This window comes from Channa argus, chromosome 7, assembly GCF_033026475.1.
Source record: "Channa argus isolate prfri chromosome 7, Channa argus male v1.0, whole genome shotgun sequence".
Classification (NCBI taxonomy): domain Eukaryota; kingdom Metazoa; phylum Chordata; class Actinopteri; order Anabantiformes; family Channidae; genus Channa; species Channa argus.
The window spans coordinates 25,322,311-25,391,532 of NC_090203.1; the positions used below are offsets into that span (position 1 = coordinate 25,322,311).

The 69,222-nt window shown below is 39.8% G+C and overlaps 2 protein-coding genes across 3 annotated transcripts; both read left to right on the forward strand.

Moving 5' to 3' along the window:
* The first annotated feature begins 901 nt into the window (after positions 1-901).
* taf2 (TAF2 RNA polymerase II, TATA box binding protein (TBP)-associated factor) lies at positions 902-29,972 on the forward strand. The gene is made up of 27 exons (XM_067510081.1): positions 902-925; positions 3,463-3,507; positions 3,826-3,986; positions 4,175-4,293; positions 4,420-4,561; positions 5,674-5,905; positions 6,988-7,172; positions 7,376-7,489; positions 11,042-11,141; positions 11,545-11,630; positions 12,352-12,487; positions 12,586-12,740; positions 13,708-13,822; positions 13,982-14,091; positions 14,838-14,903; positions 15,452-15,578; positions 16,115-16,240; positions 19,006-19,146; positions 20,674-20,784; positions 21,029-21,222; positions 21,475-21,614; positions 22,543-22,612; positions 22,907-23,016; positions 27,292-27,521; positions 28,120-28,284; positions 28,575-28,677; positions 28,769-29,972. Exons 1-27 carry the CDS (start codon positions 902-904, stop codon positions 29,065-29,067), a joined length of 3,606 nt encoding a protein of 1,201 aa, XP_067366182.1. The 3' UTR covers positions 29,068-29,972.
* A 142-nt stretch (positions 29,973-30,114) lies between these two features.
* On the forward strand, positions 30,115-59,426 carry enpp2 (ectonucleotide pyrophosphatase/phosphodiesterase 2). Of its 2 annotated transcripts, none has more exons than XM_067510653.1 (25): positions 30,115-30,580; positions 31,302-31,407; positions 36,573-36,728; positions 38,677-38,802; positions 39,272-39,332; positions 39,574-39,671; positions 39,770-39,849; positions 40,318-40,437; positions 41,121-41,176; positions 42,786-42,851; positions 44,924-44,996; positions 45,289-45,397; positions 45,587-45,712; positions 45,935-45,966; positions 46,596-46,723; positions 50,256-50,331; positions 50,498-50,585; positions 50,678-50,847; positions 54,100-54,235; positions 54,555-54,694; positions 55,134-55,269; positions 55,662-55,739; positions 55,933-56,065; positions 56,333-56,486; positions 57,380-59,426. In XM_067510653.1, the coding sequence occupies exons 1-25, from the start codon at positions 30,563-30,565 to the stop codon at positions 57,548-57,550; spliced, it is 2,637 nt and encodes an 878-aa protein (XP_067366754.1). In that variant the 5' UTR covers positions 30,115-30,562; the 3' UTR covers positions 57,551-59,426. The 2 variants fall into 2 exon arrangements, with proteins under 2 accessions (XP_067366754.1, XP_067366755.1); XM_067510654.1 differs by having other exon boundaries at positions 54,190-54,235.
* Positions 59,427-69,222: the final 9,796 nt, after the last annotated feature.

Genomic DNA, 69,222 nt, shown 5'->3' on the forward strand with positions numbered 1-69,222 from the left:
TACATTAAAACTGCATGAAGAGCATGGAGATGTGACCCTATAAACCCAAATTCTTAAAACCACACAATGCTGTTTTAATTAAAATTGTATAAATCATTAAATAGATAATGGTAATTACAAAGGAAGTAAATAAATAAATAGGTGCAGCAATACATAGCTATATAAACATCAGTGTGACCATGTGTGATCACTATATAGCAGCCTGGGTTTCACTTGGTATTGGATCAAAAAGGAGAGAAAGTTGCACATCACTATGAGACAGTTATTACCTGTAAAAGATTTTCAACACTAAACTTGTCACATTGTCCAATTGTCACTTTGTGACTCTGATTAGTAGGAAAGTGTATACAAATTGATGGAATGCCCTAACCATTAACCAAAGAAATTTATTAAAGTGAAATAAAATGTGTCACCTTGGAAAATCTATCAACTACGGTGAGTATGGCGGTGTTACCTTTGGAGAGAGGTAGACCGGTGACGAAATCAATAGAGATGTGTGACCAGGGGTCTCTTAGGCACAGGAAGGGGTCGGAGGTGCTGTTATCAGGGTGTTTTGCATTGAGCTCAGACTGGACTTGCAGCCACATATTCCTTGATGTCCTGGGACATAGTCAGCCAACAGAAATGCTGTCGGACAACAAAACAAGTGCGGGAAAAGCCTGGGTGACATGTTAAGCGGGATAACCGACACCAATTCATTACTTTAGATTCGATTTCCAGGCATGCAGCCCCCAGCCTGGCAGAGGGCAGTAGAATTGGTTCTTCTGAATCATCAGCAAATTGTCGGTACAAAGCCAACTGCCTTTCTGTGTTTGGGACCTGGGCTATAGGACAAGACAAAGTTAAAACGATCAAAGAACAGGGTCCAGCAGACCTGACGAGGGTTCAGTCCCTTAGCAGAATGGCGATACTCCAGATTCCTATGGTCTGTGAAACCAAAAACTGTTGCTCTGCCCCCTCTAACCAGTGTCGGCATTCTTCCAAAGTGAATTTGATGGCCAGTAACCCACGGTCTGCAATACTATAGTTCTTAATTATATATTATTAAGGTTATAATTTTTTTTTTTACAAAGCCAAAACAGTAGAGAGCTCAATTTGTTTATATAGAGACCAGTGGACTTAAACATTTGCAAGCCATGTGGATGCTGTTCCAGGAAGGAGAGGAGACTACACTGCTGTCACCAAAACCACTGTCTTCATGTTATCACTAGGTGGCCATCCGTAGATTGAAAAGTTGCTAAGTAAAGAAGGGTCTTGCTGTTTAACACTAAACAAGAGTCAAGAAGTATCAAAGAGACAATACATGTTTGTCTTATTTTAGTTGTTCATTTCATTTGTTATTGTGTTTTGCATACTTACATTTTAAAAAATATTTTATTGTACATATTTTAACTCGTTGTTTTTATTGGATAATTTGTTGTGCAATAATTGTTTTATTGCATGTATTCCATGTAAAGAAGAGGATTGTTAATGGCAGATAAGATGGAAAACTAACAAAAAAAACATTTAGAACAAACATTTAGATCAGGCTGTGTGGATAAGCTCCGTGTACACAATGTGTGAGAGACAGCAACTTGCACACAAGCCAAGAGGTCAGGAAGCACGAAAGCCATTGTTGATGCAACACCAAATGACTTTCTACCACAACTCTACAGCTAGTGTGAAGTAAATCGTCAAGTCGTAGGCCCATCATCATTTGCTGTGGCATGTATGGTAACTGCTTGTGTCAGGCTTGAGTTATCCTCAAATGCTCGTGCATGCTCAGCCCCAAGGTCAACAAAACCTTCCTGAAGACAAGGTAGCAGGCCGGCAGCCTCAGGAGGAAGTTGGTCACCTTGGCAGGAAGTTGCCTTCTTGGTTGGAAATGTTTTACTACTCATCGAAGCAGCTTCTTCAGTCTGGGGGTAGTGGGCTAGGAGACCCAGATATATCCTCTAGTAAAGGCCTTGTTTCTCACTTGGCCTAGATAGGTTTGTTAGGTAGATGGTAGTCTTAAGAATAATAAAATTATGAAATAGCACTTGCTAATTAATTTTTTTATTGATTCAGCCTTTTAATTAATATTTTTTACAAGCTGACTTCAGCAAGTTTTGATCAGGTGTTGAATATAACTGCAGTTATTTTTAATTGTTTTAGCTAAGTACAGTACAGTAGAACTCCACTACCCACTATGACATCACTAATAAACAGAGCGTAGCATTACCACCTTTCTGACTGTTTCAATAACAAAACAGAAATTGTAACATCGTAACAGAAGAATTTGTAGCAAAACTGCTGTATTAGATTGCATTAGATTGTACAAGTGTACCTAAAAAGTAGCCAGTGAGTGTGTATATATGTTATTTTCTATTACCTTTTAAAGTTTCATCTTACTCAAAATTATCTTTACTTCTTTGTCGCTCTGGCTCACCTACAAACTTCCGGTCGAGCTTCACAGACGCCATCTTGTCTGCAGCCAGGTCCACCTTCTTGTTAGTCCGCCATCTTTTTTTAAAATTTTTTTATTTTTTTGCTGTGCGCGCTCTCGCGGAGCGTATGCACTTTTTGGCCGGGGCAGGCAGGCAAAGCAGTCTCCGCCCACTGGGTAGCCGCAACGACGTTTCAACATTTGATTCTCTAATTTGAAATATATAAATATGATTAATTGTTATTTACTTTTAAACAAACATATTTATTGTATGTGATACATTTGAAGTAAATTCGTCATCTCGATATAGAAAGGAGTTGTGCTTTTTTTTTACGCGGGAGGTCAAAGGTTACAAAGAAAATGGCTGAATACACTGGAGTTGCAGTCACAATGCTATGAGCCGCCGGGCAGCACAGTTATATTTGGATGTTTAGGTGTGTGGCGACTGCTGCAAACATAGTGGGCTGGTTATCGTCACTATAACGACTGCTAACGTTAGTCATGGCTGACTTTTGTTTAAGGACACGTTCATTGCCGTTGGAATAAAGCACATATGAATCACTCGTCTGCGGAGGATACTGAAGTTAACGTTACATTATTTCGCGTCGCTGTACGGTAGAGGAGCCCTTTGTTCAGTTTTTGCAGTCTGACCGATGTAGGAGCTTGTTGAACACGACCGTTGAACATCACGGAGCAGTGTTCCGGCATGTTGAAACTTCAGTCAACACAGAATAACGACAAACGAAGATGAACAGGAAGAAGGATAAAGGATTTGAGAGTCCGCGTCCATTTAAATTATAAGTACTTTTTAAATACAATTTCCTCATTGTTAGCTTGAAGGTGAAACATTGGTTTCAGTTCACGTCTGACAAGGCGATGATACCGTCAGTTTAAAATTGCGTGCTGTTGCCTTGGGATGCAGACTTAACGTTACACAGACAAAACACTTTGGAAGTATTTGAAAAGAAGCAGGATATGAGTAAGTTAAAACCTCAGTCCAGTTTTACATCTCGTGTTGACGTTGTTTTTCTGTCATTGCTTTTACGACCCACCAGGTGGTGTGCATCAACAACATCAACTTCCAGAGAAAGTCTGTCATTGTGAGTATTAAACCACATTTGCATCCTCAACAGCACTGTGCTCATATGTAATACAAACAGCTGACTGCAATATAGACCGTGAGAAGTGACTTCTTGTTAGTGGTGTTCTTTTTTTTTTCATCTGGTTATACATTACATTATTTCCATTGAAACAGGGGAAGCCTAAGCCATCTGCAAAGACTTTGTTGCCATGATAAAACTGACACAGATGTTTGGGATGAACCCTTCTCTGCAACTTATTTTCCAGTTGTAATCCAGACCATGATAGTGTTGACAAATGCATTTCTCCAACACCTTCCTCTCTGTTGCATTCCGTAGGGTTTTGTTGAGCTGACCATTTTCCCCACCGTGGTCAATTTGAACAGGATCAAGCTTAACAGCAAGCAGTGCCGCATTTACAGGGTTCGAGTCAATGAACTTGAGGCCCCGTTTATTTACAATGACCCCACGCTGGAAGTGTGCCACCATGAGTCCAAGCAGTGAGTGAACATGCACTAAACTAAATTAAGTTAGTAAATTGTGCGTTTAGTAAAAAAAAATGGTATGAAAAAGATTTATTTTATCTCCAAACATATAGTTATCAATAATATTGTCTGTTGACTTTGCGAGGAGTAGTGTGGTGGCAATGTGATCACTTTGAACCAATAGTTTATGTTTGTCTGTGCAGGAGAAACCTCAATTATTTCTCCAGTGCTTATACAGCAGCAGTGAGTGCTGTGGACCCTGATGCAGGACATGGTGAGCTAGTCATCAAAGTTCCCTCCGAGCTCTGGAAACAGGGAGATGGTAAGACATGGATTACTAAGTTTTTATAGATGAAGTGCATGTTATGGCTGTCTGCAGAAATCGAACCTAATCGAAGCCATCAGTTTATATCTAATACACCGATGTTTCTGTGTTTTGTGTCTCCAGATTTGAAAGTTTTAAAGGTTTATATAGAATTTTCCTTGGACCAACCAAAGGGGGGTCTCCACTTTGTTGTTCCTGATGTGGAAGGCAGCATGGCGGAGAGAGGAGCTCATGTTTTTTCCTTTGGCTACCAAAACTCCACCAGGTACTACTTTTTTTTTTCGGGTTTGTTTGTTTTTATCTTGTTGCTGATGTAAAAAAAAACCAAAAACTTGTTTTTGTTTTTTTTACACCCCATTGAAATATTCAGTTCAGATTTCCAGCAATTTTAAACCACTGCTATATGTCAGTCCCCCCAGGATTTCGCGGGTCTGTTTTGGGGGATTGTTATGGACTAAATTACCTAATTTTGCAGCGTTTTTTCAAAAATACTTTTTTATTGTCACACATACACACATTTGCACACACACATGCACACAGGTGTCATGCATGCAGGCAGTGCACACCTTGTTTGCATGACACTTATGTCTAGGTGGGATTTGTAGGAAATAAAATAGTTTCTGCAGAATTCACACATTGGTTGGCTTTTGTGTTAATTGTTGTGATTGCAACATTGCAGATTCTTAACTTGCTTGCATTCCACAAAAGCTACACTTGATTAGCTCTTTAGCGTGACAGTTAGCTTCTTGTCAAATAATTGAACCTTTTAGTTATTGGTTATGTTGGTCCTTTCAGCTCTTTACTCACTTTATCAACTGAAACAAACGCATTGACTTGGCATGATTTTAACTGCCAATAGTTGCGTGTGTTTAGCAGTTGTTTGTAGCTAGTTTTTTTTAAGCAGTTTTTTGTGCACAGTTAGCCTTTAAAGATTTTAGCTTTGACTGTTCACTGTTCCAGCACAAGTACAGGGTGCTAGCACTAGAATTCTAACAGACTGCAGCCACTCTGAAAACCTACCCAAACATGTCATCCATTGCATGTATTAGTAGATAAGACCCCCGTGTTTTGTGTCCTTATGGCCATTAAAGAAATGATGACCTGGCATAAACAATTTCTAGGTGCAAAGCATTAAAAAGTATCCAACTGAAACCTGAATCTTAGATTTCTAACCTCCTTAAACCACCTGGTGCATAATAACATAGAGCTTCAGAAATGTATTGTAGGACATTACCATGTAACAACATTGACTTATGTGTTTTTGTGTGCGTTTACTGTAGCCTCTGCCCACAATAGCAGAGAATAAGAACCTAGTACAATGACTGTTTTCTGTTTTGAGCCTGTGCTTAAAGCTTATGCTGTTGTTTTCTTGCCCAGATTCTGGTTCCCCTGCGTAGACTCTTACTCAGAGCTATGTACGTGGAAGCTAGAGTTCACCGTGGATGCCTCCATGGTGGCAGTGTCCTGTGGTGATCTTGTAGAAACCATCTACACCCATGACATGAGAAAGAAGACCTTCCACTACGTCCTCCCCATCCCCACTGCAGCACCAAACATCTCCCTTGCTGTGGGGCCCTTTGAAATCCTTGTAGACCCCTACATGCATGAGGTGGGTTAAAATGAAGATGCTGTGTTTTGTTGTTGTCAAGTTTATTGAAAAGAAATGAGATGGATTGATTATAAATGTAGTTGCACCTGTTAAAGGATATAGTGTCTGACCAACAACTATAAGCAGTGTTTGACTAAGTTGATAGTTGTCAGACAAATGATTTAAAAAGTCATCCTTCACGGCAACACAGCAGCTTTCACAGATCCAAAGAAAGCAGACAGTTGTTGCCATCATCGTGTTCTAATGGTCACAAATACGAATAGTAAGAGGAAAGTGACAGAACAGGTCTGTTCAAGTCTGTGTATTATACAAAGGGTCACTAGATGTCTATAAGCACAAGGTGGCAGTATTGAAGTTCAGGTTTCCTTCACTCCAAAGTGCCTTTTAGAGGTATTAGATCATTGTGCTGTTACAGTAGCAAACCAAATCATTGGATGAATTCAGTGAGATAATGGTAGATCTAGTGACACCTGGACTGTGTAAAGTGTGGAGCAAAAAATACACAGCTGCATTACGGCTGCATTATTGTGGGTAAAATATCAATTACAATTTTGTGCATTTGGAGTTTAATTTACAGTATTCTCTCACATTTCTTGAGCTTTACATGTGGTCTTTTTGAAAAACAAACCATATGATCATCATGGAAGTAGTACTGTCTAAATTATGCTAAACGTAAACCTCGTCAGCTCAGTTACCAGAGCTTCAAATAAATTGTTGTTCTCTGTGTCTCAACACAGTTCAAGTGCCAGTATAGATAACAACAGAATGCAGCTTTAACCAGCAATTAACCTGCATTGTGGTGTATTTTATCAGGTTTCTTTTCAGTGATTGTTAAATTGTAAAGTTTGTTTGCAGCAAAAGCTTTGTTCTTGAACAGTACCTGCTATTCATAACTGATTAATGAGTCATTTGCAAATAATTGCAAAATGAGGATTTACTTTTTTCTGTTTTGTAAATGGATTATTGTTTTAGTTTTTAGTATAGACATTATTCACTTTTCCCTTGTTTTTTGCCGTTTACATTTGGTATCTGCTATACCTAATTACTAACTGTGGCATTGTGCTTCATGTTGTCTCTCTCAGGTAACCCACTTCTGCCTGCCCCAGCTGCTGCCACTGCTCAAACACTCCATGTCCTACCTGCATGAAATCTTTGAGTTTTATGAAGAAATCCTGACATGCCGCTACCCTTATTCCTGCTTTAAAACTGTGTTTGTGGACGAGACTTATGTACAAGTGTCCTCCTATGCCTCCATGAGCATCTTCAGGTAAGCAGGAGATAATATGTTTCCCTGGTTCTCTGACCCTTGAGGTTAGGATGGGATTTGAAGAAATCATGTACTCATGCAAATGTTTTTTAAAAGTCAGCGATATAAATTTGAGCTTTATTCCATTAGGATAATTATATTGTAATGGATGCAGTTTAGTCATGCTCTACTCACTTGCTCAATCAGTTGCTCCTGTTTTCCAGCACCAACCTGCTGCACAGTGCCACGATAATTGACCAGACCCCACAGACCCGCCGCTGTCTGGCCCAGGCCTTGGCCCAGCAGTTCTTTGGCTGTTTCATTTCAAGGATGTCATGGTGAGTCTCAACACTGTTTTGACACTGTACTGAAGTCCAGTCTGAGACACTAGGTCTACTACAGAAAACTGTTGTTATCTACTGAAAGTTGTCTTCTGCAATCTGCAGTGTCAATCAGTCAGTACAGTGTCTGCATTACAGTATGTGGGGGATTTTTCTGCTTCTCTGTTACCCTCTGTCCAGACCTTCAAGAATATACTTGCTTTTAACTTTGTGTGTGTGTCATGGCTACCTTGTCTATCCTGTGTTCGTTTGGTTCTTTACTTTTGCATGTCATCAGAAATTAACACTGCTCATATACAAGATGCAAATTAGCAAATGACCAGTGTAGGGAAGTTTCAGTATCAGAACCCAAATAACAACTTTAAATTGCCCCAACAGTGGTGGAAAGTTTTGAAGCGAAAACCACTGATTTTGATCTCAACATGATGTCTTCACGGTTATGGTGACCTCAAGAAAAACGTTCTGTTTTTACCAAAAGGTGGTTATAATTACCTCTAGGCCCTAATCTCTCCCACTTGTGTATTAAATTAAATACTCTAGATAAATTCAAAGTACAAAAAAGATCAACGACTTTCGGTTTGTCCCTTCAGGGGTCGCCACAGCCAAACATAGTCTGCACGTTGATTTGGCATTAGTTTTTACTCCAGATGCCCTTCATGCCGCAACCCTCCAATTTTATCCGGGCCCAGGACCGGCACCAGGGTGGCCCTTGGTGGCTGGGCAGGCCCGCACCTGGTGGGGTGGGAATTGAACCCACGGCCTCCTGCATTCCAACCTAATGTTCAACGACTGAGGCACAAGGCCCCCAGATAAATTCAAAGTACACTGGAAAGTATTTGAACAATGATGCCAGTGATGCAGCTGTGGTCTACAACTATTTGTTGGTAAAAAGCAGGTATACCAAGACTTTTAGTCTCATAATATTCTGATAGTAGTAGTAGTATGTAGGAGTGACCCTCATTCAAAAACCCTTATTGTTAGGCTGTGAGACACCAAGCTAACCATTGGCCATCGGCAAACATTCTTCGTCCTAATATTTGCAGTGTGTCCCACACAATCTGTACTAGTCTGAATCCCATCAGTGATGGTTCAGCTTAGCAAAGCAGTGCATAAGTAATAACTATGGTAATATCAGACATAACCTTGTTTAAAAGTACTTACCAATCTGTGGTAAGCGAGTAAGAGTGGTATGCAACTTGTAAGTTAACTTTGCTTTGCTTATATTTTGTATAGTCATGGTCCCAGGTCTTCTGCTTTCTCTACTCTAAGAAAGGAATTATATACTGTAGCTTTAAGTAAATGGTTCATATTGAAACAAGACCTGGATGGATTCAGATGCATTCACTATAGACTGTCATCTATGTCTGTGCCATTTTTTTTTTCCCCCTTGAAATGCATGTCTGAAACTATGGCTGGATCATAGAACCTGTTTCCAGTCAAGTGGAACACCAAAGCTGTTTGTATTATTCATCATGTCTCCCCTCTCTGTGACAGCAGGCCACCCTCAGATTTGGTCATTTGGGACAGATATAAATTCCTTCACCTTTGAATGTCATCAGTCAGCATGGTGTATGAACTCAGCAGTTTGAAGCAGTCTTTGACTTTGAGTATCGCAGTCTTTGACTTTGAGCATCACAGTTAGTGGTGTTATGGATTCTTCTATGGATCAGCATTACCCAGATTTGTATGTAATGGAAAAGTGCTGTCAGTATTGTTTGGAAGCATACTCAAATCAAGTACAAACCACTTTCTGTGGAGTCCAGGCTCTCAGCCATTTCCGTTTGTATTTCAGAAGTGTGGTAACATTTAGCCCTCAGACCTACTCACATAAGGCTGGTGATGAGAGATTTGCTACAGAAGTGAGCTGTTCTGTCAGTAGGAGTCAGAAGTTGGACCAGCACCAGTGCTGGTCCAACTAAATGACACCGTATGTGTTCACAGTATGATGGATCACTGTGTTACTGCATTGGCCAATGTGGTGTGTGTGCGTGTGTGTGTGTGAGAGACAGAGAGACTGGGTGAATAGTTTGGGGGGCTCATCAACGGGACTTGAACACTGCACTGTAGATGAATAATTGTTGGGTGTCCTTTCTTTATATTCTCTGATCCATTTTTCTCTTTGACATCTAAACACACACACATCGCATGTGAGGCCCTGGTTTTCACGTATTGTCGAGCTGGCTAGTGTTGTGTTAGCAAAGTCACAGAAGAAGTTTGTCACATCTCTGATTTTCAGCAAACCTGCTGTAATTGAAAACAGACCACACTCAGTAGCCAGTCAGGCTATAGAAGCTTCTTTTTTCTCACTAAATGGTTAGGTGCTTTAGAAAGCAAGACCTTGGATGTTTTGACTTTACATCATATGTCTGTCTGAAAGAAGAAAAAATGTTTTTCTTGTGAATGAACGGCTTGAGACTTGACCTATGGCTGCTAATGCTGTTTTAGAGCGTCATCATTTTTCAAGCCTGACTGTGGAGCTCCCTTTCAAGCTGGATTTCATAGGGGTGAAGTACCAAGAAGTAAAGGGAATTTACTTCAGAGTACAATAGTTCTTATACAGTGCCTTGCAAAAGTCTTAAAACCCCTTGACATTTTCCACATTTTGCCAAGTCACAACCCCAATTGTAAATGTATTATATTGGGATTTTATGTGACAAACCTACACAAAGTGGCACATAATTGTGAAGTGACAGGAAAATTAAAAATTAAAAAGCCCAACTTAGTTGCTGCCGTTGATTGTTGGCCAGCTGCATAGCAGCTCCCCCATCGGTGTATGAGTTTGTGTATGAGTCTGAATGGGTGAATGAGAAGCAGTGTAAAGCTTTATGGGTATGTCTGTTCCAGCTTTGCAGATCTAGAGAGTGAAACTTTTGCCTGTTCTTCTTTGCAAAATAGCTCAAGTTCAGTCAGGTGGATGGAGAGCATCTGTGAACAGCAGTCTTGCCACGGATTCTCAATTGGATTTAGATCTGGACTTTGAATGGGTCATTCTAACATATGAATATGTTCAAGCAACCTACTAAAGCTGAATCTGCATATTGTGTTTTTTATTTTGCAAGCTGTTAAATCCAGGCTGATGCAATTATGAGCGTTGTGATGCTAAGTTGCTATTAGCAAACACCCTCAGGCTAAAACCCATTATTACAGAGTGTTGAAGCATCTCAAGGGTTGGCTCTAATTCTTCTAAAGTGTTCCACTTTCAATGAGTAAAATGGTGGGGTAAAATGATTGAAAAGGTCATACTAAAAGGTATTTAATAATCAAACTCCTGGTTTTCAGTCGGTCCCAATTGTAAGTAATTTATTTGGGCCTGACTGTTGAGTAGCTTCACAGTTATTGGTCTCTGTAAATCTCATGCTAAACAGAGCCTCTGAAGTGATGATTGCAAAAGTCTATTCACTTTAGTCAGTGAGTGAAACTGGAGCTCATTTTGACTATTCATTCTTTTTGAAAAAGCTGGACAGATATAAATCTTGAAGGGGATTTAGTTCTTGTTGTAATGCATTTTACTTTGTGAGCTTGCAGTGATATGATCTGTTGTTTGAAAAGGGCCGATGAGTGGGTGTTGAAGGGGATCTCGGGTTACATCTATGGCCTCTACCTAAAGAAAACCTTTGGAGTCAATGAGTATCGGCACTGGATCAAAGAGGTAACAGTGCTCTTTTCAAATGTTTGTTCTCTGTTTATCTTGTCATTTCACAGGGATCCCCCAGGACTGTGGTTAGCAGAGCTTGCACTAGGTGCCCAGTTTCTACAGGGATTTATTTTCCACACAGTTTGTGTCTATTTTCCAAACCTTTATTATTGAAGATTTTCTTTATTTCTGACACGTTGATTTGCTGCTGATTACACTCTAGAGCTTGCAGCGTTAAATCAGTCGATACAACTTTTCCTGATGGAGCTTTACTGATGCAGCTCCACTTCATACTGTACTAATATTTGTTTAAACAATACAGTATGAAGTGTACATGTAGCTTTTTGGATTTGCTGTGTAATGTCATTTTCCCTAAACCTTAATTTTGACTTTGAGTTTTGGTTCTGTTGTTGAACAGGAGCTGGACAAGATTGTGGAATACGAGCTAAAAATGGGAGGGGTTCTGTTGCACCCAACCTTCGGTGGAGGGAAAGAGAAAGACAAGTAAAGCACTTTTTTCAATTTCAACCTTAATGCACCAACCACAGTAATTTAATTGTAATTAGCTCCCATAAATATAGGAAAATAATAATTGAATTGCAAATTAGAGTAATATCGTGATTGTGATTCAACGTGATTGTTTTTTCGTGGTTTCCTCCTCTTTTTTTTGTTTCAAAAAAGTTCTAAAGGCACTGACTAGCCACACATGAATGTCAGCAAATACCTGGCTCAACGGACCCAAGTAGCATTTGGGGGCTGCATTATGAGACATGTTTTTATTTATAATTTGTCAAACACTTTTTCCAGAACCTTTTTCGAGTCACGCATCCTCTTGTTTGGAATCAAGATGTATCCTAACCACTGCCTCAACTGTTTCTCTTTGACATTGTGAACAGGGTTTTTTTTTTATTATTTTTTTGGTTATGTTAGCAGCACTGCCGTTAAACTTGTTTGTTTCTTAAGCTTTCATTCACCTTTAATTACTTTCTCTGCAGGCGGTTAATGGCAGATTTCTGCATGTGAGGCTTGCAGGAATGCCTGCATTGTTCCCTGCATTATTGTAGCATTAAAAAAGAATTTTAATTACAGCTTTTAGAATTGAGAAAATTGCATTCTTTTAAATTGCGATTTGAAAACAATTAATAATTTTGCCGTAGTTTTAACGTTTGAGAAGTTACAACAAGTAGTAACAAGTAACTATTGCTCTGCGCTGTTTTTTCTGCAGTCCCACTCCCCACCTACACTTCTCTATAAAGCACCCCCACACATTGTCGTGGGAGTACTACAAGATGTTTCAGTGCAAGGCCCACCTGGTGATGAGGTTGATAGAAAACAGGATCAGCATGGAATTTATGTTACAGGTCAGAAACAACCAACATTGTGAAAAACCTTTGTTTTTTTGTAATCTGGTTAAAGTTGAGTCAAGATTATTTCTTTTTTGTCTGCTGGCCTCCTTTAGGTTTTTAACAAACTGCTGAGTCTGGCGAGTACAGCCTCGTCCCAAAAGTACCAGAGCCACATGTGGAGCCAGATGCTTCTGTCTACTCATGCCTTCCTCAAATCCATCTCCAATGTCTCTGGCAAAGACATAGGCCCACTCATCAAACAATGGGTGTATCTTTTACCTGTGACGGATCTCTGTTCGCAAACGTTGTTTTTTTTAATGAACTGCCTTCACTGTATTCCACGTTTCACAACTAGGAAAGTAATTAAACCAAGTTCAAATGCAGCATTTTGCATGTTTTTTTTTTGGATGCTATTTCCAGACATATGGTAACAGCTTCAACTTCAGTCATTAGAAATAGAAATCACATGAATAAAATAGAAATAAAGGTGACAAGCCCAGATAGCTTATAAAATATTCACCAAATTGGAACTCTGAATACATCACAACAGTCACGAGCAGCAAAAAAACAAATGTGTTTAAGTTTAGACTGTCAACTTTATCAGTTTTGTAAAAATAATAATATTGGATGAATTAAGCTGTCAGTTTAATAGTCAGTTTCAGAGCTTTGCAATGATTAGCTGACGTCTGGAACCTTTTTACTTTCCCTAATGCTGGGTTCCCTCTGTGTTTAAGCTCTGTCCTGTTCTTCCTTTTTACTTTGGGTGTTTCCCTTTCAATTTTGTCTTCATCAAGGCAAATGCTGTTCAAGTGGATTAAGATCGGATGGCTGACATGGCTAGTGCCGAACATTCCACTTCTTTATGGAACACTAGAAAGTTAATTCAAGCTTCCCTGCCGTATTTTCAATCTTTTTTATTCTACTTCTACATCACCAACAGGTCTACTTACCATTTCTGAACGGAGCTTGATGTGCTTGCACAGTGCGGGGCACAGAGTCCAGTTTATTTTTAAGTGTGTATACTATATATACACAAAAAAAAAAGAGCAGTCAGCAGCAGGAGTCCCAGTGCACCTTGTCCCAACCCATTCGGCTTTCAATACTTGTTTCCCTAAAAAAAGGTTTTAGGTTGCTTTTGCATGAAGCTTCAGGTCATTGGCCATCATTGACTCTTCTGTCTTATGGATATGTTTTTAGTTATTTTCACGTTTGTAGTCTTAACTTTTGGTATTCAGTGACCAGAGCAGTGTGGTCAAATTCTTTGGCAGTTTTGCCTTCAACAGGAAGAGGAACGTGCTTGAGTTGGAGATCCGTCAGGACTACACATCATCTGGAACTCAGAAATATGTGGTGAGCCTTTTAGATACAGAATTTGAAATTTGTTTATTCTCTGTGCTGCTGTGACTTAAGCCAATAGACAAAGCTTAATGTGGCACATTCCATGTATAATCAGGGCACACAAACATCTGAAATTTGTTTTGTTAAATATTCCTGGGCATTTTCCTGCAGGGCCCTATCAAGGTGACGGTCCAGGAGCTGGATGGGTCGTTTAACCACACACTGCAGATCGAAGAGAACAGCCTTAAACATGATATTCCCTGCCACTCCAAAAGCAGACGGTATGTACTAAAGCAAAATGGTAAATGGTCTACACATATATAGTGCTTTTCTACCTATTGGAACTCAAAGCACTTTACACTGCTTCTCATTCACCATTTCGCACTCACAATCAAATACATACTCATAGACCAATGGGGGAGCTGCTATACAACGCCTGGCCAACACTCAACTGGAGGAACTAAGTTGGGGTTCAGTGTCTTGCTCAAGGACACTTCGACCAGAGGAGTGTGACCAGAGGAGCCGGGGATTGAACCAACAAGTGCGGGATTGGTGGACAACTGCTCTACCTTCCTTCCACACAGCCACAAAATGCCACTAGTTCACGATTCTCTGCTGCAAACTACACAGCTTCAGAATTTCAGTGTCAACCAATTTCAATGTTTGGAGGGTTTGATTGGCTCAGTAACAGAATCAGAAACAGAATATGCTACTGAGCGCTTCTTTGTTAGTTTGTAATGATAAACTACATTTCATATCTCTCTTTATGGGCAGAGTCATTGATTCTGTTGCTAAAAGGGCCAGCTGTCACTATGTTTTTTATGTTCTGTAGTGGGATATAGGCATTGTTATTTTGGAACTTTGGCTGATGATGCTTTGTTAGTTTTTCTTGATGTGGTGTCAGTCTCTATTTCATCTTTGATGTTTCTCTCCTTTAGTGTTTAGTGTATGCAAGCTTCTAAAAATGTAAATGTTCCTTGGGTCTGTATTTGGTTTTCAGTTGACTAATAACTCATCCTTTTTGCAGAAACAAGAAAAAGAAGATCCCTCTGATGAATGGAGAAGAAGTGGACATGGATTTGTCAGCTATGGAGTAAGACATTACTGTCCATATTTACTGCCATTTTAAAGCTTGTTTACTCTAGATGAAATGAATGGTGTCTGTGCATCTACCTGCTTGGCAGGATGACTACATGTCCTTAAAACTAAATATAACTAATCATTAACAAATTACACACAATCCATGCCAGCTTTGCTTGAATCAGAATCATGTAAATACTGTTTCTCCTCAAGTCTTGGTTGGACCATGTCTCAGGCAAAACAACCCCCGGGGGGTGGTCTCACAATAAAATGTAACTTCACATCACATATTTTCCCATCACCCTAAGGTCCCTCAGTTCTTTGTAAACTATGAACCCCCTACATGAATTGTGTACCTTAATGGAGAGGTGGTATGTTGGCATAGTAAACCCAGCTTGAATGGGCAGTGTAAAAGGTGCTTTTAATAAGATTAGATGTAGTGTACTGATGGAGCTGTGGATTTGCACATGGGCCCACAGGTACCTGTCTTAAATAAGCTCAGTTGCTTTACATTATTTTCCCCCTCATTGTATCTCTGTCCGTGTTTTCTGTCCTCTGCAGTGCTGATTCACCTCTCCTCTGGATCCGGATTGACCCAGATATGTCTATTCTGAGGAAGGTGGAATTTGAGCAGGCTGACTTTATGTGGCAATATCAGCTACGCTATGAGAGAGATGTTGTTGCACAGGTAAGCTAATGATAGGAAAGCCATTTTACTCACAGGCTGTCACCTTACACTATTGGTCAGGCATTACAAATATATGTTTTCTTATACATGACTCTGCACTTACCCCAGGTGTTTGTTTTACCTACAGCTACAGCAAATCACTGTACAGATGGGTTCAGATAACTGGTTCTATTTTGGATCAACTTCCCTGTTGTCAAAATACCTGTTAGGTTCCAACTCTTAATGTATCTGTCTTCATTCCTCTTTATTGGCCAAAAGGAATGTAAGACATGCAGAATACATAGCAAATTCCAATATCTTACTGAAGACCAATTTTATTGAATAGTCTGATGTCCTTCTAATTTTTAGGTTGGAGCCACAGGCCATGATCATTAATTACAGACGGCTGCAATAATAAGCTTCTTTCTGTCATCTCAGCAAAAAGAAAAAAAAACTTTCATTACTTTAAGATGTACAAAAGCCAATACAGTGCTGTTGAACTCCATCCAGTGTGATGTTTTATCAGTTGAGTGAATATCTTAACCTCTCGCTTCTAGGAGGAGGCTATCTCAGCGCTGGAGAAGTTCCCAACTCCTGCATCCAGACTGGCTCTGACTGACATCCTAGAGCAAGAACAGTGTTTCTACAAAGTCCGCATGCAGGCCTGCTTCTGTTTGGCCAGGGTAAGTTTTGTTGCGTAGAGTAAAAGTAACTTGTCAAAGATGCTGATGATGCTGGGGTCTTGATCTATTATTTAGAATACAATATGATAAAATCACTGTACAAATAAGAGTTTAACAACAGTAATGAATGACTGCAGAATGTTTGTTCTATATATCTTTTTCGCTGTCACTGATTTTAACTAATAATAATTTTGATATCAAGACACCAAAGGATACATGTCGAGAATTTTTGCATCACGTAATATTAAATGTAAGTGTTCTGCACTTATATAGCATTTCTACCTATTGGCACTCAAAGCGCTTTACACTGCTTATTATTCACCCATTCACACTCACAATCACACACACATTCATACACCGATGGGGGAGATGCTATGCAGCTGGCCAACACTCACTGGGAGCAACTAAGTTGGGGTTCAGTGTCTCAAGGACACTTCGACATGTGACCGGAGGAGCCGGGGATTGAACCAACAACTGTGAGATTGGTGGACAACCTCACAGCTCTACCTTCCTGCGCCACAGTCGCTTGTTATATTTTCCTTTCTCTAATGAGTATAATACAAAGCTAACAGTCAAGTGTCCTTAGGGCAAATCTCTGACTGTCTTTGAGTGGAATGATCAAAACAAGATTAAACTACACAGAAAATCTGTACAAATACCTGAAGATGATAGACCTTTGCCATCTGATTTGATTGAGTATGAGAGGATCTGTAAAGCAGAATGGGATTAGCTGCCCAACTCCAGGGAAAGCCTGAGAAGGTGTAGATGTACTAAAGAAGATTCAGAGCTGTATCTGCTGCCAAAATGGCTTCTACAAAGGATTAGGTCAGAAAAATTACGCAAATGAGAGATTTGGTAAATGGTAAATGGTCTGCACTTATATAGCGCTTTTCTGCCTATTGGCACTCAAAGCGCTTTACACTGCTTCTTATTTACCCATTCACACTCACAATCACACACACATTCATACACCGATGGGGGAGCTGCTATGCAGCTGGCCAACACTCACTGGGAGCAACTAAGTTGGGGTTCAGTGTCTTGCTCAAGGACACTTCGACATGTGACCGGAATATTTTTTTTCACTTTTGTTCTTATGGATTATTATGTATAGATTGTTGGGCAAATAGAAGGTGTCTACCTTTTCCAGTGAATGTAAATATAAATGAGATCCTTATGCCTACTAACACAATACAAAATTTAAAAAATGTTGACTACAGTAATGTGAAATGTTCTTCATGAATACTTCCTGCTGCTACAGACACTCAGTTGCTTTTAATTGGTCCTAATGAGAAATTAAAAACATGAAGAATAGATGGTTCTACATTAAACTACAGTTTAAAGGAAGCAGACTATATTCAAAACAAAGGTGCTTTAATCTGTTTTGAGGTTTTACTTTGACCTGGAAACTCTACTGAACAGTATCTTTTTATTTACTACAACACAGGAAACAATTACCATTACTTTGGCAGGTGTGAAATATTCCATTGAGCATTGGCCTTTTCAAAAGGTTGTTACAGTACAGGTATTGTGAATGTATTGTTGAAGAAATTCATAAAGTAAAAAATGGGGAAAGATGGGAGAGAGTGAATGAATGTGGTTTATAGCTTCACAGTGAGTGACTGAAAGAAACATAACTCACTCCTGTTTTGACTGAATTTTTTCTTTTACTTGTGATAGATGACAGCATTCAAAATTGTCTTCTGACTATTCACTTATTGTTTTGTTAAAAATCCAAATTCGATGTGAAAATGCATGAGAACAACATAAAAGTTTCCAGGCAGCTAGGCCACCCACCAGTTTAACCCTCACTGCACGTAAGCTCAGTTGATTAAATAATCCTATTCTGCGGCTACAATAAATTCTCTGTGCTCTGGATTTTGGAAACATTAACCCCACTGGATGTCCGCCATTCAAGTTCCACCTAAACTAATATTTTCACAACATGATAAACAGAGCACTTTACTTATTTCTTTAAGATGCATTGTAATGGCCTTGCAATCCATGTGTGCACGCTATACACAGATTGTATGAGCTTGTATTGTCAAGGACATATACACACACACTTTCATAAACGCTTACAGACGTTCATACCCACATTAACCACAAAGTAAAATATAGCTGACTTTCACCCTGTGATGGACTTGGCTGCAGTTTGATCGGCTGGCATTTACTATACTTGCTATTCCTTCCCCATAGAAAATGTGGGAAGGAAGAAGAAACAACATGGGGCTAAAAACTAGCAGCGGGGAAGGGGGATAAAAAACTGACATTATACACACAAAAATTACAGATATGTTCATGAAAATGTGCACACACATACAAAATATTCTGCACAACCCCTTTATTTATATAACCAAATGACAACATCCTGTTTCTGTGACTCTTAGACCTTTATTACCAAAATTACATGCCTGTTAAAACTCAGAGACCACTGGAGCCACTAGTAACTAGAGCCATTCCGTGCTGCTCATGTCTGCATTTGTTTCAACATTTATCGCTTGTCATATATGTGGCTGCTTGATTGCTCAAAAACTACTGTTCCTTGTAAAAGAGTTTACAGTTTACATTTCACTGAAAGTGGCAGAAATATTTAAGTGTTTCGACTCTTAATAATAAATAATTTACTCTAATGGCAGCAGATGGAGGGCAGCTGCCTGATGCTATTGTCTACGTGCAACCACTCAAACCAAATAAGAATCAAAGTAACTGTCTAACTCCACATTTGTCTTCCTCTGTTCTCCTCTGCGTGCACGTAACACTCACAGATAGCCAACTCCATGGTGAGCACGTGGCAGGGCCCGCCAGCCATGAAGTCTCTGTTCACCAGAATGTTCTGCTGTAAGAGCTGCCCCAACATCGTCAAGACTAACAACTTCATTAACTTCCAGAGCTACTTCCTGCAAAAGGTATGCCAACAAACAAACACACTAGATTTTCACTGACTGCTCCTTAGCGGCCAGGCCAGCATCAACATACTGTGGGAACAAACTTAAACTTTTCTTTATTGCCTTACTGTCCTTACAAGTGGAGCCCAACATGTATATATCAGACTGGCTGATAGTTTAGTCTTATTTTACATCACCACAGATCTACAGTGCTAATTAAATGGTAGTTAAGTGACACCTTTATAAACTCATATCATTATCCATAGCCCCTTTCATACATGCATTGGAATTCTCACATTCTCCTGACTTTGTCCAGAGGGATTGTATGTGAAAACGCAAATGTCTAAGTGAGATCCCTGACATTATCCCAACTTTATCCTGCGGGCCCTTAGTTCAAGTCTGTATTATGTGTGTAAGCTTGTGTGTATAGCACACTGCCCTGTCCCAAATTGTCTGGAGGATATAAAGCGAGCAAACGAGCATGTTGATGATGTTTTTATCTGCTGTTTCTCCTGATGCTGGCTGGAGTTCATATGATCGAACCACTAACCCTGCCTTACCAACGGAGCTACAGCTGCTAACACAATCATTTTAGCACTGAGAATTGTATTATTCTATTTATTATTCAGATAATCACAAAGTAGGTTGGAAGAGTATGTGGACCCCAAGACTTTGCCAAAAGAGAGATTAATGTTACTTGAATTCATAAACCTTTGGAGGCACATGCTCTGTTGATGTGAACCAACTTAAACAAATGGAGATGGTAAACAATGTGTGTTCAGAGCTTAAAAATGTATATTCAGTTGTTTGGGAAGGACATGCTGACTTGCCATCATGAAAACATCGTAATCTAGGGACTTTGGAGCTTTGTTGCCTCAGGGCCTGGACAGTCTTTAATCGTGTGAGGAGACTGAATTCTTACATTTTTACAAGGTATCCAGCAACATAATGTGAGAGTGAATGCCCACCATATGCTGCAGCTGGACAGTGACCCTTAACGTTGAAGTAAATCAGAATGGCTTCAAATCAAGAAAATCTTTTGTTTGGAGTGGTCCAGTCTAAGCCCAAAATTCAACCCAAAAGACCTCAGAAAGAACTTATGAAGCAGTTCTGTGAGAAATAATGTTCCAAAATTCCTTTTGAACATTGTGCAGGCTTGATATACTGCATCCCACATCATCCCACCAGACTAGACTGTCTATACATCAAACCGGCTAATTTTGAAAACACATCTTTCTTCACAGCATTTATTTCCTCATTTAAAAGGGCTTTGCCTAAAGCTAAAGTTGTCTGTACTCTACATTAAATTTTAATGGCCTTTTAATGTGTATGGAGTTAATTTTGGAAACAACGTGACATATGGTTGTCAAGGTGGTCATATTGTTTTGGCACTAAAACAGTGTTTAACAGTTTAGCCAGCTTCTTGTAGACATTGTCTGTGTTTTAGTCTGTGTCTTTATCCTCCAGAGCTGTCATTGTTTAGTTATTGTGTTTATTAAAGACAAGAAATGATTTGTATGTTATTAAATTAAGCACATTGTGTTTCAGACAATGCCGGTTGCCATGGCGTTACTCAGAGATGTCCAGAACCTGTGTCCCAAAGATGTCCTCAACTTTATACTTGACCTTATCAAGTACAACGACAACAGAAAAAACAAAGTAAAGGCATACAATCACTTACTTTACTCATTGTAGTAACTCTCAAAGAAACAAAAACCTATAAATACACATTCAAGTTATGCACTGGCACCATGAACTTGATTGGTAAAATTATTTTATTTGGCAAATCTAACATACTGTACAGATACAAGCATGATTAGCACCCACAGAGAGGATTTATAATTAGATTTTTTTTCCTTTCTCTCCGTCTCTCTCTGCACCTTCCACTCATGTCTGTCTTCAGTTCTCAGATAACTACTACCGTGCAGATCTGATTGAAGCACTGACCAACTCCCTGACCCCAGCCATCAGCATCAACAACGAGGTGCGCACAGTGGACAATTTGAATGCTGACGTCCGGCTCATCTTGGAGGAGATAACCCGATTCCTCAACATGGAGAAACTACTGCCTAGCTTCAGAAACACCATCACTGTCAGGTAGAGAGTGAATTGTATACTTTTATATGTTGCTCTATTACATGTCTTCATCTCAGTTTCACGTAACAAAATCAACGCTTAGACAAACACACACAACTTTTTTTCTGTGCTGCATTTGAGTCCATAAATACAAAAGAGTCTTACGAAGACAACCATTAGCTTCATAAAGACACAGCCATAGAGTATGATGTCTCTATTATACTATTTTATGATTATGAAGCTGATTCATACTCATTGTCCTCCACTCTCCAGTTGTCTGAAAGCAATTCGTCAGCTTCAGAAGAATGGTCATATTCCCAGCGACCCATCACTCTTTAAGTCCTACGCTGAGTATGGGCACTTTGTAGATGTCCGCATCGCTGCACTGGAGGCTCTGGTGGACTATACTAAAGGTACGACATTGAACACAAATGTGCTAGCTCTACGGATTATTGTTATTATTCATTTTTTTCTTTTGCAGTCCAATGAAGCTTAGTGATGTAACTCACAGGTCCCTAGAGATCAACATTACAGTATCAGTAGTAAAACTCAATAAGTCATATAATTCATAATCTTAAAGGATGACACAAAACCTAAGAACAATCTTCATTCTCCTTCATCTGCATGTCACATGCACTGCCTGGCCAAAAAACAGTCTCTCTGGACAAGCTGTGGCTTTGATATTTACAGTTAGCAGCAAAAGTGATGCAAACATACTTGTCCGGTTAAAATATCTTGTTTCTAAAAGTTTATTCACACAATTCAACCAATTAGTATCTAGACTGTTTTATGACCAGTGACTTAGGATTAGTCAGTCAGAATTGACATTTGTGATCCCAACAGCACCAAGTCCTGGAGGGACTGGTCAGTGTCCAGTTTCCTACCATAGCTATGCCTTCTTAGTAGGTGTATGATAAGGGAATCACTAATACATCTGTTGCCAAGTGGCTTTTAACATAAAGAGTATTTGTCTTGGTTAGTTGTTGCACAACGTAGTAATAATATGCTAACTGAGAAAGAAAGTCATAACACAGTACAACTGTCACATTTGGGAGCTCCTCTGTAAAATACTTAATAATAATAATATCAGATTTTGACATAGATTTTAATCATTAAAAAAACTTTGTATATTGGAATGTAGGATTGATGGGTGGAATGCTGCTGACATGGGGCTGATTCCCCTCTAGGATACTAATCATTTTATAAGTAGGACATGCTATGGTTTCACCGCAGAAATGTTTCATTTTTACATATTTGCAATATCTTGAATTTTGTTAAGGTGTCACTGGTTGTGTTTGTTGTATTTATTCTCTCATGTGTGCCTGATGTGTTGTCCTCCAGTCGAAAGAAGTGCAGCAGAGCTGCAGTGGCTGCTCATCATGGTCCAGAACGACCCAGTTCACTATGTCAGGTTAGCTGACCCCTAGCACACAATATTACCATGTACATGAAGGTGCCTTTTTTGCTGTTTGTCATGACATCTTGTATTCTCAAATGTGTTGTCACATTTGTTTGTGCCTAGAAGGTTCCTGTTGGTCTGATGACCGTTAATGTTTACCTCACGACTAAGGGAATTTAGTGTATATTAAACAAACATGTTAGCAGTTTTATCAAACTATAGAATCAAATTCAAAGCAAATGTACTGTATTTTTATTCTTGTTTCATTGTTTGGTTGTCTGTTTTTCTCATTTGTTCACCAATTAGACATAAAATCCTGGGTATTCTGTGTAAGAATCCACCTTTCACCAAGACAACAGACTCTTCTCTGTGTAATGAAGCTCTGGTCGACCAGCTCTGGAAGCTCATGAACTCAGGTGAGACACACACCTGGGCTCTTGTAGAAAGACAGCATATTAAATCCTGTTGACATCTTGTCAGTGAGCTGGTCAAGTTGACCCCTCCCTTTACCCCTCCTCCCTCAGGCCTGATATTGGACTGAGAAAAACTGTAACAGGCTATCAATGTAGCAATGTATGTGTTATGTCAGTTTAGTTTGTGGAGCTTGTGACAGCAAAAGAGCAAACCCAATTCTATGCCTTTCACATCATTGTTTTAAGGATATAGTGAACCAAGCTCTGGCATAAAAATAGATGTGGTACTTGAATACCAAACTCCAGTATTTTTGGCACGGTGTACCACTGTCTAAAGTGTCAGTACCTACTGAGGTGTGATGATGTGAAACAGTCACTTAACCTTAAGGCTGGCCAGGTGTCTCATTACATTGAAAAATATACAATTTTGCAATTAAAGTGTATTAAATAATAGTTTTTGAGCAGTTGCTCTTTGAGCAGTTGGCTTCTTCACTTAAAAACAAATAACACCTTATCTTTTATCTTTTCCCACAATTCTTATAACCCAGTACAAGTAAGAGAAATTGCACTGATGTGAAATCAGTTGTTCTTGGAAGATGTGCCCTAATGATACTACATCAACTAACACAGTACATGCAACAGAGCCAAGAAAACATTTCATTTACTAACATGTCTTTGGTTGGTCTTATTAGGACACAAAGTCTGGGGGTGGCAGTTGGTTGAGAGGTCACCCATCGACCATAGGGTCAGCCACACATTAAAGTGTCCCTGGGCAAGATACTGAACCCCCAAACTTCCCAAACCTAACCTCTGAAGTTGCTCAAATGGTGCATATCCCAAGTACCAGTCCCAAGCCCAGTACAATTGGGGAGGGTTGCCTCAGGATGGGCATCCTACAGAAATTTTAATATGTTTGCATGACATGCAATATTTCATATTTCTTACCAGGTGTAGCAGTTTTCGGAGTTACTGCAGTACTGTAAATTGTTACCGTTTTCGTTCTGAGCTTTGCCAGTCAGTATCGGCTGCAGCAGGTTGAAGACAGTGAAATACTACAAAAGATGAAAAATAGACATTCCACCTCTGCTGTAGCTTCAGGGAGTCTCTTACATGCTGCCAAAGTGACACAAGGTTCTGCAAATCTTTTTCCTTTCTTCTTGACTGCAGTGCATCTCTCATTTGAAGTTGTGCGCAGGCTTTAGAAGTTGCTTCTAATTGAGGATATGATGAGAAGTTACAAATTGTACTTGCATTTTTAGTATTATGGTCTCTCATTGTGCAAGGATTTGCTATTTTGAACAGCCAAACAGAGTGGTCTCTCTTGCCAACAAGACAGATGTTATCATTGGGCCACAACTGTTTCATTTGGTGTTTTCATTGGGGAACAAAGAACAAGTTTATGTAAGAAAAAAATATGAAAAGTATTTTAAAGTAATTTTTATCATCAGTTCGTGTAGACAGAAATAAATGGACCTTTGAGCTTTGTTATACTTATCCTAAAAAGGAGTTAGACCAAAGACGCAATTGATATCAGAGGTTATGACACCTCTGCCCCATTTCTTCTTATCTGTGGTCTCCTGTTCTTGGTGGATTTGCTGGAAGTAGTTGAATAGTCCCCCCCTCCTATTCTCAGTTTCACTTGAGCCATGCATATAGTATGTGTCATAACATGATTCTGCAACTAGACAGAACATGGTCTACATTGCAGATGGTGCTTCCATAGCAGTTAATGTTCATTCTGGAATAAAAAGTCCCTTAATTGTTCAGTTTGTCTGACAGATTGTCCAGAACACAGATTCATTTACAAAGACATACAACAATTTTTTTTTCCTTTCGGCTTATCCTGTGACTTCAGGGTCACCACAGAGGATCATTTGTCTGCATGTTGATTATTTTTTTTTACGGCGGATGCCCTTCCTGATGCAACACTCACACACTCAATTTCTACTAAGCTTCGGACCGGCACTGCAATGTGACAGGTAATCATTGATTTCTGTCATTTGCCTAAGAAATTGCCTTAAGATCTGTTCACCTCTTCTTGACTGTCAAAACTAGCATGTGTATCTGAAACAGTTTAAAGTTCCACTCTCTGTGGAGGTACTGTTGTTGCCGTAGTTTAATGGCGGAGACCCTTAGATTACATATTTTGTTCAGAGTTTTTCTTTCAGTTATAAACTGTAAAAGGTTCAGGTGTACTTTTTGGTGCAGAGCCTGCTCCAAACATGCACATAGTGCTGCTTTCTATTGTGTTCTCAGGTTCCATTATTTCTTTCTTTTCCAGGGCTTTTAGCTAACTAACCAGACCTTAATAGTTCAGCCCGCCAATTCAAACATACACCAACTCAAAACCTAAATACAAGAATATGTTTACAATTCTATATTCTGGAAAACCATTGGGCAGTAACTGCACTATTACATTTATTGACATACAAGATTGATGATTATTATTTTTTGTGACCTTGACAGGCTAACTGTGCCAGTTTAAATACAGAGTGACCTGAGGGTGGTAACTTTAATACTGTGTTTGGTCGGTTGTTTTATCCCTCTGCCCTGTAAGCCTCAGCCCCCCCATATATTAAATACTATGCTTACACAGGATAATGTTTTTCTGGCTGGTGGTCAGTGCTGTAGGAACACAACCTTTGAGTACTTGTATTGCTGTTAGAGTAATTTATCCTCCCACTGTCAGGCGCCTTGGCCTCTGCATCGTCAGCTTCTGTAGGACTGTATTAGTGTTTAATTCATTCTAACTTTCAACACACTGCTACTCAAATGACCCATACAATAATATAATAGCACTCTTGTAACAGAAAGCTGATTGTATTGTATTTAGTTGTGTTTATCTTTTTTTGTGGGAAAGTCAATTAAAAAAAGCATGCACCACACACACACCCACACACGCACACACACATGCAAACAAGGGTGAGGCACACTGTATCCATTATAAAACTTTGTCTCCTTCCTTTTCCTGTTCCATCCTCTTCCTCCTTGTCTCTTGACTTCACCTCTGTCCTTTTTTTTTTCTGTGCATTAGTTTGTTTCTTTCTTTCTTTAATCAATTTATATATATCTTAATAGAGGACGGTATAGATCATCCCCTTCAGGGCTTTACTGAGCTGCCTTTTGTTGTTGTTGTGTGGCCTAAAATGTCATTGTCAGATCGGCTTTTCAGATAAATGCTATGCTTGTCATATTGTTTTTAGGCTTTGCCAATGAACATGAGAATTGCAATTGTTGCCCAACTCGTTAAGGGCAATTTGCTCCCACAAACTTCACTGTTAGATGGATATTTCTTCTTCTCTGACCATAAGTGGACCTATCATTAGACGTTGTGCATGCTTTGCTTAGAAAGCAACACAATGGTAGTGTTGCACAATATACTATTAGGTATTGCAATATCCAGCTGTTAAGAACTGTACTATACTGTATTTTATTAGTATCAGTACTTAACGGCTATGATAGTGTATTAATAATATTGAATTAATCAGAGCTGGGCTGATGTAGGGCAGTGGAGCAGTCAGTGTGTTAGCAGAGCTCTTTTCCCAATGCCTACCTGCAGGCATAGTCTGTGTTTGTCATCTGCACACTACAGGCATCTCTCATGGTGAACTAGAGACATGATATAAGAGTTTATCCAGGCTTGTTGACAAGGCAGACGCATAGATTGAAATGCTGCATTATTTTGCTATAGTAGCTAATACTCAGGGCAAGTCCACAAAGTCCTTTTGTGAAAGGCGTTTCAAACTGAAACCAAAGCCAAAGGAATCAACTCGTCCAACTTGCTGACAGATAAATTGACTTTAAAACATCGACATGAGTTTAGGGTTATGTCATCTGTTATTCCATTACTTTTGCTGAGGTTTTAGGTTTATGCCGTGGCATCATTTGAGTATCTGTATTGCTGTCAAAATTAGAATTGTTGTATTCTGACTACACTAGACCTTGTAGAGGTAGCACAATCTTAGCAGCAGCTCTTGTGGGCTCGTGTGTCAGGCATTCAGGTACTGTCCAGATTTTTATTTTTTGTGGGTAAGTTGCAGTGATTGGACAAAATGCAGGGCGATTGGTTGAATTTGCATTAATTGTTGAAGTCAGAGCAGAGAGAAAAGAATGTTATAAAAGTTTTATGGGGGGGCATTTTTTGTCTTAAATTTGACAGAATAGTGAAGGGTATACCAAGATCATTGGCTCAACTTTAACCAAGTGTTGTTGCATAAACTTGGCCAAAGAAAACTAAGTTAGGGACACACCGCTTTATCTCACCTTCTTTTTTCTTAGGTACCTCTCATGACTGGCGGCTACGCTGCGATGCTGTAAATCTCTACTACACGTTGTTCGGTCTGACTCGGCCTTCCTGCCTCCCACTGCCAGAACTGGGCCTCGTGCTCAACCTGAAGGAAAAGAAAGCTGTGCTCAACCCAACCATCAAGCCTGAGATAGGGGTTGGAGCTGTTATGGACACACCTGCCAGTATTGGAATTCATGGCGTTGGCATGAGTTACGCAACTGTAAGTGATGTCATGACAGCATTTGTGTTACTGGAAAATGCACGTTAGGAACCACTGATGAATTTCAAGTTCAAGTAGCACCTCAAAGGCCAACTACATCATGCAGCCACTCGGGTTTCATTGGATTTTCCAGTTCAGATTTAATCTGCAAGCTGCTTGGTGGTCTCCAGTTCCTGCTGTTGAAGTGACTTTGATATAATAATGCTATGTTGTAATTTGCAGATGGCACACAGATAGCAACTACAACATAAAGTCTGTTATTTTAGGATCATAGATCTTTGGATCTATGTAATTTTGTGTGCTACAGTACAGCATAGCCAACACTATTTGGCTGCATCTCACTCTCATTGCATCACTCTTGTAACAGAGACACTGTAATGGTAAGATTTTGGTCTGTCTGACAGCTAATTAAAGTCGAATTACACAGACTGAAATGTCAAAGCTCAGTAAGCTGCTGCCAGTTACTAATTCTTAAGTGTTTCATTTATTTGGTTTAAAAATAAATGCTCTCATTGGTTTCATGTATGCCATCTTGAATGTGCTTCAGACTCACATTGTTATTCATGTTACACTGATGTTCTTTGTTTGTGTCTGCTAGGTGGATGAAGAGCCAGATCCCATTTCATTAGGGGTGTGTGGGGTGGGCCAGCCCCCTCAAGGCCTGAAAAGAAAGGCTGAGACCCCGCTGGGCTCCCCTCCAGAGCCAGGACAGGTACTGCAGCAACAGGATGATGATGGGAGAGGAGGGCGCTACAAGATCAGGGTAAAGACCTGTACTTTATTTCTATAGTTCTGCTCTTCTGTAGTCCTTTGTAATTTTATATGAAATTTTAGCTTTGTTTTATTGATATCTCCTACATTGTGTTGTGATAGTGTTTGCTTTCTACAAAGACTAATAGATGTAACAAAACATGATATATGTTAAATATATGTTAGGCCTTACTAGGAACGGAAATCCCATTTCCAAACTCAGTGGGTCCCAACTTGTCTGGAAATGAGGTTTGCATATGTGTGTTTTATTTAGTGTTAATATGTAGTTCGGATGTTTTGTAGTTTAACACAATGGAAGATGAAGATATTGATATGGAGACGGTTCACGATAGTCAGGCCTTCATTCATCATCATCTCAATCTGTTAGAGAGACCCTCTACACCAGGTAAACACATCATATTTGAAATAAATAATAATTATCTTTTCAAATTAATCCATAATCTAATAAGACAGACCCCTCCTCTTTTTGTTTTCAGGTAAAGAGCCACCATCAGTGGAACAGTCTATGCTGTCCATGCCTGCCACACCGGTGCCATCTTTCTCTAAAGAGATCACATCTTCATCCTCCAAGCACGCCAGTGAGCATGGCCACCACCATCACCGCCACCACCACGAGCACAAGAAAAAGAAGAAGAAGCACAAACATAAACACAAGCACAAGCACAAACATGAAAGCAAGGACAAGGATAAGGACAGAGAGAGAGACAACTCGCACACGTACAGCAACAGCCCGGCCAGTGGCAGATCCCTTCGATCACCGTCTCTCTCTGACTAAGCATCTGCTAGTTGTTCAGGCCATCTTATCTGTGAGCAAGAATGTGGACCTAATATGCATTAGTTGGCAGGATGCTGTTCAAGTGTTGTAATCATCCTCAGCAGAAAGCCCCCAGTAGAAACTTCCGAACCCTCAGGGTTTAGTGGAGTTCTAACACGGCTTCCAGTCCATCTGGGGCATGCAACCACAAACACCACTCTCCACAAACACAGTCTTAGCTGACCTCATCACCCTCTTCCCTACATAGACACCACTCTGGTGAGCCTCCTCCCCACAGCTCAATCCCAACGTTCAGCGTGTGGCTTCGTAACTGATCATAGAACAGAACAGAACAACATGGACATTACTCTGTTTGCTCACAAATGGAAATGAAATAGCAATTTTACTGTACTGTACGGTTTAAACTCAGCTTATGTGTGTGTTTTTTAATTAAGTTTTGTTTTTCAACAGTAATACTTAAAGATGCTTTTTCAAAAGACAATGTACAGATTTCAGTGTTGTCCATTAGCAGGAGAAAAAAAAGTGATTCAAATTGGTTTTTAGAAGCTTATTTTTTCTAATCAATATTTTGAGGAAGAAAATAAAGGACAAATCTGAACATACACACAAGATTGTTGCCATGGGGTTAAATATTCCTCTGAATGATAATATCCATGTTGTACTAGTCAAAGTACTTGTTTCCCATGTTGGGATTCCATTCCTGTTAAGCACAATCATCTGCCTAAAGCTATGAAACAACATTTGCGACAGCAGAAATAATAAGAGGAAGAGAGGAAATGGAGACTACAGTTACATCTAGAATCCATATGCTTTGAGATATAGAAGATGCAGCTGGACATTTTTTCCACATTGTGATCTTTGTTTAAGAGTTTTTCAAATGAAGTCAATAAAAAGTCCTCCTTTTATATATTTGTGCAGAAGGTAAAATGTATCGAGTTGTCAGTGCTACTTAAAAGCCAGTATTATAATCCACCACCTGTCACAATGTAAACCTGGTACCTCCACCAGACAGACTGATGTATTACCAGTGTTCATGAATAGCTCAATTAGAAAATCGACCATGGCCATAATCCCAGCATCCGTATAGCTAGTTAGTTCTAGTAAATAAACTGAGAGGATCCAGACTTGCAGGGGGGTTTTCTGCAGTAGTCACAATCTATTCGTTTTCGAACTGCAAAATGTTCAATTTTTATGATTTTAACCACTTGTGTAACTAATCCAAATTTAACAATACAGAGACATTATTTTGCAGATAATGTGTGCATTAAATGGATAATGTCTCCTTGTTAACCCTGCCCAACATAGAAACCCACCTCTAATGCTATACCAATAAGAATCCGGTGCGCTCTCTCTAGCAACCTCCCATCTCGCTCCCTCCCTTCACTTTCCTGCCCATTACAATGGTCCCCCTTTACCGTGGTCTTTCATTTTCGGAGTTAGCATCACTCACTTTCCAACCCATAGCAGAGGACTACAGTCTACCCGATAGAGGAGCATGTTTCTGCACACACTGGTACGGTAAGAATACATGTCTTTAAGTTTTAGTTGCAGTCCACTTCAGATCGAGACATCGCCGTGCGTAAATCAGTGCGTAATTACGCGTTTAACCGCATATTTTAACAACCTTATCAACTGCGGTCAATATGACATTTTTCTATTGTTCTTTGCGTTTTTCTCTTCTAGACCCCCCCCCACCCCACCCCTTTTCCCTCATGCTGTTGAGCATTTGCAAATCAATTGTAGATTCGTCTGTTATTTCCAAAGGGCAAAGGTTTCAAACTATCAAAGGCGATTGTTAGGCGGATGCGGGTGGTCCCTATTCACTTTGAACTAAGCACCCGCAGTGGTCTTGACAGGTCATCGAGAAAATGCAGTATGAACGGTGTTAAAGCAGTCCCAGTAACAGGGCAGGACAGGACAGCTCCAGGAATCCGCTTTAAGTGTCCAAAGTTAAAGTCGAAGTTTAAGAACTTTTGAAAATGTCATAATGTTTTGGAACAGCTAGTTCACTACAGAACGTTAACAACCATTAGGATAAACAGACATGTTGAAGAATTTTGCAATAATCACACCAACGGTAATGATCATATGTATGTAATGTAATGCACCAAGTAGATAAAAGAGAATTAGAAACCTGAGAGAACCAGAGAACGATGTGCTCTGATCTTTCACAAGCCTGTGCAGTAGTTAGATTTATAGTATTTCTAAAGTCATATGTGTTGTTGTTGTCTTAGTTTGTTTGGATCCTGTCAGTCCTGTGTGGCACCGATGTGTGTTTGGGATTTGTCTACGATCGACCCAAACGCTCAGGAGAGGATGCGACTTCAGCCAGGACGGAGTGTGAGTACGCTGCAAAGTGAACATCTTTGAAATGCTTTAGCCTGTGCGACAATCCACACCACTGAGGTGACTCCAACTTATGGTAGAATAAACATTCCTATACAAATCAGTAAAGCAACAAGAAACCTGGGAATCTTTTCTAGTCAAAGCTTATTCAAGTACTCATCATTGCAGGTTGCATGTGTCTCTGAGCTGCAGGAGTTCAACCAGGGATTTTCCCTTTACAGACCAAGACATTGTCTCTGAAGGTGTTTAATTATTCAGCGCTTCACAGAAGAAAAGTTAGAGAAGCAGCTCTCACATAAACTATTTTGTGTAGAAACAGTTTTTTGTTTTTTGTTTTGGTTTCAAGCTTCATTCATAGTAGATATAGTTTACATTATTGATTGAGCTGCAGATAATTTTCTTTAGTATATAAAACTTCTGAAAGTGACTGGATTCGTTCCTCTCAGTCACAGCCTACAGTGTTTAGTTTTCTCTCACATGTGACAGTGAAAGGCTGCATCCTTTTACTTGAACAACAGATGACTGAGCCTTTGTAAAAGTGCTGCATAATATATTTTTGTCAATTATGCCACACAGCAGTGTTGACACAATCCGTCGATACTTGAAGTATCTTTACATCATTTAATGAGCCAAATATTCCCAAAAAGGTACCACTTCATATGCTTTACTGAAGTTGAACTTCTAAATACATACAAGTCTTTTAAGTTCAAAAGTAGCAGTGCACCAGCCCAAGTTCCCTATATTACAAAACGTATTTAAATCTAATCACTATTGAACTTGATGCTGTTGATAGCATGACAGTCTGGTCCAGATATGTTCAACGTGTACCTCAAAAATAAAGTTTGTGTAGAAATCAAACATGATCATACTTTGTTGAGTCAGATTCAAGGAGAGACCTGCTTCATTAACTGACCCTTTAGATAGTAGCAACACTAAGCAAATGCTGGTGGCTACACACCAGTGAAACCAACTTTTTAAGACGAACAAAATATTTATTGTTAACTTGTTTTGCATGTGCGCTGTCAAATCTAAACCATTGTACCACCCAGAGATCACTTTGTATGGGAATGTTTTACTACTGTCTGACGTGGTTTTAAATGATGAATTCACAATGCAATTAATCAATTAGTAATTAGTCAACACAGCGAATAAAATAATTGTCAGATACATGTTAAAACTTTTCACAGTTGCATTAAACACATTAGAAACATGCGTGCGTACTGTAAAGCAAAGCAAAAACACACAATTTAATTGAGTTGCCAAAGTGGCTCAGCACAAGCAGTATGAGGTGTATTTTGGATGTCTATTAATGTATTTTGGCTAAGTGTGAGGAGGACATGCCTAAAGACGTGCTTTATGTCCAAGATACACGCAAAAAAAAAAAAGGCTTTTGAGCTTTGAACAATATGCAAGGAGGAAGTTTCCACATCACCAACTGCAACTCCTGAGGAATGTAACTTGCTCTGTTTATTTGCTGGGTGATTTTCTGTATGAAATGTCTGCCAGCGCATATGAAATGAGTGAGAAGAGAGTATGTGGAGGTGGTGGCTGAAGGGGTGGAGGTGGGGGGGTGTACAACGGATCACTGTGACCCTCCGAGGTCGTGATTGGACTGCTTGTTTTTTTTTTTTTTTTGTGACGAGAGAGAGAGAGAGAGAGAGAGAGAGAGAGTGTGTTTGTGTTGCTCTACATTGAGTCAATATTAAGAGAGCGATGGAGCTCATTTTTTGCTCCACATTCTCAAACCCTGTTGCCACCAGGAGGTGGAGGTTTGCCTCGCTTTTGTTTTTGTTTTGTTTTTTGCACGTGTATGTAAACATTGTGAATTTGAAAGAGAATTTTTGCCTTTTGTTGACACTTTGTATTTCTCCACTTTTGTGACACTGCATTCACCAGATGCTTCCTTTTATCTCTCCTTCATCTGGGTTTTATCCACAGCTCTTTATGCTTTATTAAATTCTATGATCAATCATAAGACTTAGATATTACCACAATTACAAAAGAAGATGACGATAATGTTTTCAAACTGGATTTGTGGTCCAAGAATACAACACCTCACTTAAAACAGGTTAAAACTTAATTATTTATTGAAGAATTAAAAAAACAAAATCAAAAAAGTCAAATCATTGCAAAGTGTAAAGTGAAACCATCTGAGCAGCACTAAAACACTGCACAGAGATGTAGTGAAATCAACCTCAAGGTATTGGAGACTTAAATAAGGCTTTCTTTATATTGTCTTTGAAAGACAATGAAGAGACACAATTTATTAGTGATTTAACGGTCCAAACAGACTACTCTTACCAGTATCAAGGATTTGAAGCAGAAGTATAGAGCGACAAGATATTTCAAAACCTGACTTCACCACACGAAGAATCGTGTGATCACCCCAAATAAAGCTTGATTACATCCCTCGAATCAGAAATGATTTTGACCATCACATCTGCTTCTCATTCTGCACATTTAGAGTTGCAGAGCAAATTTAAAAGTGATCCAGTTTGCTAATAAATACTTAAATACTCAACACAATTGCTTCATATTGATTCAGTCCTTTAGAAAGCTTCACTTTCTATATTTTACTGCTTGGTAACATATATCGGCAATAGTCGATACAACACCACAAGGTACTACTGAGACCTAAAGCATAAATCGGGGTTCAAGTCCAACATGAGACTTAGTTAGTATGTAACGTAGCATCACTTGCTACATGACGCTACCCTGTTTCCTAAAAAAAAATAGTTCCCGTACAATTAAACTGCAAATGCAATTATATTTTTGTAGTGAACGTCAGAAGTTATTCATTGTGTTGTGGTCAAAGTATTTTGTGACTCGCACAAACAGTACTTTTTATTAAGGAGAGTGAGCTGTTAGAAGGTGGTTACTAAGCTTAGGACTGTCAAGCCAAAGACCTGAGATGATTAATGTGTCTGGTTAGGTTCACGCAAGAAAACCACCGACGAAAATTACTGTTTACTCTATTACACCAGGCCTCAATCTTTCCCTGACCCTTACCAGCTCCTGTACCTGCCTATTCCCAGCAATAAAATGTTACACAAAGCGTAGATTGTAGTGCAGGATCACACATTACATCAGAAAACAAAACCGGATAATTTCTGGAATATCGGATATTTTGGCAGACAAAATTAGGTTTTCTGGTAACATTTTATTGATATGGTCAGTATCAACATATTTGCAACTCACTACGTTATGTCAGCCTATATTCTCATAATGGTTGAAATTACGTTCCTCGGAAAACATAATCGCGTTCGCAGTTTAGTCGTATAGGAATGTAACTTTTAGAAGACAGGGTTGTATAACTTGAGGATAAGGAAGTACTGATTTTTAAAGAGACTGTGACTGTTTAGCTCGTAACTTGTTCTGCTGCCACGTGATTGGCTGATCAGATATTTGTGTTACCAAGCAATTAACGGGTGTCCCTATTAAAGTGGCGAGTGAGAGTAGGTTAATATTTTGTCACATTTTCAAAAAACAGTACTACTTCCTGTAATGGCTCCACCCCAGGAACCCTCTCCAAAAGACGTTTCCTAAGTAAAAGAGAGCCACAGTCCACCATCCTCCATCTGTACAAAATGTATTAAAAGCTATTCCAGACTTCAGCCCTCTGAGTTAGTCACACGTTTCCCAAAGTTGCAGCCTTTTAGGAAACAAATTCTTCTTTTGTTACTTTCTTTCCACTGCAACCCGACGGGGAAACACAAAGAGGAATTTAAATAATCATTAAGAAATCAAATTTCATAATATTTACAGGTGCATGCAGGAAGCCTGGGAGGAATCATGCTTAAGTTGTGGTGAACAGAGTGCAGATTAACTTTATTCGATTACCTGTGATAGAAATTTCCCCTCTTCCTCAGTCAAGTATTACTAGATCTTGGAACAATTGTAGACAGAACAAAGGGCCTACTGTGACCTTAAGCAGTCCTCTAATCATGACACACCCTGTGACCTCTTGTCCTCTTTGTGACCTCTTCAATGAGCCCATCTTGTTTGCCTGTTTGCTGATTATCTAACTAGATTACTAAATTTACTCTGTTCCCCCAGATTCCTCTTTATTTTTCTCTTACTTATGCTTACTTGACTTGTGTTAGGAGCCACTTTTTAGGAATCTCAATATTCTTTCAGTGTAAAGTGTAATATTTTTAGATATGTATGTTTATATATATCCATGTTGATTTTTTATTTATTTATTTTGATTGAAGTTTTGGGAGCTCCATAGAATAATTGTGTAGCTTCTCGAACTCTCCAGTCGCATCTATTATGCCTTTTTATGTCTTTCGTTAAGCTTTTATGTAGTTTTTTATGTGCGAAATAATAAACTAACTAAACAAAAAAAAAAGAAAAACAAAAAACACTTAAATGACAGATCCACTTGATTTGTTTTACTGCTGAAGCTTCAGATTAGCTTCATGCACATTTAATATACTGGTGCACAGGACAAAGACTGTGGATGTTGGCCCCTATCACTTGCATTGTAAGGATTTTAGGAAAGGATTTACCCATAGGAAGTGTAAACAGGGGGGAATAGCTCCACAAATCAAAACCCCTTTTAGTGTTTGAATGGACACATTACTCTTGTTTTGTTAACCTTTGGAATATGTTCTGATCTACAGTCATCAGTGATCTGAGTCACAAGTACAAACCTGAAAAATGAACCTAGCCGTTCAACATCTGCCACGTGATATTTTTGGATTACTGAGGTTTAATATTGAGACCAATGCTGTATGACCTGTTCTAGGAACCATCTGCTGGGTTCTAGGAACCATCGAACAACGTTGTGTTTTCAGCGTTACCAGTTGCTGAAAACCACATAATCACACAAAAATTCACTGTATTAAACTCCACACTCTACACAGGATATTACAGGATCAGGAAAGTGAGGGGTTTCAATCCTAGGAGAGTTTTACATTTCCTTCACACATACCTATAGACAACAGAACAATGGATGCAGACACTGGATTAAAACTGTAGAACATCTACATCTACATGTGTTTCCATGTCTGTCAGACTTTTTTCCCCACAATATTACACCTGAGACGACACCTGTTCACAGTATAAAGATGTGTATACAAGTACAATCAACCAACACACCACATTATTCCATATAATATCTGTAATTATTGAAAGTCTTTTTGTTGTGTCCTCAGCTCGCTTCGCGCCTCAATACGTACTGACCTCCGGCTCCTGCAGGAACAGGTGTTTTGAGCTAGTTGAGCTGGAACCACCCAGTTGTCGCTGTGACAACCTGTGTAAGACCTACAACAGCTGCTGCTCTGACTTTGACCAGCTCTGCCTCAGGACAGGTACTCGATTATCAGCACCCTCTTGTCCTCTCAATTGTCCTTCCCTTCTACAGAGTTTCCGCCTTTGCTGTATTTCTGTTGTGATGAAACTCGATAATGCCAAACATTTTGTTTGATGTTAATGTGTGGTGTTATTTTGAACAGTTTCTGTACGATTAAATGATAAAAACTATAATTTAAGCTCTCTTGCACTTGTAGAGTAGAGATATTAGTGAAGCAGAGAACAACAGCAATGGACATGCTGCAATGATTTAAAAAACAAACATGGCTCCCAGAGTTTTGGGGGTGTGTTTGAAATCAGAGGAAAGGGACTGTTCAAGGTGAGGTTTAGGTCAGAGAAGCCAAATCAAAGTCAAAATTTTTTGTCATTATACGGGAGGAAATCCCTGGACATCCGGCATTTAATCTCCACCAGGTGGCCAAGAAATTCTATCCAACAGAATAAACTATCCGCCACATAATGCATCTTTCATCACCATATAGTTTTGAGGTACTTCTACTGTTCTTTAGTATTTTTGTTTATGGTGTTTTATACTTCTACTCTACTACATTTATTCTAAAGCTGTGATCTCCACATTACTTTATTAATGGTAAAATACATAGGATGTTGTTATAAATTAGTTGCAGTAAGTTGCAGTACCAACAGTATAGTATATAGTATTCAATGACTCAGTCACACTGTCTAAAGTAAAACAGGAATTACCTGTTTTTCTGCATGAATTGGTCATAAAATAAGATCTGAGCTTCATCTAGTGCAGACAGAAATAACATGTTTAAGCTAATTACACACAAACATTTATTATTTAATTGTTAATGTCTATACTTTAGACATCCAATAAACATTCAAAGGAAAAGTGAACCACTGGATTTAAAAACCGATCAACCCTCTTTTGTAGCTGTATGTTATTCTTTCTCACACAACTACATCAGCTCATTCATAGTCAGAATATATTTTTATTTTGTAGCAAATATGCTGCATAATCCAAATCGTCATATGCAGGTCACCTTTGGCTCCATGGTGCTGCCTTTTCAATTCAATTCAATTCAATTCAACTTTATTTATATAGCGCCAATTCACAACAAAGTCATCTCAGGACACTTTACAGAATAAATAAATAAAAGAGAACCCAACAATTCCCCCTGGAGCAAGCCATAGGCAACAGTGGAGAGGAAAAACTCCCTTTAACGGAAGAAACCTCCAGCAGAACCAGGCTCAGGGTGGACGGCCATCTGCCTCGACCGGTTGGGGTGAGTGGAAAGGGGAGAGAGAAAAGAACAGAGCAACAAAAGCAACAACAAAACATCTGGCAGATTGGTAGGACCAGTAGCTTCATGCTGGAAGACACACAGCTTCAAACTCCCCTCCCCAACTATTCAACGTTTATCAGTCTGCCAATCATTTTCCCAGTAGTGTTGTGTGTCAGGCTGCTCTTTGGCAAACTTTGGATCTATTTGGGAGAGAGAGTGATGCAGCAGGACATTAGAGATATTACAACCAGTTAATTCAGACCCTTTGTATATCACTGTCAGAGGAAAATTTAGGAAAATAATTTTCTGTTGCAGTAGAAGTACTTTTATCTTTGATATATGTTTAGATGCTTTAGCCGTCTGAATGCTGCATCTTTACTTTCACTACCTGAACAGATGATGTCATCTAAAGGAGTTCTGTTGGAAAAGGACGGTTTTTTTCCCCAATGTGCTTTGAATTAACATGGTCTATTTGTGTATTTCCGTTTCCCCCATGCTAATTCCAGTGTTTGTGGTCCCCCTTTACATTCTCTCCTTCAGCCTGGTGGTCTTTGGCTTACCATAGCCTTGCCACTCTATTCTTTCTTGTGCCAGAAATGATGATGCTTGCTTTTATGTCTGTGCTCAGGTCTTTACTCTAAATGTGTTAGATCCCACTTTGAGATCCCACTTATTTCCCCCCCGTTCTTTCTATAACCAGAGGGAGGCTATGAGTGCAGTAAGGATCGGTGTGGCGAGAGTCGGAATGAACTGTATGCCTGCCACTGTTCTGATGACTGTCTGGCCAGAGGAGACTGTTGTACCAACTACAAGACTCTGTGTAAAGGTCTGTGAATTTAAATGTTCTTTAATAAATATTTACTGGGCATAAATATAGGCTGTCTAAGAGGCTATAGCTCTATGATGCTGTAATGGTCATAATACAAATTAGTTTTTGATCAATACATCAGTAGGATTTACTCTCTTTAAAGTATTTTGGGCAATCAATGATTATTCGCTAACATCATTTCAATATTACCACCACAAACAGGATTAGGAGTCGACTCTAGCTGCTCAGTGAGGCTCTGCTCAGGCACAGCAATGCTTTGAGCTAACACGGTTTTTGGGGTCATTTTACTCAAAAACAGGATAAAAGCTCCCATTGCTATATAAAGTCAGGGAATCACCTAAATCAGTAGGATTCATCCTCCAGAAACCATGAAGAATCTATGGACTGACAAACCAACCCTAACAATACTTCAGCCATCTTGTTCGTGCGGCTAAAAGTTCTAACATCTGGCTTGACTTTGTTTCAGGAGACAGCTCATGGCTTCAGGATGATTGCGAGGAGATCAAGACCCCTGAATGTCCAGCTGGGTATGTTTTCATCTCAACAGTACAGCAGAATAGAGCCATAATGAGACAAACAGATCTTCTTTCTTGTTTTTGTTTTGTTTTAATAAATGGTGCCAAGGTCAAGCGTGAACTTCCTTCCAACCAAACATTAAGTTTGTTACCTTATCTATTTGCCAGACAGCTGAATTATTAGCTGAGCACTGAAAAAAGTTGACCAGGTTTAACAGCATCTCATTCCTCCTCTGGTTTTGTGTTTGTGCAGCTTTGTGCGTCCACCGCTCATCACGCTGTCAGTGGATGGATTTAGAGCATCTTACATGAAGAGAGGAAACACTGTCATACCCAACATCGAGAAACTCAGTAAGGCTCTGATGGTTTAGCTGTAGATCTCTAGATCTAGTTTATCTAGTTTTATCAGTGGGTTCCTGTCCTAATAGGTGTTTTGTTCTACTTTCCAGGATCATGTGGAACCCATGCACCATACATGAGACCTGTTTATCCCTCTAAAACCTTTCCCAACCTCTACTCCCTGGCTACGGTATGGCACAGGGACACTCATGTTGTCTGTCTTTCAGGCTTCTCTTGACGTTCAGCTGAGGCTGACTAGTGCAGGATTGTTTCCAGTTGTCACAAGTTGTAACCACTTCTCTAGCTCTTTTCACTATGTGGCAAATGGCATAGCTGTCACAAATGTGATGGATTTGAACCAGCGACCTTCTAGCTGTGAGGTGGCAGCAGTAACCACTCCACCATCTATGTAAAATCTTACTCTGAAGAAACTACAGGCTGTTCAATTTGTATTGATTTATTTTTAATTCTGCCAGTGGAAATAACCTAATATGGCTACAACTAGCAGTGAAACAGGGAAATTGTTCACATACACACTCCTGTAAACAGTATGATATTTAAATGTGGTGGTGGGCAGCACAGAAAAGAACATACAGTGAGTAGAATTATTAACTAAGTAATAGTCTCAGTCATAGTATTAGTTCTCAATCTTTTTCAGGGACTCTACCCAGAATCTCATGGTATTGTTGGCAACTCCATGTATGACCCAGTGTTTGATGCCACTTTTACACTGAGAAGCCGAGAGAAACTGAATCATCGCTGGTGGGGAGGGCAGCCTGTAAGTATCGTCTCTTCTCTTCTTGTCTCATCTCGTCCCTTTTCGTTTCATGCCTTTTGCCATCGCAGAGGCATTTGGTAAGAATGTCCACTTGGAGTCATGGATGAACTGATTAGATATTGGTGGTCACATGCAATATTTTAGTAACGCATGGAGGGAATTTTATTACATCTGGCACAAACATCCACTTGGACTGACAGATGAACTGATTAGAATATGAGTCTGGGCACATGCATTTAAACTTGACTGGTTGGCAAAGATATGAAATTGGACAGAAGTTCTTTTTTTTTTTTGCTTTGATGAATGAAGGGTAACATTTATGTGGAGCCAAGGAGTTGTCAAGGAAGGAAAAGCATGCTCACAAATTACGTTTCTCCAAACAAATTATTTAATTCACGCTCTCGACTTAGTCAACCGTTCACACAAAAGTTTCCAAATTACAAAATAATGGCTACATGTAACAGCCTACATACATACTGTGCAAACACAACCACAACCAGTGTGAATGTTTTTAAATGATTTGGAGTAACAGGAGTTACTTCCTCTACCCTTATACTGTAGCGTACAGTAAACCTTGACCTTGGCTCCCTCACGCTTATTGTTTGTGTCCAGGATTACATAATAAATTCATTATAGACTGTGTCAGACTGATGAAATAACGAGACCTTGCTGATTATTCCTAGATCTGGATCACATCACTCAAGCAGGGAGTGAAGGCTGCTACCTTCTTCTGGCCTGTGTAAGACTACACACACATGCACCAGACATGCAAAAAGTTTACGTTTCTGGATTGCCAGTGTTTTTTTGCTTCACTCTTTACCTGTCAGAATTTAGGGGGTCAGGGGAGCGTCGTTATCTTATATATAACATCGATTAAAGTGATTGCCTGAAACATTACACTGTTGAACCAAAGCAAAATCCCATTTTATTAAACAAGCTTTAAAGGATAAGGGGTTACATATGACCTACGGAGGCTGAGACAGTCATTTGGATTTTGGTCAATTATCTCAAACTTTGTTATCTTGAGACAACGTGAAATATTATCTTGTTAAAAAATTATGCTGAGAAATGACCTTGTTACCTCACAAAAACGAGATAATTATGTCTAACATGAGACAACAGTATCTCTGGCTGTTCTGGGGTTTATAGCCATTAGATGTATTCTTCATCTCTTCATACCCATAAAACCATGCTATGGACTTATTACCACTTGGTGGCTCCTATTATTTTCTCACATGTAGCATGAACTGAGTTACCTTTTACTTGGAAGAAGACCGAGACCTGATGGCATTTGGCATTGTTCTCACCTGCCCAAAAAGAGTGCAAACTCTTCAGGGTTTAAATAAACATTTCTGCTGTGAATGTGCCTCCAAACTCACTGCAGACACATTCACTAAATAATTTAATGGTCGACAGAACGTTCTCCAAGTCATCAGAACATGCCAGTTCATGTCCCGGCTGCACTCAACCTATAGCCTGCCAAACACAAAGCAGCCCACATTTATCAGCACAGGAGAGGCTTTGCTGAAGCAGGAGGCAGGTCTCAGCAGAGGGATGGCGTCTGCCTGTTTTTACAGCAATTTGTGCAAATGGGCCTATTTACCCTGCGCAGGATTCCTCTGTGAACTGGGGTTGCAGTGGAGTTTGCTGTGTTTTCTTGCACTTGGCACTGAAGGAGGCGTGTGAGAAAACAAAGAAAGAGACAGGAGTGCGTGTGCAGTGTGATGGGGAGGCAGTGAGAGCGGAGGTCTGTGCCGTCATACGCGACACATCACAGAAGGTGTAGTACCTGCAGCTGTCGGGCTCAGCTTTGTAGGTGCCCCACCACCACCCACATGCAGAGCACAAGAAAGCAAAGAAGGAATGGAGAAGAAGAAGAAACCTATTGAAAGTGTTGACATAGACAAAAGTGCAGAAAGAGAGCAGACGTGGAGAGAGAGAGCGGTTACAGTGTAACCACACCACCCTTTTCCACGCCACCCCCCACGGCCTCATACATCAAGCCTCAGTCAGGGCCTCGGTCCTGCTCTTGATGGTTGACAGCTGTGGACTGTATGACAGCCAGCAGCTCAGTTGGTGGCCTCATCATCGCTACACAGACGGCACACAGGGAGCCTTTGACTAAACAGTGAGAGGGCTTTAAATCTATCCCTCCCCACAAGCCTCAACTTTACGAGGCTCCTCGTGAGTCAAAGAAGAAGTGGAGTGGAGTTTGATGATTTCATGGTTCAAGAGATCAGCAGGGTCTCTTACCGTAAGCTCTGGGTTTATGTATTTGGCTTGTTTGTCAGTAACACCGCTGGTTTTCCTCATCACTGTCCCACAATGTGGCTGCATGTTTCTTCCAGTGCCATCCCACTGGAGCGGAGGATACTGACCATGCTGCAGTGGCTCCACCTCCCTGAAGGAGAGAGGTGAAGTCAGCTTATATTTTTTATATCATCTGCTTCACATGTGTTTTTCATCTCCCTGGTTCCTTAAGATTTACACGTTATTTTTGTCAGCGTTTGCAGCCACAGTTTGGCTACAGTGGGAGTAAACTGTTTTTTTTTGCTATATCTCACAGGCTGTTCAGAGTCGGGTCATGTAAACGTGTACTACTGCTGTATGTTCAGAGTAAAAACAGTCATTGATGTTAATATGTTACTGTCAAATCAAACGGGTTCTTGTTAATTAAATGAAAGCATAAGATTTTATTAATGTTTCATTCTAATTGTGGGGTTTGTGTACACTGTGACACCGCCATTGCTACTGCTATTGCAGCTACAATCAGTTTCCTAAACTTTGTAGCTGGTTACTCCTGCTACTTGCCCCCCACCCCTTCATACTTTAGCATAGTACAGTGCATCCAGAAAATATTCACAGCACTTAACTTTTTTCACATGTTATGTTACCGCTTTATTTCAAAATGGATCAGATTCATTATTTTCCTCAAAGTTCTACAAACAATAGCCAATAATGACAATGTGAAAGACATTTGTTTGATATCTTTGCAAATTGATTAAAAAAAAAAATTATAACACTCACATGTACATAAGTATTCTCACAGCCTTTGCTTAATACTTTGTTGAAGCGCATTTAGCACCAATTACGGCCTCAAGTCTTTTTGAGTATGATGCGACAAGCTTGGCACACGTCCAGTACCTGCAGTACCTCTCAAGCTCCATCAGGTTGGATAGGGAGCGATGTACAGCCATTTTCAGATCTCCAGATATGTTCAATCAGGCTCAAGTCTGGGCTCTGGCTGGGCCGTCAAGGACATTCACAGAGTTGTCCCATAGCCTTTCTTATCTTGGCTGTGGGCTTAGGGCCGTTGTCCTGTGGAAAGATGAACCGTCACCTCAGTCTGAGGTCCACTGCGCTCAGGAACAGGTTTTCATCAAGAATGTCTGTACATTGCTGCATTCACCTTTCCCTTTCCTGACTACTCTCCCAGTTCCTCGCCTCTGAAAAACATCTCCACAGCATGATGCTGCCACCACCATGCTTTACTGTAGGGATGGTATTGTCCAGGTGGTGAGCGGTGCATGGTTTTCTCCAGACATGACACTTGGCATTCAGGCCAAAAAGGTCAATCTTTGTTTCATCAGACCAGAGAATTGTGTTTCTCATGTTCTGAGAGTCCTTCAGATGGGCTGTCACTGGCCTTTTACTGATGAGTGGTTTCTGTCTGGCCACTCTACCATACAAACCTGATTGGTGGACTGCTGCAGAGATAGATGTTCTTCGGGAAGTTTCTCCTCCTTCCACAGAGAAATGCTGGAGTTTTCTCAGAGCGACCACCAGGACCTTTTATAGCCAGGTGTATGCTTTTCCAAATCATGTCCAATTAACTGAATCCCCTACAGGTGGACTCCAATCAAGTCATAGAAACAGTTCAAGGATAATGAGTCGAAACAGGAGGCACCAGAGCTCAATTTTGAGTGTCATGGTAAAGGCATGTACATGTTATTTTTCTTTAATTAGTTTGAATACATTTGCAAAGATTTCAAACAAATGTCTTTCACATTGTCTTTATGGGGTATTGTTTGTAGAATTTTGAGGAAAATATTAAATTTGATCAATTTTGAAATTAGGCTGTAACATAACAAAAGTCCTGGGACTACTCTGGATGCACTGTATACAACTCGTTGTAAGGGCCTCTAATCAGATGCTACTGGTGGGACGTAACTGAAACCAACTAATGAAAGTCACCACTGATGTCATCTTCAGTTAATTACCATGAACCTTTATGTAATCTGACAAAACTACAAAGAAACATTTTTCACAGATGAGCTTAAAGCTTATTTTCTAAATATAAACAAATATAGAGTTTGATACCTTGTAGTATATTGTATTTAAAAAAAAGATTGTTTTTGTATAACTGCTAAAACACATAAATAAATACTTCAACCACCCGCCATAGGTATTGTTAGTTACTGCTATAGTACCACTACAACAAATACGTCACCCATATGACCTGTATATGACCTGTATCATGTTTCAGGCCGTACGTTTATGCAATGCACTCTGAACAGCCAGACACCTATGGACACAGGATGGGGCCCATGAGCATAGATGTGAGTACAGTGTTGTGTGTGTGTGTGTGTGTGTGTGGTGGTTCTGTGGATTTAGACATGCATAATGCTGAGGCCACGGCTCCTTGACCTTCTTGTCTTGTCTTGGATGTGTTTGGATAAGAAGCTTATCAAAACTTGCGTTTACTGACAGGTGGACGTGTTGAAAGTACATCATAAACACAAACAAGATACAATTTGACATTTTGCACTTTACATGCACAATTTTAGTTGTGTAGCTTATCTTGAACCTGACACACACTGGATTAACGTGTGCACTCTTTGTGTATTTCAGTTGAACAACCCTCTGAGGATGATCGACAGAGTCATTGGCCAACTGATGGATGGACTTAAACAGATGAAACTGCATCGCTGCGTCAACATCATCTTGGTGGGGGACCACGGTACGGACACACACCCACACAAACACAGATGATATCCAGAGGTATCAAACGACCACACTGACAAAATATTCTTATGACCTTAGTGTACATGGAGGGTAACGTGCACCATCACTGAATGTTCAGTCCTACTTCTGCTTCTTTATAGCAGCTGTGCTCAAAGATACTTGGGCATCTTCTGTGTGTTCGCAGGTATGGAGGAGGCCCACTGTGACCGCACAGACTTCCTCAGTAACTACATGACCAACGTTGATGACATCATTCTCATACCTGGGTCCCTGGGCAGAATTCGCGCCAGATACCCCAACAACCTTAAATGTGAGAGACCGGGCAAAACATTTAGAGACCAGTTATTTATTTATTTATTTAATCATGCAGACACCTTCTCTGTGCTCTGAGCACAAACTTTTCAACAAGCATAAAACAATAATCAATAATTTGTTGCTTTGTGTTGTTGCTTTGTTGTACTTTGTAAGGGATATCAAATGCACGGTAGCAGTTTTCACATTCTTTTTCTTTCACATTTTTTATTTTTTGCAGATGATCCCAAGGCTGTTGTTGCAAATTTAACAGTAAGTGTGGGGTTTGCATAGAAAATCTTGTATATGAATTAGTAGTTCTGATCGAGAACTTATTACATTTATTAACAAGTTTAGGGCGACTGTGGCGCAGGAAGGTAGAGCGGTTGTCCACCAATCTCCCAGTTGTTGGTTCAATCCCCGGCTCCTCCGGTCACATGTCGAAGTGTCCTTGAGCAAGACACTGAACCCCAACTTAGTTGCTCCCGGTGAGTGTTGGCCAGCTGCATAGCAGCTCCCCCATCGGTGTATGAATGTGTGTGTGATTGTGAGTGTGAATGGGTAAATAAGAAGCAGTGTAAAGGGCTTTGAGTGCCAATAGGTAGAAAAGCGATATATAAGTGCAGAACATTTACCATTTAATTTACTAAAGATTTATTTGTTAAAATTTTCTGATGTTAATTTGTGTGAATGAACTGTGAAACTATTTTTACAACATTGAGCTGTTTTATAATATAAGAACAATGTAGATTACTGGTATCACTAAACATCTTGGTCTGAAACACAACATCCGTGTGTAGAAAGGATTAAAGGTGCAAAAAAGACAAAAACCAATGCGGGGAAAAGCCAGACTGCAGGGTTAAACATAAAGCTAACCGAGGTCTTTTTGTTTTCATTTTTAGTGTAAGAAAGCAGACCAGCACTTTAAGCCATACTTGAAGCACCACCTGCCAAAGAGACTGCACTATGCTAACAATCGGCGCATCGAGGACATTCATCTATTGGTGGAGAGAAAGTGGCATGTTGCTAGGTAAATTTTTATCCTCTCAACCCTCACAGTGACTCTCACCCTCAACATCACGTCTGTGTCAGGTACACCTTTGTGCAGATTCTCTGGGGTTTCAGCTTTGTTCAGCACATAAGCAGTTTGATCGCTTCCACATTTGATCTTGACTTCTACATTTGACTTTATTGTAGCATCTGTTTCCTAATCCACATTTTGAAAAGTGGAAGGCCCAGTCCCATCAGTCAGTTGCTTCAGTTGCTGACTGATATAATAAATTATATCAGCTTTGGAATTAACAATTTATAATGACAGTGGTTCACCTGCCACAATTAGGACCTAATTAATTAATAAAAAGTTTTACAATAAATTGATTTGCTTACATGCCACAATTAGTTTCATTTAGTTTTAACTTTTGTTTGTTTGAAGAAAGACTTTTTTATGCCTTCAGCAGGGAGTATATTTGGCATATTGACGCAAATATACTTATATCTTTAAAACAGACAAAGGGTTAAATCCTCAGTCAGACATTTAAAGTGACCAATCACTTGTTTCCCATAAGAGCCTGATTTTTCTTTTTTCTGGTGCCAGGAGCTGTACTTTACTTCTTATAATGTATGCAAACACTGCAGTAACAAAAAGTTGAATTAGGCACAGCCTTTGCTGCAGCATAATCTAACACAGTGCAGTCATCCAGCTAGATTCTGCAGTGAACGTATGCATGCAGGCAGTATTGAACGCAGGCTGTCTGAGCAGCAGGAGCAAAAAAGAAAAGACCAACAGGGCACCTCATTAACAGTGATGCATGGTTAATTAAAAAGCTGCATCACTTTATTGTGTTTGACAAGGTGGGGACATATTAGAGGACACGTGATCACGTTTTCTCTAAAGTCACTTTGCAGGGCATGTACATGTAATTTGTAAAAAACTGTTACCACAGCCCAAAGACATGCATGTCAGGTTAATTGGTGACTCTTAACTTGCCTGTATTGTGAATATGAGTGTGAATGGTTGTCCGTCTGCGTATGTCTCTCTGTGTTGGCCTTGAAATAGACTGGAGACCTGTCCAGGGTGTACTCCGCCTCTCGCCCTGTGACAGCTAGGATAGGCTCCCGTCGTCCGTAACCCTACACAGAATAAGCGGCTACAGATAATGAATATAGGGATAGATGGCAAATGTGTAAAGACAGAAAACACATAATTTCAAATTGTTTAAATGTGTACACCATGTACTATAGTACCACTCAGAAAACAAATGGTGACATTTCCGAATGGCACATGCCTGTAAAACATACAGTGACTCCTAAGCCTGGTAATAAACGTTGCCAAAATTGCTTAGAGTTCAGAGTGTTAAATTCAAAGCCAGGTGACAAAGTGGATGTATATTTTGTAGTTTTACTATGTGGCTGCTTAAGAAGCTGCTCTTACTTACTCAGTGTAGATGTGGCATTTTCAGACCACCCACCACTGAAGCTTTAATGCACATCTTGAATTGCTTAAGACCACATTTAATCAACAGGTTCTGTTGTCAACTCACCATTAACACATGTCAGGCTGAAAGGTTTTGAGCTGAGCTGACCTGAGACGCGCTGATGTGAAAAACATACATCTGTGTAAAAAAGTGCAGCTGTTGAAACATGAGTCAAACATGAATGATTAACTCAAATTAACTCCGACAGACATTTAATCTCTTATTGTGACAATGAGGAAACCATGAGGTCATCTTGTCAGCAGCAGCCTTCTGTAGAGCAGCCGTGACACACACACACACACACACACACACACACACACACACACACACACACACACACACACATAGGGCTGCTAAATGAAAGAGACCTTTGAGGTTTCTGTGCAGCTCAGATAGACGGATGATGGGGTAATCATTCGCACTGGAGCTGCAAGCACAGTGTTGGAACATACACACACAAGCGCACTGTGTATAAACCGACCAATGGCTTTGTAAATCCCAAATCAACTTGTTCACCCCCAAAGTAACTCTTGAGTTTGTCTTATTTCCCCATTAGCGAGTCATTTACATTTTCTACATGCTTGTGGCTTCACCTCCTGGAGACAGACACCCCTATGCACACACACACCCACACACATCACACTGTATAACTGAACGTAGGGCTTTAATAGATATTTAATGAAAAGTAGCTGTTTCTTCATTAGAGGACGGGGGCTGGACTTGTATGAAGGAGCTGTTGTCCTGGTCTGAGACCTGAACTAGGTAAAAACATCCTGTACTTCAACTGTACTGTGCTGTATACTTTAACCCTTTACAACCTGATGAGTGACCCTAATGGGATACTGAGAGAAATGTGGTTCTTCTTCATGATTGACAGGTACACAGTAAAGCTTGGGATATTCAAATTGTTCTACACATTTTTTCCGATATTAAGACATAACTGTAATAGGTCCATTTGGTTCTTTGGCTTCAATGAGTTCAACGGCCATATGTACCATCTCTTCCAACATGTGCTCTCTTTCCTGATGTAAGACGTACCTCTTTTGGCTGATCAAAAATAAGATTGGAGGGGTTCAGTTGTGCTGCTGGTGGCTCTGTCAGCAGGGCGTTGCAGTAATCAAGATGAGGTGTGACCACTGCCTTCACAAGGAGTGGAGTTACGTATTTAGAAAGGAAGGTCTGATCTTTCTGATGCTGTAGAGGGCAACTGCATTTGTGGAAGATGGAGGAGATGTGGTCAGTAAAGGAAGGTTGGTCATCAATGACTCCCAAATGTCTGTCAGACTTTGGGACAATCGCTGAAAAGCTGAAGATGTTGTATCTAGACCAGATCTGTTTTTAGAAGACTGAGATGAAAATGCTTTTTCTTTCTCTCATCCAAGCAGCGATATCAGGAGACAGGTGGAAATACGTTGTGTAATCGGCATAGCAATCAAGGGAAAAGCTGTGTAAGCAGATAATGGAAGAAGAAACCACATGGAAAGATGGATAGAGATGTGGTTTTATGAGGCTTTTGATAAACGTAACGTAGCCTGTTGCAAAGCTGTAAAGATTTTAATACTAGGTCACCAAATAAAGTGCTAAGTATACAGCTGTGTAACAATTCATTTACAGGTTTGATATTCTCCACATAATTTCCTGGAAACAATTTTACAGAAATCGGGAAATATTTTTAGAAAGTATTCCAATTGTTTTTTGTAATATATGTATGTTTTTTAAATACAGAATTATAATGTAGGCAAGTATCAACATTTTATAAAAACACATAAATATTCATTAGAGGTTCCAAGAGGATTACAATTATTAATTCTTGATCTCTTAAAAGTGTGATACCTGTACACTGTCATATTAATTCGCTGTTTGAGTTTGTGGAAATTACGTAGAAATGTGTTTGTAAGTATTGCTGTATTGTTGTTATCATTGTAATTAACAGATAAATAGCAGCTAACCTTTAGAAATTTTGGATAAAAAAAGTCCAGGAAATATGGGATTCCTTAAAATAACAAGCTAAAGTAGTTGTCAGTCAATGACACTGAACTACTCTGCATCAACCAAACACTGATCCAAGCTTTGTACTGTTGTTTAAAGGAAAGTTCCTGAAGGCAAGAGACACTGTGGCTTCTCCGGTGACCACGGCTATGACAATAAGATTAACAGCATGCAGGTACTCTTGATAATCTGCGGTGACGAACTACAGCGAGTCATCTGTCCTTTAAACTGCAGAGACAGTTCCATTTCCTCCACCTGTAAAAACCTTGATTCTGTGTTGATTTGATTTACCTGTTACTTGAACCAGTCATGTGACCTGTAAAATGACCTTTTGTTTTCAGACTATTTTCTTGGGGTATGGACCCACATTTAGATTCAAGACCAAAGTTCCACCCTTTGAAAACATTGAGCTCTATAACGTCATGTGTGGTAAGGCATATTTTTGTTTTTCATGACTGTGTGTGAACAAGGTGAGTGATTTTGGCGATACCGAAGTGAAACCTGATTACTCTCGCTCTCAGATCTGCTGGGTCTGAAACCTGCCCCCAATAATGGAACCCACGGCAGTTTGAACCACCTGCTGAGAAGCCCCTTCTACAGACCCACCATGCCAGAGGAGGTTTCCAGGCCAACCGCTTCCGGTCTTGTTCCTGCAGAAACTGATGACCTGGGCTGCAGCTGTGATGACAAGGTCAGCTGGGATGGCTCAGTGAGAGACCTGGGAGCAGCTTCCTGTAGACTGCTGTCACATATAATGGTTTTTAGGAGACTGGCTTGTCTATCAGCTGCAGATATGGTTTTTTCGGTAATAACAACCATGCTCCATGCTAACATCTTCCATCATTTAGGTTTTTAATTTAATTGAAGTTTTGCTCATTTTAGCAGCTGAAAAGCTAATGCTTTGTTATGTGATATGAACAGGATGTAGTAACAAACGAAAAGAGCCTGTAGAGAAAAGAGTGAAGCCGTAAGACAAATTGTAAAATGGGTTCCAAGATGATGGCAAAAGGCTTGGATTTCAGTCCATTAACTGCAACTTCACGAGTTTGACTTCAGCCAGAGCAGGGATCTTTGTTGTATAGATCACTATTGACCCTGTCTCCCTCCAATTCCAGCCAGCTCTCTCCTGTTGACTCACCAATAAAGGAATCTGTCTGTTTTAAACATCCATTGAACATCCACAGACAGCAATTCCTTGGTGGCTGTAATGTTACCATAAATGATAGACATAATGGGTAAAATAAAAATACCTTTAGAATAGCACAGAAAAGAATCAAATCTAATATGCAAAAACCCCCCCACAAGCTTCAGGTTGCTGGTTCCTTTCAAGCACATGTTCAATAGTTAACTCTTCAGCTGTTCCAGTGGCTGGTTGTTTTGTCAGACAGAGCTCTGTAGCTAGAAAAGCTTGTGTCCAGGGTGAGCGAGGTCAGTGCTGATTTTCTATAGGTGTGTAAAGTTATGAGAGTGGCCAGAGGAGCATTAGTGTTTATTAGTTTTCTCACTGTCCATTGCAGTCTGTTCATTATCTTGCCTTGATACCTGCTCCAAACCAGATTATGATGGAGTAGCACAAACCCTCTGCTGTCAGGTTGCTTTTACTGCATAACAGCGTCAGCTGTTCAACCTCTGGTCTGGATGCAGATTCATCACTGCCTCAGATCACGTCCAAAAACGCTGCTGTCACAATATTCTCTGTGGAACTATGTGTTACCTGTCCCCAATCACAGAGCAAGTTAATTGTTAGCATGGGACACTGGTGCTGCTGGAGAGACACAGATCATGCTGATAGACAAGCCAATCATACGGTGGCCCTGAGAGCTTGCGTGGCTGCAAATCGAGAAAAAAAAACCCTGCAAATAGACAAAACACAAGCAAAAAAAACAAAAACATCTTTATCAATTTGATTACACAGGCACAGAAACGTTATGCGTTCTTCTCTTTCTCTTGTGTTCTGATAAAACAATTGCAAGAGTTCTCGCTCCACCAGTCTTGTCAAGGATGCTCTGTGTGGACGTACGGTAGCCAGATATCCCAGAGTGCCTTTCGCGCCCACCAGCGGTCCTGGCGGAGAGTTTAAGCAAAGCTCGGGGCTGATTAAAAATTCATCCTAGTGCTGCTGTTACACCACTTGATCAAGTTTTCATTTTTTTTTAATATGTTAGTACCTCTTTAGATTTATAACATGTGGTTCGTTCGTTGGAATTGTTTCTATTTGTAAATTCGATCGGACGTTTTCGGTCGTCAATTGCCCACGGAACTATTGTAGACAACCGTCATGTCAATGTTTCAAGGGGACACTAAAACGTGACGGATAAATTTAATGTGTAAATGTATTTTTAGTTGCTCCCGGAGCCATTTCCGTTGTGTTGTGGCATTTGGAGTGCGTTTCTTAATGCTGCGCCTGTTTTTTTTTTTTTTTTTTTTTTTTTACCGTTTCTTGTGTTTTGTCTATTTGCTTGTATTTCCTCGGTTTGCACTGATTTGAGCTCTCCAGGTCACCGTCCAATCACTTAAAATGACGATAAAATCCTTGAATGCGATGCATGGACAACTTGAGTAAGGATGAATAACACAATACTTCAGCAAAAAAAAAAAAAAATCCTGTTGACTGAAGCCCTTCAATTGTTAATTGAGCTCACAGAGAGGAACAGTGCTGATCATGAATGCAGCCACATTTTCTGATGTCACAGCTCCCCCTTGTGTACTTACAGTCACATTACAATTTAATGACGCTGACTGTTTAGGGCACTGGTGTGAAATGATCAAACAAATAATCATTTCCCGAGAAAGAAGCACTGATCAGTCTCCCCGTGTTCTCATCATATCAGTCACATCTTTATTTTCATATCTGGATTATGGTATTGTTTATTCAAAAAACAGGAAGAAGCACCAGAGTGGAGTCAGCTTTTTGGACTGACTGTACTAACTGTACTGTAGTTGATTTGTTGATTTATCATGTTAAAAGGGATATTTCACAAATCTTTTATCAGCTATTCACCGCTGCTCTGTAAGTCTTCCTCAAATATGAGGACTAGGAAATGTATATAAAACCTTCATTGGGAGACAGAAAATCCTGCATATGTTCTTTTTTTGCAGAGCCGTTAAACCTGTTTGTATATGACATACTTGATAAAATAATCATTGTATGGTCATACAGCTGCTTCAGAAGGTTGTCAGGCATGTTCACTTTTTGCACATTTTACTGTTAGAAATTCCATTTGAAATTGAAAAAGATTGCAATGATTCTCAATAACCCCTAATGACACAGTGAAAACATGTTTTTAGAAATGAAGTGGGATGAAAGTTCTTAAAGGTTTTGTTTGAAGAATGTTCATTCAGTCTGTTCATTGCATTTAGTCTTATGGATCCATTCTACACAGAGTCCTGGATTTTGTTGTGACATGCAGTGTGAGCTGTACACATCCGTTCAGTGGACGACTCCAGTCACGTTCTAGACACGTGTCATTGAAAATTAAAACATGATAAAGTTCATTTTTGAAAAAAGAGAGATTTCAGGTCTGGAGCTCAAATATTAAAAACATGTTTTCACTTTGTCATTAATGTGGTATGCAGATTTTTCAAAAAGGGGAATTTACAATGCAGTAAAATGTACAAGATTTCAAATCAATAACAATGATATTAAACATGTATCCAAGTATGTGATTGCTTTGTTGTGTTTAGCTCTTTCTGCTTGTTGCCTCTTTGCTTTCTGCTGCAGAGCTGGGGTCAATTCACCCCCATTCAGTTTGAAACTAAATTTGAACCCACACCGTCTGAATGTGATGACCTTCTCGGTCTTGAGGGGTGTACTACTGAGGGGTGACCGAAGTGAATTGAACACAGCCCTGTTTCTGCACTGTTTCACTTTATTTGTGCTGTGTTTTTGATTCCTGTGTAGATCTCTGGCAAGAGATTGTTTCAATCTCCGATCTTTTTGCAGTTGCGTGTAAAAAGTAGGGGCCAGAGAGCTTTGAAAGTGACCCTTGTACGAGGCTATAACCTGGAGTCACTGTGGCTCTGTCTCTTACAGAACAAAGTGGAGGAGCTAAACCAGCGACTGAGGCAAGCTATTGATGGTCAGTCTTTCAGGGTCCTACTGAAAATATGTCCAGTAGTTGATGTACATTAGTAATGTTAGGGGTGCTGTGTATTTTTGTCATCCTCTATAATAAACACACTAAATTCTGTCTATATACGTGGATGCACTGATATTTACAGTCAGTTGTTTCAGCATATTGTACATATGATGATATTAAACACAGCACAATTCCATTTAAAACCTCATCAATATTCTGTGCTGAAAAAGAGAGTCCAATTCAATCCAATTTGATTGGATTGAATTAGAGTTTTGGAAACATGCCCTACTCCACCTCTGCCTCTACTCTCCTCTCTCAGACAGCAGGAATCTACCGTACGGTCGACCTGCTGTACTTTTCCGTACCAAATACTCCATCCTCCACCACAGCGACTACATCAGTGGCTACAGTGAGTCTCTCTCTATGCCCCTCTGGACGTCGTACACCGTCAACAGACAGGTGCTGTACATGCTGTGCCCTTTACCCTGGTTGAAAGTCATTATCATCATTACTGTACTGTACGCTAATGAACAATCGACAAATGTACCTAATTCACCAACACTGTAAATGTTTGGGAACTAAGGGGATCACCTGCTTTCTATTTGCATTTTACGCAGCATCTAAATTTGGAAACATAGATTAACTAGAGAAAGCCTAAAAAGTCTTGTTGTTAAAATGGTGGACTTACAGAACACACACAAATCTTTTCCACAATGAAATGGTCATACGATTACCCACTGTACAAGAACCTGACCTGCTACTGTAACGTATCCTAGTTCTTTTTGTACAACTGGTTTGATCTGATAAGATAGTAGATCCACTGTTCAACTGAAAACTAGCACTTGTTAGTATTTAGCAATGCAACATGTCAGTAGTGTGTGTGTGTGTGGTCCTGCAGGTAGAACTATCACCTCTGCCTGAAGCTCTGTCCAACTGTGTAAGACCTGATAGCAGAGTCCCTCCAGCCTACAGTCAGTCCTGTACCAACTACAGAGCAGACAAACAGATCACCTACGCCTTCCTGTACCCACCCCGTAAGTTTACAACCACTGTTTTAACTTTATAATACAGTGAGTAGACAGTACATACACAACTGTTCTGGAAAAGACATGAAACCACAAAATTAAAACTGTCAGATAGGTTTTATGTTGCGGCTGATTTTTGTAAACCAAATTATTATTGATTATTTACGCAGTTCACATGTGAATAAATAAAAAAATAAAAGATGTGTTGATTGAAAGATTGTCATAAAATAATTAGCTGACATGGACATTAACTAACCCTAGCTCACTAATTTATTGGCTTATATTAAAGACTGTCCACTAGTCATGTCTATTGTCTGATGCTATTAAATAATTTTTTACAGCATGCATTGTATTTTGAAATTAATCACCGAAATCCTCTTGTATTTCTTTTTTTTTGACAGAACTTTCTTCAACCATGGACAAGAAATATGATGCTGTCCTCATCACCAACACTGTTCCCATGTATCCTGCATTCAAGAGTAAGTGAACCAGCGTTTGGTTGTTCAAACTATGTGATTGGAACCCTCTTTAAAACTTGTCCTTTGATTTGATTTGGTGATTTAGAATATTCCTTGATTTTCTTTCTCTTCTACCACCTCTCATCCCATGTTCTCTGTTTCATCCCCTCTGGTTGCCTCCTTACTCTTGCTCTTTTCCACCTTTTGCTCTCAGAAATATGGGGCTATTTCCAGAGAACACTGGTGAAGAAATACGCCAATGAGAGAAATGGAGTCAATGTACTCGCTGGACCCATATTTGACTACGACTATGATGGTGTAAGGGACTCAGCTGAGAAGATAAGAGAGTAAGGACATGGCCACTTATATCACTTTACAATGCTGATTCCCAATTACAGAAATCCACACACTCACACACCGATGGCAGTGGCTGCCATGCAAGGTGCTCCTTCCGGGAGCTGTTGTCTGTGGACGACTGCCTTACCAACCGAGCTACACAAATTATACTTGTGTCCAAATAGAAGCACATTGTTACTCTGTTATACTTTGTGGTGTTGCAGGAGTTAGTCCATGAAATGTTTTTCCGAGTTGAGCTCGAGTCTTCTTTCTTGCAGGTATGTCAGCGGGACCATTCCTCTCCCTACCCATTACTTTGTTGTCCTGACCAGCTGTTTAGACTTCACCCAGGCTGCAGACTCATGCAACGGCCCTCTCAGCAGTGCTGCTTTCATTTTGCCACACAGACCCAGCAACGACGAGACCTGCAATGTAAGAAACATTACACCTTTAAAAGCCTCATCACCTCTTTTAGTTTTTTTTATAAAACTCTGTTGAATAATGATGGAACGTCACAGTCAAACCTTAATGTATGCTGGTGATACATCATCAACCAAAATATTGAGCCTCATACATAATATAGTCTAACATATCTCAAACATCTCAAATTACAGCCCCAATCTGCACAAGGAGGTCTTGTTCAGTACTGTAGGAGGGAAAGGAGTCAGTATACCTGCCATGGCAGACTTCTAAAACTGACAACATTACTGCACAGCCTAGAGCTCGACACGATAAATGACCAATTCTGGCTCCTTCTCTGTCAGCATCTCAGCAGTGGCATTTTCAGACTGACAATCACAAAATAAACAGTCTGTAGTTCTGTTTCTTCGACATAATTAAATCGCTCTAGGTCCCAAATTGTAGCAGAATCGCTCTGTTTGTTTCCATATTGAGAGAGGAGCTTTGCACGTCATTAATTCTTTTTATTCCAATCTTCAGCTGTGACATTGTGGCCTTCAGGGCGTAATATTAACACTTTTCTTTTAAATAATAACCAATCACTTGAGTAAACAAAACATAATGCAACAGGTCTAATAGTGAACAGTCTATTAATTGTAAAAATTCTGTCAGTGACAGAGGATCAGAGGTGGAGCACATTTACTCAGAGGTATAGTGCGTTTTGTTCACACCCCTGACAGTTCCATGGTTACATTGTGAAATCAAAAACACCAGATGCATGCACATTGATAACATATTGTTGGCAAAAATCATGTTCCAACAGTGACCATAGCAGAGCTGCATGCTTACTTTTAAGATTACACAGGACACAACTAGTTTCGATTTGTTGATTTTGTGTTAATATTCTCCTCCCTGCTTCAATGCAGAGCTCAGAGGAGGAGTCTCGCTGGGTGGAGGATCTGATGAAGATGCACACAGCTCGGGTTAGAGATGTAGAGATCCTGACAGGCCTGGACCTGTACCGCAGAACCACGCAGAGCTACCCTGAAATCCTCTCACTCAAAACCTACATGCACACCTATGAGAGTGAGATCTGATGTCCATTGCCCTGGTAACATGAACTGATCTATTTCACCGTGGTGGATGTTTGTGGTATAAAAAAAAAACAAGAGATTTGATCATCTCTGTTACACTGACCTACACAGGCCTTAGTTCTCCTAGACGCTGTGGTGCAGCATTCATGTTGTGGCCTTTTCTCTGAGCTCATTCTCCTCTATTTCATTCATCTGTTTGGACACAGCTTTAATACCACTGAGCTACTGGCTGGGGTACTGTGCTACTGTGGTACTGCCCACTTTAAGTGATTCTGTTTAGCTGTCCAGTTCCTCTGTTCCGTGTTGTTGTTTCATGTTTGACACTCTAATGCAATTCAGTTTCAGCTCAGATTCAGACTAAAAGAAAATCTCAGGTTAGGAACACCCAACCTACTTATTACGGGAATCTAAACTATTTAGTGGTTAGGGTGACTTGTGCCATGTCTAACAAATTACAAAGATGCCATTTAAGTTCAGCCATGTTTGCATGGACCATTACTACACAAAAGACATCTCTTCCAACATATTTGAATAGTTGAAATGTGTCACTTCTGGAAACACTGTAGCTGTCTGCAATTGACATGGCAGTTGATTTCAGGGGACGCTCAAAAGTGACGGACAGGGCTGAGACTCCTTTATTCTTGCTATGATGACTTATTAAGATACTGAAATGGATTGATGTTGAAAAATGCTTTAACCTTGTGATGTCAGATTTAGATATATAAATGTGTATATAGAATGTATTAGTTTTTCACCATGAACAATTAAGGATTTGTTTTCTCTTTCGGGAGCATGTCTCTGTATCTGGTTGTTTTCTATATTTGCAGCATATTTATTTGAATGCTGCCCCTTTGTCGTTATACTGTTGTGAATGTTTTCTTAATTTTAATATCAAACCTACTTCTTTGGGTTCTAGTTTGAGTAGTGCAGTTCCCTCTCACTTCCTTACATTAAAATATCTCTCTACTTCTAGCAGATAAATGACTCCAGATGACATCACTTGGAGGGGCCTTCATTTCAGATTATGTCATCTTGTTGCTCTCACTATGGAGTTTGTAATCAGGGTCAGCCTGCTTTTCCAGAGCTCCTCCAGATGACATCATCTGAACTAATGAATATATCCTCGAGGGTGATCAAGTTTAAAAGCTTTTTTTTTTGTCCTTTTGGCTTATCCTGTGAGTTCAGGGTGGCCTCCGCGGATCGTTGTCTGCATGTTGATTTGGCCCAGTTTTTACGCCGGATGCCCTTCCTGATGCAACCCTCCCCAATTTCTACCGGGCCTGGACTGGGACTGCACAGCTGGGGATGGGAATGGGCTGTCTTGCCCAGTGACACTTCGACATACTATATACTGGGGACTGGGGATCGAACAGGGTCCGTGGAGGACTGCCTTACCGCCCTTATAACGTTTAAAAGCATTAATGTACATTAACACCCTGAACTTAAGCCATGAAAACCAAGTTGAAAAATGGAGAAGTTGCCCTTTAATCCTCATCCATCCTTTAACAGTTTAGAGTAGATGTACAGTACCTTTATATTCTCTTGAAAGAAATTAAAAACATGTTTAAAACATGGAAACAGTTTGAAAACATATTGAAAAATATCCAATTGCACTACAAAGATCACATAATTAAATCTAGATTGTTAACTCTGATGTGAGGTTTACTCATTACATTATGTTTGCATTCAACAGTTTCTCATTCCGTTGGCGGTTAAGAAATGCAATGTGTCTGAGTGTGTGTGCGCGCATAGAATTTGAATGTTAAACTAAAATGTTCTGATTGACTGTTGTGTGTTGTGGTGTGGACGTTTTGTAACTGTGCACAAAAACAATGATAGTGATGATTTCATATGTTTTCCCAATAAACCTTTACCACCATTAAGGCTGTCCTATTTATGCTTTATGTACATGTCATCATAATAAACGTGTTTTTCATAAATCAATTGTGATGAATTGGAAGATGGCTCAAAAATAGCATAAAAGAAAGCCCAACACTTACTGCAGACAATCCACTGAGAGCAGGAAATGATGGATCATTGTATCAGATCTAGCTGTTAACGTGCCTGAGCCTCCAAAGCGACTCTCAAAAGACACTTTTTCTTTGGGTGCAAATGAGCTACGGCCCCCTTTTTGCAGCCTTTGTGAATTCTATACCGCGAGTCAGGAAGCTAGACGTAGGAATTACTCATACCGCTTTGACAGTTACAAAGAACTCTCACCAGAATACCAAAAACTAGAGCACTAGAGTACAGTAGCACATCGCATTCACCAAGGAAATAAAATGAATTATAATTATAAATATGGATTCACAGGCGAGGTTTAGATTACATAATGCATTTATGTACTTCTATGTTACTTGATATGTGTCTACATGAACCAAAGACCTCTATGTAAATAAAATGTCCAAAAAGTGGATTTTATATACATTACTTACAAAAAGTTAGGGATATTTTGTTGACTAGAGTATGTGACAGTTAATATCATCCAGTAAGACGTGCTATGACCTGCCACCTTGATTTTACCCTCTCACGATCCCAGTAATAAATGTGCAGATCCAGGCCTTTTGCTTTGTTAGTCGGATTTCGTTTTTTATTATTGTTTCTTTAGATCTTATGAATGTCTGCAGACTCACCACAAATCAATATGAAAATACATAAATGCATACCGACTGTCCACCTCCACCACTTTAGAGTTCCTAATGGGGGTGCAAATGCAAACAGAGAAAAAGCCGGAGGGGGGGAGTAGTTCGAGGGGAAGCTCCCAGACGACAGTCCCTAGAACTGTTTGGTCCGAAAACATCTATTACTGAAGTAGTATACATCACACAACGGCAATGCGGCCATAGGAATTACAGGAACTGCACTAGGTTGGTTTAAATCCTATCTGTCTGATAGATTTCAATTTGTTCATGTTAATGATGAATCCTCCATGCACACAAAGGTTAGCTATGGAGTTCTACAAGGCTCTGTGTTAGGACCAATACTTTTTACTTTATATATGTCTCCTTTAGGCAACATTATTAGAAAACACTCCATAAATTTCCACTGCTATGCTGATGATACCCAGCTATATTTATCTATGGAACCAGATGAAAATAATCAGTTAATAAAGCTTCAAGCATGCCTACAAGACATAAAGGCCTGGATGTCCCACAATTTTTTACTTTTAAACTCAGACAAAACTGAAGTCATAGTATTTGGGCCCAAAAATATCAGAGATATGATGTCCAACCATATTGTTACCCTAGATGGCATAAGTCTGGCCTCCAGTACTACTGCAAGGAACCTTGGAGTTATTTTTGATCAGGATCTGTCCTTTAAGTCACATATAAAACAAATCTCTAGAACAGCCTTCTTCCACCTACGGAACACTGCCAAAATTAGGAGCATACTGTCTCAAAGTGATGCCGAAAAACTGGTCCATGCATTTGTTACTTCTAGGTTGGACTACTGTAATTCCCTACTTTCAGGATGCCCCAGTATCTCCCTAAAGAGCCTGCAATTAATCCAAAATGCTGCAGCAAGAGAGCAGACTGGAACTAGCAAGAGAGATCATATTTCACCTTCACTAGCTTCTCTCCATTGGCTTCCCATTAAATGTAGAATAGAATTTAAAACCCTGCTTCTTACATATAAAGCTCTGAATGGTCAGGCTCCATCATATATAGAAGACCTCATAGCACCATATCATCCCAGTAGACCACTTCGCTCTCAGAATGCAGGCCTACTTGTGGTTCCCAGAATTTCCAAAAGTAGAATGGGAGGTAGAGCCTTTAGCTATCAAGCTCCTCTCTTGTGGAACCAGCTCCCAGTTCAGATTCGGGAAGCAGACACCCTCTCTACTTTTAAGTCTAAGCTTAAAACCTTCCTCTTTAATAAAGCATATAGTTAGTTATAGTTATGCTGCCATAGGCTTAGACTGCTGGGGGACCCACCCCCCAATGCACTGAGCTCCTTTCCTCCTCTTGACCATCTCTCCTCTCCTCTCACCCCGCAATTCTCACCACTGTATGTCATTAACTCTGTGTGTTCTCTCCCGTAGTTGTCTTTGTCCTCCTCTGTCCCCCTCTCTCTGTCCCTTTCTGCAGGTGTCCCCCGGCTTTGAAGCTGTGTGTCTTCCAGCGTGCAGCTACTGGTCCTACCAATCTGCCCGATGTTTTGTTATTGCTTTTTGTTGCTCTGTTCTTTTCTCTCTCCCCTTTCCACTCACCCCAACCGGTCGAGGCAGATGGCCGTCCACCCTGAGCCTGGTTCTGCTGGAGGTTTCTTCCGTTAAAGGGAGTTTTTCCTCTCCACTGTTGCCTATGGCTTGCTCCAGGGGGAATTGTTGGGTTCTCTTTATATATCTTTATAATCTTGACTTTATTCTGTAAAGTGCCCTGAGATGACTTTGTTGTGAATTGGCGCTATATAAATAAAGTTGAATTGAAAGTTGAATTGAATAGCTGTTGATCCCCTCACGTCACACATCTGACGATTATTATCTATTGACGTGATGAAAATCATTGTCTGCTGCTTGAGCCAAATAGTCAGCCAGCACTTCCTACTGCACCATTAGAGAAAGCTAATGTAGTTTATTGCTGCTCCAGTAAACCAAAGTAAATGGTAAGTGGTCTGCATATATATATCTATATATAACACTGTTCTACCTATTGGTACTCAAAGAGCTTTACACTACTTCTCATTCACCCATTCACACTCACAATCACACACACACTCACACACTGATGGAGGAGCTGCTATGCAGCTGGCCAACACTCACCGGGAGCAACTTAGTTGGGGTTCGGTGTCTTGGTCAAGGACACTCTGACATGTGACCCGAGGAGCCGAGGGTTGAACCAACAGCTACGAGATTGGCGGACAATCGCTCTACCTTCCTGCCCCACAGTCAGACTGTGTAACTGGAATCAATGGTTTGTCCAACTGGTCTGGTTTGCTATTCTCCTGTCAGCCCCAGCCTACAGTACATACTTGACTTTGCCTTCCTGATCAGCTTGTGCAGTCTGTAGTTAGTGCTGAACCACTTTACAATTGAAAATCCTACTGGATGACCCACTGCTCCCAGCAAACTCAAATGACCTGGATAACTGCAAACTGATTGCACAGCTTAATGCCACCTGTGAGTCTGGTAGATGTAATAAGTTAGAGTCAGGTCCAGGTGTAGAATATAGGCTTTAAATCAAGGGAGTTTAACAAATGGTTAAAGAATTACATCCATTTAAAAAACTACTTCCCTGCACATCCCTACAGAGGCACAAAGATAATTGGAAAAAGTGAAATAATTACAAATATAGTTTGGTGATGAGAATCTTTTACAGGTGACGACCATGTGATGTGATGTGGAATATCTACAGTATTTTTTTATTTGATTAAGACCTTGATAAAATAACCACAATAATTAATTTTCTATGTATTTATATTTTAACTAAAAAAGCATTCTGTAGTTTTAAGAATTTAGATTTATAGAGTTAATTTTCCATCCTCCTATGTGCAGTTCCAATGTAATGGGATCAAAACTTAACCTTAAAATAATATCAGAACAAAAAATTGTTGGATTTTTTGGATTCATTGCATTTTGTCTTTGGAAGTGCTTTTCTAGTCTACTGTGAATGTTATCCTAATTTTTATTATTAATATTATTCTTCTTCTGATTTCTTTAACTACTTCATCCTACTTTCAGCTAGAAGCACTGTTCAAACTTTAAAACGTTCAGCTTATTAAAGATGTGCTCCATTCAGCTTTTTAATATCTTTTATACTTTTTTTCAGCAATTTGTTCTCATTCAAATGAATGGAAAGACTCCTCAGCTCCTCTTTAGCTCTGTCCTCTTAGCTTTAACTAGTCGGCCATACTCCAGCCTAAAGAGACCACTCACACTCTCAGCAAATCAAAAGACTTTCAGCTATCAGCCTTGTATCTTATCTTTATTTTTAATATCTTTTACGCTCTTTGAATATTCGCAGTTCTAGTTTGTGGTAATTATATCAGACGCATCAAGTCGTTTCAGTTCATGACCAGAAGTGGAGAGTGTGGTGTCTGAAACTCACTTTGGACCCCACAGAGTTCCCGACATGCTAAAGTCAAAAACGGGGGCTGTTTTAAAATTGCCCCCTGCCTTTATTTTATTGAGCATCTTCGAATAAAGTATATCACCGCATAAGGCATATCAGTGAAGCCTACTGCCACTCAGAGCTTTTACATTTTGTCTAAGCAGTTTTCAGCAAATGTATGACTTAGCAGATTGAAAGCTGTCATTGCCATGGTAACAAACACAGCTGAATCAGGTCATGTGATCGGCCTCAGAGCTCCAACACTTCACTGACAGTTTTCTCCCACATGATACACATTGGAGACACACACACGCACGCACACACACACACACAGACAATTTCAAAATAAATGCTGTTTTGATACTTATAGCATTTAACATGTAGCATTTAAATAGTAAAATTAGTTTGTGGTTTTAGTCTATCTGCAGTAATCCAGGTACGCTGATTAGACAATTGTTAGAATCTCTTCAACCTTCTCCACATTCAGATGTAGATGGTTTAACATTTGAACTTTAACACAATGTTTTGAACTGGTCATACTAGTTTATAAATCCTACTTTTCTTCAGGTGTTTGTCTTAAACTTTGCACTCAGCTATTGCATCTCTACGGTTTCCAAGATTTTTATGCTACTATTTCACGTTACTACTACTACTCGAGGCGAAACAGTTAACCTTCGATTCTGATTATTTTCTTCGTTTTTCAAAATTTTTTACATGTTTAAAGTATTTATCAATTTATTTAGCAATTTTTAAATATTTCAGCTTCAATTCAGTGTTCAGCAAAAGCAAACATTTCAGCTCTTTCAGCGGAAAACCCTTTCAGTGCCCAAGCATTCACAGTGCATTTTGTTTTTGGAAATACTATGTAAAGGCATATAACAAGAAAAAGTATTTTTGTTGTTTTTCAGATACCATTACACATGACACGTGTCGATATCACCCCACTGGTACCGCTGGTATAAAGTTCTGGACAGTGTTTTGAAAGTTCTGTCACGCTAATATTTCATCATAGTCAGTCCCTTATACTTCTAAGAGGGGACAGGGACATTCTTACAGCAGCACACCACTGACGACGAAGGTATACACCTTGCGTTGATTTTTTGAATTACGTTGATGAAAACAATATATGCCATTTTAAAATGCAGGAGGAATAACTTTTGCACATGACTGTAAACACTCAATATGTGGATAACATTACCACCGAAGGACTCAGTGACAGAAGTCTCTGTTTCCCTTACAATATTTTCTTTTATTAAGCTTTCACTTTTCCACCACTCTTTAAGTTTGTGCTTCTTAAATTTGTATCCTTTCGCTGTCCTATTCCTTTTACCCAACGAGCAGAGTGTCCACAGAGCGGTTGCTAGGGTGCACTAAGTTGTTGCTAGGGTGTTTCATGATATCACAGATCACAGCTGCTGTTATATCAACTCGTAGTTGGATCAATACTTTTCAAATCGCCTTTGATGTTTTGTTTTGATTGCGTATCGTAGCAACTCTACATGTGAGCTTTGGTACCATCTAAAAATTTTTTTTAATTATAGGTTCCTTTAACACTAACAAATGAATGGTTTCAACTGAGATATGGGTGCATCAGAATCTATTTCAGACATAAAAAAAGGAGATATTTTGATAAATGAAAACGAAATTCACTCTGGTAAATCAGGCAAATACCAGATTAAGACTATCCTGGGACAGGGAGGTTTTGGGAAGGTGGTCAAATGCATGAAATTAGACACCAAGGAGGAGATTGCTGTGAAGATTGTGAAGAATCGTGATGACTGGGTAGGAAGAAGAGAAGTGGCCATACTTAAAAAACTCAGGGAACTTGACCACGATAAGAACAACTTGGTCAAGTTTACTGAGCATTTTAGGTACAAAGGACATATGTGTTTGGAATTTGAATTACTGGACCTTAGTATATCGCAGTTCGTAAAAAAGAGAAAATTCAATTTACTGCAATTGTCTGAAATTCGAGTCATCACACAGCAAATGCTGGTGGCTGTGAAAGCTCTCAGGAGCATAGGTGTGGTGCATACAGACATCAAACCAGACAATGTCATGTTGGTTAATCACAAGTCACAGCCCCTCAGGATCAAACTGATTGATTTTGGTTTGGCCTGTCCAATTAAGAAATTAAAAAAACCAAAGACAGTGCAGGCCATTTGCTACAGGGCCCCTGAGGTTTTCCTCGGCCTTCCACTGAATGAGGCAATAGACATGTGGGGTCTTGGCTGTGTTGTAGCCTACATGTACATTGGCCAGAAGCTGCATGTAGGAAAGTCTGCATCTGAGGTCATGAGAGTCATTACACAGATTCATGGTCAGCCTGAAGATCACCTGTTAGATTCAGGAGTGAAAACCACCTTCTATTTTAAGAAAGATACAGACTCCCCTGGTGGTTCATGGAGGCCGAGGACATCAGAGGAAATCATGTGTGTAACATCACCCACGTGTAGTCAGAGCACCACTTCTGTTGTGTTCAGCAGTCTTGACGACCTGACAAAAGCTCGGCAAAAGGTAAAAAGTCGTTGTGAGCGTGAGGACACGAAGGCTTTTTTAAGTTTCCTTAAACATGTACTACAATTGGATGCTGCGAAAAGAATGACCGCCAACCAAGCCCTGGGGCATCGTTTTATTACCATGAGACACTTTTCCAGGAATCCCAGAGCCACCGCTTATTTGTCATCAGCCCGTCTGATGATAAAAAACAGCCAACTTGAGGAGACAACAGTTGAAAACTCAATCACATCCAGTGAAGTTGTAACATGCAAAGGATCGATGGACAGCTCAGATGTCCCATGTTCAGCTGGCACCAGTAAAGTTCCATCAACATTAAAACGCTTAAATAAAATTTGCACGAAGGGACGGAATTGCAGAACTTCACCTGACAGAACCAACACAACAGACAACACCTGCTGCAGTTACCAAACTGCTGCTGGATCTGCTGCATCTTTGGAGAAACGATGTGGAACAAATGAGACAGATTTACATATATCTGTTCCTCAACATTCCACCACTATCACAAATGAGGGAATCACTGGATTTGTTGAAGTCAAAACCAGTAACAAGCGTTTAAAAAGGATTCGTACATTCTTCTCTAGGAAATACAAATGCTGCAGAAAATCAGATTGAAACGAGTCAGACCACCTTTGAATTCACGTGCTGGCTGTGGTCTTTCAGTGTTGAGTTTGTTTTCCCTGTGTGGGTTGTCTCCTGCATTTCAAAGACATGCATGTAATCCGTTTCAGCAGTAAGTTATAAACAGCTTTATTTATATCATGGTTTCATAAATTGTTAACTTTTAGTTTAAAATCCAAAACTTTATTTTTTAGATTATAGTAGTTGAAAACTTTTTATTTAATACATTTTTTGATAAAAATAAAAGCCAGCACAGAGCTCTGCCTTCATTTGACTCATTTCCTCTATTAATAACAGGATTTGTTTTACAACCCTAATGCCAATAAAAGTTGGGAAGATGTAAAAACTTAAATAAAAACAGAATGCAATGATTTGCGCATCTCGTCAACCGTATTTTATTCACATTAGAACATAAACAACATATCAGATGTTGGAACTGAGAAATTTTACCATTTCATGGAAGATATTAGCTCATTTTGAATTTGATGGCAGCAACACATCTCAAAAAACTTAGAACAAGGGGAACAAAAGGCTGGAGAAGTAATTTCCGCAAATTAAGCTCAAATGGAGGATAGGGGCGGCTGTAGCTCAGTTGGTAAGGGCAGTCGTCCACGGACCACAAGGTGAGTGGTTTGATCCCCGGCCCTGGCTATATGTTGAAGTGTCTCCCCTAACAGCCCATTCTCCTCCCCAGCTGGGCAGTCCCGGTCCAAGCCTGGTAGAAATTGGGGAGGGTTGCGTCAGGAAGGGCATCCGGCGTAAAAACTGTGACAAATCAACATGCGGACAATGATCCGCTGTGGGGACCCTGAATTCACGGGATAAGCCGAAAGGACAAAAAAAAAAAAAAAAAAGCTCAAATGGAGGATCATTTGACAACTAATTAGGTTAATTAGTAACAGGTCAGTAACATGACTATATATAAAAAGAGGCATTTCAGAGAGGCAGAGCCTCTTGAATGTAAAGATGGACAGAGGTTCATCAATCTGTGGTAAACTGTGCCAAAACAATTGTGGAACAATTTCAGAAAAATGTTCCTTCCAGCTTGTTATCGGCAGACAGTTTGCCTATGTACTTTTTAATGCTGAAAAGTACAGAAAAGGTTTTAGAGCATCATATGCTCCCATCCAGACAATGTCTCTTTCATATTTCATCAAGACCCCATAAACCCCATACTCCATCCAACAGCATGGCCTGCCTGCAGTCAGTCCAGGCCATCTGGTTGATCATAAAATGACAAATCTGGCAACTAAAGGCCCAGGACTGTTGAGCAGCTAGAATCCTGCATCAGACAAGAATGTGTCATGTTCTTCTACTAACATCCTCTACTAAAACCCCAGCGACTCGTCTCCTCACTTCCCAGACATTTACAGACAGTTGTTAAAAAAAAGAGATGGTCAACATCACCCCGTTCCAACTTTGTTGAGATGTGGTGCTGCCATCAAATTCAAAAATGAGCTAATATTTTCCATGAAATGGTAAAATGTCTCAGTTTCAACATCTGATTTCAACATCATTGTTTATGTTCTATTGGGAATTGAATATGGGTTGATGACATTTGCAAATCACTGCATTCTGTTTTTATTTCCGTTTTACACATCTTCCCAGTTTTTCATGGAATTGGAGTTGTAGTCTAGCAGACAATATTCTTGATTAAAAAAAAAACGTGTCCATTGTTTTGCCGTTTTTGGCAGTTCATCAGTTTGCACCTCTGTTTATTGCAAAAAAAAAAAAATGTCTCAAAGCCAATTAAAGTGGAACGCTGCAAAAAATTCACACAAATTCATGCACAACCCCAGTTCAAGAAAAGTTGGGACGATGTGTAAAAAAGAAAAAAAAAAAACAATGCAATGATTTTAGAGAGGAGCTGTGCGTATCATTTATTGTTTAAATCTTCAGCTTATAATATTAACACCTTTCTGCAAAAGACAGGAAGTTCCTGCACACAGGAAGCAACTTTGTCCACTTCCATCTCTACGTTTTTAATTCCAGCATGTCATGGATCTGACACTGTACTCTGCTCATCTTTTGGGTTCCCTGAATCTGCCCTCTCCCTCTCTGTCTCTTGCTGTCTGCCCGTCAATCTCTCCCTTTCTCTGTAGTCCCTCAGTCCCAGCTGAGTGGCTAACATCACACACTGAGAATGTGAGAATGTGATGTCACAGACTCTAGCTGGGCCAACATTCTCCAATACACACTAATGCAGAAGATGATAGTTCATCAAAAAGTACCTCAAACTTTATGAAATTTTAAACTCGGCAGTAATAACAGCCGACAGCGCCGCACGGAAGCCTGTGCCAAGGGAACATGATTCTGTCACAGAAGTCAGACAGTAGAGGTTGATAACTGTCCTACAGTTGGATGCTGACAAACTCTTGTACGCAACTTGTGCACATGGACAAATTTCCATGTGTAAAAAAAGTAAGTTTAAATTTCCTGTGAGTGTGACAAGTCTAGAGGCCCTTGTCCTGTATCTTAATGTGTCTC

Bases quoted from the DNA above. Each gene is read 5' to 3' on its own strand.
- taf2 (XM_067510081.1), top strand. From the start codon at position 902: ATGGCGATACTCCAGATTCCTATG. The intron at 12,488-12,585 runs GTCAGAAACAAC...GGCCTCCTTTAG, and splicing joins GCATGGAATTTATGTTACAG to GTTTTTAACAAACTGCTGAG. The intron at 12,741-13,707 runs GTATCTTTTACC...TTTGGTATTCAG, and splicing joins CCACTCATCAAACAATGGGT to TGACCAGAGCAGTGTGGTCA.
- enpp2 (XM_067510653.1), top strand. The intron at 55,270-55,661 runs GTAAGTTTACAA...TTTTTTTGACAG, and splicing joins CGCCTTCCTGTACCCACCCC to AACTTTCTTCAACCATGGAC. The intron at 56,487-57,379 runs GTAAGAAACATT...GCTTCAATGCAG, and splicing joins GCAACGACGAGACCTGCAAT to AGCTCAGAGGAGGAGTCTCG.